The following is a 72,089-nucleotide window of genomic DNA, read 5'->3' on the forward strand; positions in this document are numbered from 1 at the left end:
CCTCTGTGGACAGGCTATGATGACCTATGCCATAGACCCTGTTTTTCCATGGGGGTGTCTTTGTGCCTTGTTGTGTTGGTTTTGTTGTGGGTTGTTTTTTTTTTAATTTAATTTTATTTTATTTTTTTACAATTCTCCTCTTCTTTCCATTTCTGGGTTGTTCCCCGGTTTGGTACAGCAGGTCACCTCTGGGCTGGCCCCATGTAGCATGTGGCCTTACGGCCACGAAGCACAAAACACAGCTGAAAAGCACCAGAGCCAGGCCGTGCAAAGATGACGGTTTTCCCATTGAGGAGCACACTGCCACTTAAGGATTCGGGCTCTGTGCGGTGATTGCTCATCAAAAACGAGGAAGATGCATATTTATTTCTGCAATTTAGTTGGAATACCCTTCTGAGAGCCCGCAGTAGAGGCGCCTTCAGTCCACAGCTTCTGAGCTGTTAAAATTTTCATTCTAGGTCCCCAGGAAACAGTGCATTAAAACACATCACTGCGTCCTCACATCATCAAACCCCCCTCCTTGCCCAGTGCTCCCAAGAATGGTTGGGAAAATGAAAACAAGGAGCCACGGCATGGTCTGAGAAGGGGGAGGCCCAGCAAGGAAGGTGCGAGGGCCAAGCACAAATGCTCTGCCACATGTCCTGCCTGGGGGACACCCCTCATCCATCCACCCTGCAAGAGCTGCTGTCACCTGGGTCCCTCTAGTTAAAAAGCCTTCTCTAGCCTCTCAAGTGGTGTGTGAAGAAAACCATGGACTGTCAAGGTTAGACTTAGGGATCAGTCCTGCCATTTGACAGATGGAGAAACTGAGGCCCAGAGAGGGGGTCGCTTGTCTGGCCCCAGGCAGGACACTTTTATCAATGGATGAGCTGCCTTCCAGGACAAGGGCTCCATTTTTAAAAAGAACGCTATTTTAGAATAGTTTCAGATACACACAAAAGTTGTGAAGCTAGTACTTTGAGTCCCATATTGTTAGGAGCTTATATTACTGTGATACATCTGTCAGAAGTAAGGAGCCAGTTACTGATACGTTATTATTAATTAACTCAAGCCCACACTTGATTCGGATTTCCTTTGTTTTTATCTAATGTCCTTCTGTTCCAGGATCCTACCTTCTATTTGGTTCGTATGTCTCCTGAGTATCTTCTAGATTTTAGGTTGCTCTGACGTTTCTTGTTTTCAATGACCTTGACAGATTTGAGGAATACTGGCCAGCTATTTTGTAGAACGTCCCTCAATTTGGGTTTGTCAGATGTTTTTCTCAGGGTTAGACTGAGGTTATGGGTCCCCATCACATCACATAAGCGATGTCAACCTGACATCACTGTTGATGTTGACCTTGGTCACCTGGCTGAGGTCAGGGTTTTCCACAGTAAAGTTACTCTTTCTTATCCCTTCTTTCTATATTGCACCCTTGGGAAGAAAGTGACTGTGTGCAGCCCACACTTAAGGAGTGGGAATTCTAATCCACCTCCTTGAGGGCAGAGTATCTACATAAACTATTCCAAATTCTGGATAGGAGATTCATCTATTCTCCCCCCCATCTATGTATTCAATCATTCATTTATCTCAATATAGACTCATGGATATGTATTTTATACTTTGGGTTATAATACAATACTACATTATTTATTTTGTGGCTCAAATTATTCTAGCTTTGGCCCCAGGGACCTATTGCAGTTGGCTCCCGCGTCTCTTTGACACACTCCTATCACTGTGTGTGTGTGTGAGTGCATATGTGTTTTAAGCACATGCTTACTTTCTGACACTATAAGAATCCAAACTCATCTTGCATATTTCCTACTTCAGTCCTAGAAGCAGCCATTTCTCCAAGGAGCACCGGTTCCTGTTTCTGAGAATGGTAAATAGAAACCAAGGTCTTGATGCTAGGTGTGCTAGTTATTACTGGGGTGTCATTGCTTCCCGGCCCTCTCAGCTGACAGAGCAAGGATATGTGTGCGCACACTGACGCCTGCAAACACACAGATCCACAGATATTTCTACACGTATCCATCTGTATCTGTATTAAGCTGAACAGGAGCTCACACTGGTGTCCCCAACTCTACTCCAGTGTTCTAACCTTCCTTGCTCACTTATCTGCAAGGTGCACACTTTTCTTTATTTAAAAAAAATGTTTAATGTTTATTCATTTTTGAGAGAGACAGAGACAGAGCACAAATAGGGGAGGGGCAGAGAGAGAGAGAGAGAGACACAGAATCTGATAACAGGTTCCAGGCTCTGAGCTGTCAGCACAGAGCCCGACGCAGGGCTCAAACCTACGAACCTCAAGATCACAACCTCAGCCAAAGTCGGATGCTTAACCTACTGAGCCACCCAGGTGCCCCATGGTGCACACTTCATGTGGAGAGAGCAAGGCCCTGAGATGCATGACACTGGCTCAGTGTCTCACCACAGCTCAGGAGTCAACAATAGCACCCACACCCTCTGTCTATTCTGGCCAGCGGCAAAACTGCCCTTGGCCGGTGGTTGGAGGGTGAGGACTGTGTTTGCGGTAGGGAGTTTGGGGAGGTTGGCAAGGTCTTGCCCAGGCAGCAAGTGGGCCAGGGCTCCAGGAGACTTACAGATCAGAAACTCCCACAGGGACAACCTTGAGACCACCCACATTTTTCACTGTCCCACCACCTTGACCATCCTGGCCAGGAAATGCGACCTAGGTAAGTCTGTCGTAGCTGGCACTGGCTGCCCCCTGCCCACTGCTCTCAGGCCCTAGCATGACAGGCAACACACCTGCTGCCTCCAGTGGCCAGATGCAGAGGCCCCACGGCTGTCCCTGAGGGCCCCTCAGAAGCTTTGGAGAGCCCACCGGAGAGCTGGACACCTAGTACCTCGGGAGTAGCCGTCACCGGGTCCTGTGCACTAGCGCCTCCCGGAGCCCCCATGGGACTTATGACGTCCACTTCCCCTCCCACCGGTGCTCACTGGGATTGCCTCCTGAATAAACGACTGACACCATATCCTTCTCTCGGGGTCTGCTTTGCGGGGACCCCAACAAACAAACTGGCCCCTTCTCATTCCCTCCCTGGGAATCTCGGGCTGCTTCGGCTCCAGTGCAGCACACATCAGCAGAGGGTGGCTGGGGGCTCTCTCTGCCCTCGGCAGGCAGAGGGTGGCTGGCAGGACAAAAGTCTGGATCCTGGGCGTCCAGGTGGGCCCAGAGGGGCAGGGGGTGCAGGGCATGTCAGGAGGGCACGGGAGGGGTTAAACTCCTCACGTTTCTGCTCGCTTGCACCAGAGAGGCACTGAGAGGTCTAGCTGGGGACGGCCCCAGAAGGGAAGAAGGGAGACGCGGCTCAGTTCTGAGAATGGTCTTAAAGCCATCCTTCCCCACTGTGGGAGAGGGAAGGGAGCTCCATTTGTCAGTACAGATAGATGAACCCATGAGAGGTGCTGAGAGATTCTGGCATCTGGGCTTGCACCTGCAGAGAGTCCTCGTGATGTCTCCACAAAGGCTCCATCAGTCAGAGGAACGCGCCTGTGTCCCATGAAGGGCGACAGTCGACTGATAGATCGAGGTGCGCCCATATGGAGAGGCACACGGGCTGCCCCCCCCCCCCTCCGAAGATGAGCAACATTTGTCAGGAAGCTTCCCATGGATCTGCGAAGATGCAGCCTCTGATTCATCGACACCTCTGCCATGTTGTCACCTGTCATAGGCCACCACTGCACGGCCCCGACCTGCCTGGGCTGACCAACTGAGCTCGTGGGCCTGGTCTGGACCCGCTCCTCTACCTTCATGCAGAAAGTCCACGCTACACGTGCCCATGCGTGCACTTGCAACCCATCCAGCACACATAAAAACCCCTGCTGCTTTTCTAGACAAAGTCTTTTTCCTCCTCAAGGTGGTCTGCCCGGCCAGCACCTACCTACTCCCAGCCCATCCACACCCTCAAGCCCCCGTGCCCCTCTCGGGGGACTCTTGGCACCTGTTCGTCCCAGGGGAGCTCTCCAGAAAGCAAGCAACTCAGGGCTCATGGGAAATTCTGCGTTGACTTTAGAAGGATCCTGAGGTGTCCTGATTACCACTCTGTCCTTATGAACTGGATTAGAGGGCCCTTAACAGATAATGCCTGGAGTCCTCTCTGCCTGTCGGACATCGAGCAATTATGAGCGGGGTCTTAAGAGCTAAGTGAAACAGTGATGCCTCAGCCAGCAGCTCACAAGGTGGTTCCAGGGAAGCTTTCAAAACAATACCCGGCACAGGCGGGAATGATTTTCCCAGCTTTGGATGCTGAACTATGAGCCTCTCGGTGAAATCTTTTCATATCGGGATGAGACCTGGGTAGCTCTTAATCCTTTAATTCTATCAGCTGGCCAGGGGCTAGAATTGGATTTGGAACCTAAGAGAGGGAGACGAGAAAAATCAACACAGGAATTTGAAACTCTGAAGTTGTCCCCAGCTCCCTCCTTCCTGCCCCAACCCAGCCAGGCAGCAGGCCTATGGGGTGGCTGTGGTAAGGGACCCCACCCCCGGCCACTCTTCCATGGACAGGCATCCACACTGGGGACGTCAGGCCTGGTGGGGACCCTGAGGACTGGAGGGTTGGAGCCAAGCTGGGAGAACAAGAGGGTCTTTTAGCAAGAAAGCCCCTTGTCCGTGGGGTAGGGAGCAATGAGGTGCTTGACCCTCACTGGCCTCCCCAAAGAGTAGAAATAAAAGTCATCCTTGTAATGGGCAAGTGATGCTTCCCTCCCTCTGTGTGAAGTGTTTATAGAAACATCTTTGGAGAACCAATGACCAGGCAAAGTGGAAAGAGACCCCTGGTGATGCCACCTCACTCCAGACGAAGTCCCCCTGCTCTCCAGCCAGATTGCCAGCACCCCTCCTCCAAACACAACTCCACAAGACATCCCCTCCCCACTGCCTGAACATGCAGCACCATTGCCCTACACCTCACCCTTGGCAGTGCAGGGGCAGGGGGAGGGGGGTGCAGCAGGAGGTCTCCTTTAGAAAATAGGAATTGGGGTAAGCAAGGGGGCAGGAGTGGGGAAGATGAGGCCAGAGGTCCCACAGACAGTCCATGACCCCCCACAAGAGCCTCATGTTGGAGTTCCTGACATGATGAGTCTCACCGGAACCATCCTAACCGGTGTTCCAAAGGCAGGTCAGACGCCCTGACCATGGCCTTGGGAAAGGCATCTGTTTCAAGACCTCATTCATGAATTCATTCACTCATCAGGTACTTGTTGAGGCATGCGGATGTGGGGGAGTCACCAAAGTCTTCCAGAAGGAGCTGAGTCCTGTTGGGGAATTGGAACTCCCAGGAGAAGTGGCCCCACTTTCTGTCCATCCTGGATCTTCTCCCTTCTCATCCAGAGGCTCTGCAGTAGGGCGGGTAAGGGAGGCACTGAGAATGCAAAAGGAATAAGAATTGGTCCCTGTGTCCCCAAAATAATAAAAAAAAAATCGATAATCAAAGGTTATTCTTCTGCCGTAGACATTTTAAGCCAGAGACTCAAAAGGGACGGGGCTAGCAGAGAGCCCCCCTGCCCCAGAGGAGGACTCCAGCAGGTGGATGGATGGATGGCTGACCCCTGGAGGGACAGCTGCTCAGGCCAGCAGGGCACAACACACAACCCCATGGGATGAGTGAGGAAACGGTATCCAGGATGCAGAAAACTGGGCCACAGACACGGGAAACGTGCACAGAACTGGCCCTGGAACCCAGGTCTTGAGATTCCCAGTCCAGGGACTTTGGCGCCTCCATCCGGAGACGTCGGGTGGCAGGAGCCAGAAAAGAGCTGGACAGGCTTTACACTTCCGCATTTCTTCTGTGCTGCTCTCTTTCCCATGTCTACAGAGAGAGACACCATCCCCAGGCACACACGCACACACATATGCACACACACGGCAGAGTCTGCTGAGTGAGTGGGGTGGAGACAGAGACCTGGTGGGAGGGCAGGAGAGACCAAGGGATACTTCCATCAATCTTACCATCTGACCACATGCTTTGGGCCCTGAGAGGTGTTTGGTAAATGGATCTTCTTTTTAAAAATGGAATAACCTTTATTTTTCAGGTTGGATTCTTTTCACTGCAAATGGCAAATCCCAATTTAAACTGTAAATAAAAGGATGGAATGTGTGGAGGTTCAGGTTCCTGAAAAGTCCAGTGGTAGACCTGTTATAGCTTCAGGCATAGCTGGATCCAGGCACAGAAGTCCAGCCTCCAGCCCCTTACCTCCATGTGGCTCCACTCCCAGCCCAGCTCTCCTCATTCGGCAGGATGGCCCCTGACGTGTCAGATCTGCCTCGTATCAGCTCAGCCACCCCTCATGACAGGACAGTATTTCAGAAAGTTCCAGACAAAGTCCTTGGGCTACCTCTTGGCACAAATGTGGGTCAGCCAATTATTCCTGAATCGAATGCTGTGACCATGGGGACATGATTCTCTCCTAAAATAAGCCCGGGCAAGTTGCCAGCCAAAGGATGGGTCAAACTACCAGAACTTCATGAACCCAGAGTTTCGGGAGAGGGTTGAATCCTGAAGAAGATTCCAGATGCCATTGCCAAAAGAAGAGCAGACAGATGCTGAACAGACAAACCCTATATCTGAATTGCTTTCCTAAAGAGCGTGGGGACTCCACCTGTGTGGACACAGGAAGCTGCTTCTACTGAGAGAGAGGTCTTGGCCTGGGCTCTCTGAGCGCCTACAATTCCACACATGTCACTTACCCCTCCCCCTCCAGCCTCCACTCCCACCCCCATGCACCCACCAGCCCCAGTCCCCGGGAGGCCACTTGGGGAAAGGCAGCTGTCCCCCTGTGCTGGTTATTGATTTAATTTCTGTTTACTTCGCTGTAAGCTTAATTTGCTGTGTTAATGGCATTTTAATCCACTTGCCCGTTGCATGGGGCTGATAATACCACACTTTTGTGCAGCAGCAGTGACATTTCTCTGCATACCAGTTCTTCGGTGGGTGGGGCCAGGCATCATTCCCAGAGTGTTCGCCTCCCCTGCCCATATGTGACTCCCACTGCCAGCCCTTTGGGGTGGGGCTACTGCTCCCTGCGTCTTCAGGAAAGTCCTCCCGAGCAGAGGGAGCCCCAGTGGACGCCTGTCACTGAGCCCAGAGGCTGCTGCTGTGTGAAGGTTCAGGCAGGGGGAGTGGCCTCAGGGGCCCTGGGAGCACCTTGGCCTTGGTGGCTCACCGGTGGGGTCAGCCTGGAGAGGGCCTCTGAAATCAAAGATAGAAACAAGCCAGACCAATTGAGGGATTCTGCAAAAAATTGGTCAAATCTGATTTCTCTTCTGGGGTCAAAGTCTCCACCAGCTGTGTCTGTGTCCTTGTCCCAGGCTGCCGTCCACCCTCATGGCAGCAGCAGTTTCTGCCTTTCACAGAGTCGTTGGCACACGGTGCGTGGCATGGTGGGGGTGGCAGCGCTGCCTTGGAAGGTCAGCATTGGAAACCAGCACTGACCACCAGCTCCACATCTATGGAGTGGGGATTAGACACCGGCCAGGCCCTGAGGTGACCTGGGGCAGGGCCCACGTGGTGGTCACTGGGGCCGTGAACAGGGAGGGACTCCCTAGGGCACAGAACTGGACACCTGCCTTGCTTACAGTCCCCCAAAGCAGGCCATGGGGCTACCTTACCTTAGGTCATATTCTCTGCACCCCAAATCCTGCTTTCACCAAGCCAGAGATGGCCCTTGAGGCAAAGACAGCCCCTGCAGGTGCCGACGGGTCAGAGGGCAAGCTGCTCTAGCCGACCGGGTGTTTGCTTCTGGACGGTGAATCACAACCGGGCACAGCCTCTCTGTGGAGAGGGAGACATGATGCCCGATGAGCGTGTCACAGTCCGGGGATGGAGGCCAGGAGACCAGCAGAGAGCAGAAGGAAACTATGGTCACAGGAGAGGAGGAAGAGGAAGAGGAGGAGGGGTGTCTGTGGAGCTCTTGCCGGGCTCCGGGCACTGCCCCGCATGCTCTCCTGCTGCTAGTAGAGCTCAGCCTCATAACAGCTCTGTTCTTTTCCTCGTTTCATGGATAAAATGACTGAAGTTCAGAGGAGGCAAGTAAATCGCCCAGGACCACACAGCTAGGATGTGGCAGAGCCAAGATCTAGATGTAGGAGGTCTGACTCCAGAGTTCGGTTGATCAGGATAAAACCAAGTGTGGAAAGACTACAGGATAGCAGAAGCCATGGAACAGTAGAGGCCATGGGACAGCAAAAGCCATGAGACAATAGAGGCCATGGGACAGCAGAGGCCACAGGACAGCAGAGGCCATGGAATAGTAGAGGCCACAGGGCAGCAGAGGCCACAGGACAGCAGAGGCCATGGAATAGTAGAGGCCACAGGGCAGCAGAGGCCACAGGACAGCAGAGGCCATGGGGCAAAAGAGGCCATGGGACAATACAGGCCATGGGACAGCAGAGGCCATGGAATAGTAGAGGCCACAGGGCAGCAGAGGCCACGGCACAGCGGAGGCCAGGGGACAGCAGAAGCCATAAGCGGAGAGGAGAGTGGAGGGGCCGTGGCCCAGGACAACAAAACGACAGGTCCTGCATGCAGTACGGAGGGAGTGCCTGGGGAACAGGTGCAGGACACGGCTGTTGGCCCTGGCTTCTCCTGAACACCGTCAATCCACAGCTCTGCCCCAGCGCTGTTGAGTCCCTCCTCCGTGCTTTCCCATCCTCACACCGGGCAGGAGACGGAACACTCCACCTGACACTGTGAAAGGGCCAGGGCCACCCAAAACCCTTCTCCAATTAACCTTGGTCCTCTAAACAGGGCAGCCCCAGCACCCCGGCAGCCCTCTGCCCCAGAGCAATGCTTAGGGACCCAGATGCACATGTCTCCATCCCCCCATTTGGACTGTGGTCCCCTCGTCACGTGTGTGTGCGGCACGCACCCACGCAAAGACCAGATGCCCGCTTGCTGCCCAGGGACTCAGGGCATTCCCAGGGGCTGGGTGGCCTGGATGCACCCCTGAGGCTATTACTGCTTGTTGAGAGCCACGTAGCCTGTAATGACCCCAGGCATTTCCCGGGATTAATGGCCAGCAGGATTAATGGCCCTCAGCGACACCCTGGGCCATTAGGCACCAGGAAGCCCCACACCTCAGTGGCTGTTAGTTAAGTGGAAGACATTAGAGAGCTAACAACAATGTCTAACAAGGAGGGAATTATCAGGAGAGCCTCGTCTGCGCTCATTACCTGGTCAGGCCTTATGACAGGAACTGCCGTCAAAGGCGGGCACCCAGTCCCCTCCCCCAACTCCTGAAGGCTTCCCTTTGGCCTGGAATCACTTTTCCATCAGAGCACTTGTGCATGTGTGTGTGTGTCCTTGTGTCTGTGTGTCTATGTGTTTGTGTCTGTGCCTGTATTTGTGTCTGAGTCTGTGTGTCTGTGTGTGTGTCTGCATGCGTGTGTCTGCATCTGTGTGTGTCTGTGTGTCTGTGCCTGTGTGTCTGTGTGTGTGTCTGAGTCAGTGTGTCTGTGTCTGTGTGTGTGTCTGAGTCTGTGTGTCTGTGTGTCTGTGTCTGTGTGTGTCTGCATCTGTGTGTGTCTGTGTGTCTGTGCCTGTGTGTCTGTGTGTGTCTCTGTGTGTGTATGTCTGTGTCTGTGTGTGTGTGTGTGTGAGTCTGTGTGCGTGTGTGTGTGTCTGTGTGCGTGTATGTGTGTATGAGTCTGTGTGTGTGTGTGTCTGTGTCCATGTGTGTGTGTCTGTGTCTGTGTGAGTCTGTGTGCACGTGTGTGTGTCTGTGTGTGTGTGTGAGTCTGTGTGCGTGTGTGTGTGTCTGTGTGCGTGTATGTGTGTATGAGTCTGTGTGTGTGTGAGTCTGTGTGCATGTGTGTGTGTGTCTGTGTGTGTGTGAGTCTGTGTACGTGTGTGTGTCTGTGTGCGTGTATGTGTGTATGAGTCTGTGTGTGTGTGTGTGTGTGTGTGTGTGTGTGAGTCTGTGTGCATGCGTGTGTGTGTGTGTAAGGTGTCCCAGTCTTACCTCTGGAATGTCAGTGACTCGTCGCTTTGCCTCATGAAAGAACATCCCCTCTGCCCACCGACAGCCAGTGTCCTGACTTGCTGAGCTGCTGCCCCCGCACCTCTCTCCACTTCCCTTTCCTGCTGCAAGACATTGTGCATTTCATTCATCCCCTTGTTCCGCAAATGTATTTTGAGCACTTTACCGAGTGGCAGGTCTCCTGGGAGGGATGCAGCAGTGACAGAGATTGAGGAGGGCCCCGCCCTAGTGAAACATATAGTCTAGGGCAGAAATAATAAAGAATGACCATGAATAGAAGGCAAGGGCTCCCCCAAAACTGTGCTTTCAAAACCTGGGAGCTGCCTTGTGCAGGAGTCTTTCGAAAGTTGTCATGTTACCAGCTCTGCTCTCAGGTCCTTTCTGCATGAACTTCAAGGAAAGATGTATTCGTCCTACAGGTTTTCAATCTATGTTCATCTCAGATGCTCATAGAGATCACTTGATGGGATCATTAAAAAAAAAAAAAAAAGTAAAGAAAATAAACAGAACAATAATAATTATTCCTGGGGAGGGACATCTGATCTCAATCTAGCAGGGACTGGATGTCATTGGAAAGCAGCCTTTTAAGGGTCATATAAAAAAGCAATCAGGTAAGTAGTTATTTAATGGCGAATACGGATGGCAAATGACACTCATGGCTTTGTATGCAGTTCCTTCATCATCCCTCATGGAATCAAACCTGCCCCCCACAGATCACTGGAGGTAGAGCCTGAGGAAATAGCTGTGGGTAGGGAAGGCGTTGAGGGTGGAGGTACATTGGAGAGTCTGAACATGGCTGATCCCTGGTGGGGGGCGGGGATGAAAAAGAATTCCTAAATGAACCTTCTCTCTCATATAACATGTGATTTCACCTACGTATTGCAATGTAATAACTGCCATAAGGAAGACCTGAACTATTTTAACTACATCCTTAAAGGTTTATAGATGCAAAGCAGCACCCTCCAAAAGCAGTTCTCATCTTTGCTTTGGGAAAGTGGAGGGTCTTCCTACATTCAGCTACGAAGGCACAAACAGTAATTACATAATATGTTATTTATTTAATTAAGACCGTGACACGTGCTGCAAAGAAGTGCCTGGTGCTCTGAGACCCACGGCGTGTGTCTTTAAAAGAAGAACTGCCTGAACTGCCACTGAAGGAAGGAAAGGAATTAACCAGACTGAGAGGGGGCAAGCCAGGGCCCCCCGGGCAGGGAGAACAGCAGGTGCAAAGGCCCTGTGGAGACGAGTGGGGAAAGGCCCCACTCACGGGAGCCCAGATGGTGAGGGGCCAGACCTCACAGAGCCTCACGGGGATGTGGCTTCTCTCCCAGGGGCAAACCCATTAAAGGGTTTTACACACCAGAGCGATCCACTTCCATTTTTAAGAGAGGCTTCTGGATGCATCCCACAATTGTTACAATCATGCCCTAATTATTTGAGCTCCAGGGACCCAGCCACTCGCATTCCCTGCTGTCATTTCCCTCACTGTTTCAGGTGAGCTTTTCTTGAGAACTGGACTCAATTCCTGCAGCCGGGGCTCTCCCCTCCCTGCGTAACAGGGCCAAGCACGCAGAAGACACACAAAAAACACTACACGTTCTTGCATTTGGAGCAAAGGTGGATACCACCTGTCTGGAAGGGGCGGTTATGCATACATGACCTCCTGACGGACAAGAAACAAAGGCCAAAGGCAGCCCCACAGGGAGCCAAGCCCCCGTGTTCCTCCACAGCCTGGCAAAGCTGCCCAGCGCTGCTCCAGGCAGGCAGGCCTGAGGCCAGGGGTCAGCCTGGGGGCCCGGCTCTCCACATCCATGGACCACAGAATAACTGCAAGATGCTGTACCCCTCCACAGCCCGGCAGTGACCCAATGCCCCTGCCCAAGGCTTCCATCGCATAAGCCACACGGCACACGGGGTGGCTTTTATCAGTGCATAAGGTGAAATTAGAGCAAAATCAAAATTTCCTTTAATATCTCTTATGAAGTCCAGCCACGCTGCTCCTGCCATTAAGCCGGTGGCTTGCACGCAGGGGCAAGTCGTATGATAAAAAGTCCTTAGACACAGGCCTCTCTGAGCTCTCTGAGATGCTCAGACCAGGAGAGACATGTAGGGCACACTCCCTGGGTCTCGGAGCTCCATGCACTTCTCCTTTGCAGCACGTTGTCACTGCTTTAATGAGATAAGTAGGAAGTGGGAGGCAGGACTCACAGGGGGATCATCAGGTTCTTGACTCCGGTGCACGCTTGCCCCGGGACGCGTACCCACTAAGTGGCAAGGTCAGCGGAAGCCACTGCACGATCTACACTGTCACCCGTGTCCCTCTGCCACTCCACCATGAGTCCTAAAGTGGCCTGTGGAGGGTGATCCACCCAGCTGACTGGAGCTGTACCTGGGCGGGTGCCCGGAAGGAGCAGGACCTTGGCTGCGGCTCTGGGGACAGGAGACCAAGCCAAGGACCAGTGTGGAGGGCCAGAGGGGACCTGAGCCGCAGGAGACCGCCCCAGCAGTGATTGGCGTCGCCCCCGGCCCGGCTGGCCTCGCTGCGCACACGCAGGACGGGAAGGAGCCGCCGGCCGTCCTGGCGCAGGGTCTTTCACCCGATCACACTCCGAGGTACCGTGATAAAGAGAAATTCCATTCTGCTTAATCCCAGCGTGGTTCGGGTACAGCCCGCTCAGCGTGATCTCTCCCTCCCCGCAAGCAGCCCCGGTTCGTGACGTGTCTGGGCTTTGTGTGCACGCTTCCAAACTGGAAATATTACCTTGCCTTTTATTTACATTTTCTGACGATGAAACGGGCTTTAAAAATGCCCCGCACCGCAGGGTGAGAGTGCACAGTGTGTGCGCGGTGGGGGCGAAGGGAGGGCTCTACTTCACCTCATCTCTCCTTTCTGCTTAAATATTATGCCACATCCTGATTAATACCAGACCAATAAAATCATCTCCACAATCTGGTTAGAGGCTTTTGTCTTCCCAGATGGCCTGCAATGTTAATGTGTGACAATTTCAACAATGAACTAGGACTGTTTTATGGAACCAACATTTGTTCCACTGCTTTTTTTTTTAGACTCAGAATTTTGACACAGATGGTACAAATTACTCAAAAAACAGAAATGTTCATTTAGAAGGCTTAAATATGTGGTTTTACTCAGGCCATCAGAATATTTTACATTTGCAATTCAGTAAATTTACTAACAACCCTGCTATAATTAAGGTCTGTAAAAAAAAAAATCCCCTTTTTCCAGCTTTTTATATCTATAGAGTTTCATTAAAGCCAGAAAAAATATTATTATTTATTCTAGTTGTGCAGTGTTCTTATTTCCTTGTGACATACATTGTTCGTCTCTGCTTTCTGTTCCCTTCATGCTTCTAATTGCTGCTGAGGACGGAGGAGGAAGGGGGGGATGGGCTGCGGCTTCGAGGTCTCTCCCCCATCACCCCTCAAGCCAGGCTGCAGCCCCAAGTTCCTGGTCTCAGTGATTACAGACACGGCATCTGCTAGGACCTTCTCCTACAAGAAGGAGAGCATGTCTCCTTGCACCTCTGTTTACCGTCTCTGCAAGGGCAGAACCCACAGCCCAGGACTTTTCAAGGCTGCAGTTGACTCTTTGTTTCCACGTGGACCCAGGTCTGCTTCTCAGTGCCACAACTATCTCCGTACCCCTGTATGCTCGTTCTGTGATGCGCACTGTTCACAGAAAGCTCGGTTTAATCCTCCCTGCAGCCCTCAAGGTGTGCAACAAAGTCTTGTTGCCATTCACAGGTGAGGACGCTGAGGCTCAGAGAGGCTATGTCAAGGTCAAGGCCTCACGCAGTTACCACCTTAGGAGCCACGAGAGCAACGACGATGAATTGAGAACCGTACCGACAAATATGGGTATTTTCTGAGCGCTTACTCTGTGCCAGGCACTGTAGAGTCTTTTCCACGTGTTATCTTCCGGGACCCTCCTTTTATTTTTTTTTTTTTAATTTTTTTTTTCAACGTTTATTTTTATTTTTGGGACAGAGAGAGACAGAGCATGAACGGGGGAGGGGCAGAGAGAGAGGGAGACACAGAATCGGAAACAGGCTCCAGGCTCTGAGCCATCAGCCCAGAGCCCCACGCGGGGCTCGAACTCACGGACCGCGAGATCGTGACCTGGCTGAAGTCGGACGCTTAACCGACTGCGCCACCCAGGCGCCCCCTGGGACCCTCCTTTTAAAAACGTGGTGGCCGAGGCTCAGAGCAGTTTAAAGGAAGGAGGTGAAGCCCACTGCGGGCAGAGGCAGTCAGGGGGCTAGGAATCCGTCAAAGCAGAGGGGACAGCCCAGAGGCCAGAGGAAACCCAGGCTGCCCACTGTTTGGTCTCTCAGCTCCGGAAGGTGGATCTCACCAACAAGGTCACCCGGGAGGAGAAGCAGCCTGCTCTGACCTCAGCTCCCCGAAGGGGGCTACTGCGTGCCTTTTCCCTCTGCCTTTGCCCCAAAGCTGCCAACTGCTGCCCCCCACACAAATCTGAGTTCCTGGAAGACCTCAGCCACCAGGAAGCAGAAGACAGGAAGTTGAGAACAGAAACCTGGTGTCCCCATCTCTGCCCTTATCACCCAGTACTCAGAGCCTAGAGAGTGCCAGGCACACAGTAGACACCAGCTACTTACAAGACCCAATTGCAAAATGGAAGACACAGTCCTGGCTTTTTCCAAGCGACCTGAGCCATCTGAACCTGGAGAGAGCTCTTCAGAGGCTACCGTGTAGGGAGTATGTGCACGGCTCTTTACCTCATGTCTGGAACATGGGGGCACGCAGCAGGTGTTAGCTGTTGTTTTTGCCATCGTTACTGCAATTATTCTTTTGGGAGTGTAAAAAGCCCACTGCAATGATCAAACTGTAACATCCCTGGGGCAAGGTTCAGACTCCAAAGGAATACCCCAATGGTGCTCCCCTCTTCAAGCCTTGTTTTGGGGGCTCCTGAACATGCTCAAATCAATCTCAGGAGACCCTCCAGCCGAGCAGACTCATCTTGGATGCATTTATTATTTTATTGATGAAAAAGCCCCTCCCCCCAAATCTAAACAGAGAAGAGGGTCCTCGTCATGTCTTCCTGCCCACAACTTGAAGAAACGTCTGCTTAAATATTTTCCAATAGTGTTTTGCCAAGAATAACAATCATAATAAAACCAACACCAATGTCCTGCTTGCCATTTCATTGACCAGAGTTTTGGTGTTTGCTTTTATGTGCCAAGTGGTATCCCGTTCCATTTCCGCATTGGTTCCTGCTTTCCAATTCTGTAAACAAATTATTTATTTCAACTTCAGAGTAAAAAAAAAAAAAAATTAAATGCATCAACCATTGTTGTCCTTTGCTAATCCTTGTAGTAAGTACCATGCATTTCTGTGTGAGGCCTCAATTCATTAGAGCATTCTATTAACACTGCCAACAGAAAGTGCATTCTGAGTTTTTAAATGTTGTTTCCATTAAAATCAATCACTCCTCGCAATTAAGCCAATAGTCTCACCATTTTTGCTGTTATGAGCTAAAGCATCCTAAATATATTGACAGCTGTCTTCGATAGGATGACACAAATGAGGGGGGGGCAGGCCTAAGACGAAATGTCACCAAGGGGAACACAACAAGCTCCTCTTGCTGGAACTCACCTCATTTTCATACCCCAGAAGGCATTTAGTATGCTTTTTTTTTGCAATGGCAAAGTACAGTGATCAATGTTTTGCATATTACAATCAATAACACACTTAAATATTTAAGTTTTGCATTCTTTTGCAATAAATATTGATATATTACAAACTCTGTAAAAACTGTTCATTGGACTTTTTGTTTGCACTGTGTACTGTATCATTCAGCAAATAAGTGAGCTAAATATTGTTTGTTACAAAACAGATGTCAAATAAAATTATGCCATATGTGCTATTAAACACTTTTCTTATTTTTTTTTTCCAGCAAAACCCAAGACTTAGTTTCAGAAGTGAATGTATTTGGCTTTTCGAGGATTTGAAGCATGACAGCAACATCTTTGAAATATTTTTAAACCTGCTGGCTTTGTGTAATCCAGTTTTGTGAACTAATTCTGAGTGTTATCATAGATTTGAAATTATAAATACAGGTAGATTTAATAGGGACATGGATACACCAACAACAGTCCAGGCAGGGGTGAAAATTGGTCCACTGTTGCAAAAGAGAGGGAAAATAAAGGAAACTGTGAAAAAAAAAATTAAAAATAAATTGTCTAGAGAGACAGGAAATCGGGAGTTTTTCTAAGTGACTAGAGACTTTGAGGAGGTAGAAGAGAGAACTTTGTCAGCTCAACACTGGTACCACAGAGGAAAAGTCTGAGGCCCGCTTGGAGATGTGGGGGTGATTCAGGAGGTGTCGGGGGGGCAGTCCGGCCCTGCGCGTCCTCAGAGGGTCTGGAGAAAGGGTGGAGTAGGGAGAGGGGTGCAGGGCACTTGCAGGGGCGGGTGCAGGCACTGGGGAGCTGTCCCCACCCCAGGGTGTCCCCACTAAGCAAGCCTCTGTGAACTCCCCGGGTTAGGCCCAGCAGGGGTCTCCCCCTCCCCAGCCCTGTCAGAAGCGTTTGCGCTAGATGGATGGATCTCTTAGCCCGGGGAAGTGTGAAATGTGAAACAGAATGAAACAGAATGCAAGAAACATGTTGCTAAGAGCCACCGAGTGAAACAAAATCTGGAGGCCCCGGCACACTGGTGTTGGCACCAGCGGCCCAGATGCTTCCACCCACAGACGGAGGAGGGGTACACAGCCGAGCAGAAGAGCCCATCAGGGTCAGGGGCAAACCCGGAGCGCCACCGCTCTCCCTCGCTACAGCTCTGCCCGCACATCTTCCAAGGAGGCCCTGGCTTTCTGGTATCTCCTCCACCTGGAGGCTGACCTCAGAGAAAGCCAAGACACAGGTACCCGAAGAGGGCTTGTGGGGCCTAAAAGCACCATGATGCCCACTTCCCCCAGATCACTGGGTCCCTCAGAGACAGACACTGGTCCCTTGCCCCACCTTCTCACCCAGCCCTCACCTCGGGTCCCTCACTACCTGCAGCAACTGGGTGGGACTCACATGATCCCCTATGTGGATATCATGCTCTGGGGTTACCCTGGCCAATAGAGGACAGCGGGGGGCCGGTACGTGTGTACCCATTTTGTTCCCCGAGGTGGACAGCGGAGCGCTGCATGCGAAGCTCCCGTGGCTCCCATGAGGCATCCTTGCACTGGCTCCACCTCCCGCCCCGCCCCCACTCTCTCAACTCTCATCCCCAGGAAGCTACCTGTGGACTCAGGTGTTGGTCTTGTGCTTGCATCCAGACAAAACCGGGATGGGATGCCCCACACATCTACCCCCACCTGATACTGAGCCCTAGTGCTTATTTTGGCCCCCGCCTAACGTGAACATCTGAAAAGGGTCCATGCCCCAGGCAAGCATTTTGGGAGTTCTTTGGTTAGCAGATTTTTTTTCTTGGATGCTTTTGTTGGTCTGTTTATTACTTCTGGGGCTGAGGATTTTGCTCACTTCTGCATGGGTCCTGTCTTCCCTACACGACAGCAGTCCAGGAGGCAGGGTGGTCTCTGAGCCTCCCTAGAGCCCCCGACAATGACCAGGACCCGACCCCACGACAGAGAGCTCCATGGGCCCCAGGGGGTGACCAGGACCCTCCCCACCGCACAGCAGGAATGGAGGCAGCCACGAACATCCTGGTCTGGGGAGGGAAGGTTCCTCAAAAGGGGTGAAGATCTAAGCCACGCAGGACGAGGAGGAGCCATCAGGAACAAAGGCTCAACCTGCCCCACGCTGGCCTCCGGCCTCACCTTCGGACCCCATGAAAGTTTTATCCTGAGAGCCACCCGTCCATGCTCTTGAGCTAACTTGACAGAGCTTCTCACCCCGCCTCCAAACACACCTGAACTAAAACACCAAATTAAGGAGTTTGGACTTCATCTGAGAGCAATGAGGTCTTTAAATATTTTAAGCTGGGGCTTAGGCTACTTACTGGATTTGCGATTTAGAAACCCCATTCGTCAGCTGTGTTGCAAATGCTTTCAAAGAAGTAAAGGGGCTGTGCCCACAGCCTGGAAGGAGTGGAAGGACTGGCAGGGGAGCTGGAATCCCAAGGATGAGGCAGCAGAGTCAGAAGGACCTGTGTGTCGCTGGGGGTACAGGCTGAGGGAAGGAAGGTAGCTAGGATGACCCCTGGGCTCTGGGTTGGTACCTGGGGGGATGGTAGAGCCCGTCCCCAGGCTGGAAGGGGTTTCGGGAGGAGCAGGAAAGGGTCAGCTGTTAGTTGGTTTAGTCAGAGTGCTTTTGCCTATCAGTAGGCTCAGCAGAGCAGAGCACGGGGGTGGGGGCAAAAGTGGGGAACTGGTTTCTATGTTGTAGAGAATTTGGGAGGCTGCGGGAGGGGAGAGGTGAGGAGGGAACCACAGAGGGTCTGGCTGTCCAGAGGCTGCAGCAGGAAGCCATCCGGTGTGACCTTGGTTCGGTTATTTAACTATTTCCCACTCTTAAACTCGGTTTCCCCAGCTGTCAAATGCCTTGGAATTTGGGCCTCAGTGACTTTTATCTTATGTGCTGAGAGAATGGAAGGCATCAAATTCCAACCGTTAATCTGGGGTTCGCAAACCCGGATGCCTTGGGGCCACGCAGGTGACATACATGAGAGACGGGGCCAAGGACAAGAAAGATCACGTGGCCCTCTGAGACAACCACAGATGCCCTCAGCCGCAGTGCCTGGGAGACTGCAGGGAGGGGTGGGGACCGTGGCATTGTGAACGGTACACCCCCCTTTTAAACACGCACTTAAACCGTGAACCCCAGCACTGTTACATCTTCTGGGTATTTTTTCTTTTTTCAAAAAAAAAAAAAAATTCTAGAAATCTAAACTTAAAAGCAAAACATACAAATAACACCATTCCCAACCGGCCAAACAAAATCCTACAGAGGGTTGGATCGCACCTACAAGCCGTGGATTTGTAACCTGTGCTTTCAGTGGAGAACTCCTAGCAATCTGAGCTCTCCAGCTGGCCCCAGGGATTCAGACCCTTGGAAGCTGGAACCCAGTGGATTCACCGTCTGTGAGGATGGAGAGAAGATAGAGGGGCTTCTCTGGGAACTAACAAAGAAAGATTTCTGAGGCCAGATCTCAAAATGTTAATCAGATTCAGAGACATAAAACATGACAATTTAATGGTGTTTGGCGGAAACTGAAAATTCTTTAAAGTTCTAACTATCCTACACTGAATTCTAATACTTTTTTAATTATTAGATATAAAATGCTTATAATTTTAGGGGGAAATTAGACTTGGTAATTTATATTTCTTGTTTATACAGTACAATTTGCTGATGAAAAAATGTGCTAAACTTATTGATTCATGACCATAATTGTTTAATTATTTATCATTGCAGAATGGTATTAGCATTGCTAATAATGCAGATGTGCACAAAGGCTGAGGAGTCAGATGCAGCTTTTGTTTGGGGTGTGCGGGGCTTGAGGAAGGTTGCTCTAGGCTGTAGGGCAGCCTGCCTGGGACGTGAGGTTCTTGGGCCACACCTGTCTCCATCAGAATGACCACAGAAGGGTTCTCCATCTTGCAGCAACAGAACTGCGGGGCCACAGACTGGTCCTGCCACTCCGAATTCAGAGCTTGGGTTTGGGAACTGAGTCTCAGGCCACTGGGAGAGTCCTTTGTTCTGCCACAGCCAAGGTGGTCCTCATCCACACACCTTGCATTGCCCGGCTGACCTCCATGGGGTCCAAGAGAGCTCAGTGATGGCCAGGATCACAGACCCTGGAACGGGTCAACAGAAGGCTCAGCACCGCCCCCCCACCCCCACCCCGCCAAGACTGGTCACTGGCTATAGGTCTATGCTCTTCACCTAAATCTAGAAAGGGAACAACTCCAAAAGGAAGTCACAGGTGATACAGGCCCTCAACCCCAGACCTACTTTCAGAGCTAGTAGATCATCTGAGTCAACCTGCACATTTCACGGACAAGGAAATGGAGTCTTAAAGAGAGGACACAGGTGCTCTGAGCAATTCTCTCCCGTAGCGTCAAGAGGAGACACCAGGGGGGCACGGAACAGGAGTCTGAAGCTCAGAGCCGAGGACTGACCCGGAATGACATTTGGGAGTTGCCAACAAGGATGTGCTGGGGGTTAGATCGGATTATTGGTCCCACTGCCTCACTTTCTTGTGATAGAATCATCCATTCACATCCTTGCCAAAGCTCACAGTGGGTCAAACACACTTCCAGGCACCCTGACCTTGGGGTTGACCCAACGTCCGCCAACTGGATACAGCATGGCAGCAGCAGGATGAAGTGTCTGTGTGCAGTTGGCCTTGCCTGCCCGAGCTGTGGCTGTTGCTATGAGATGGTGCCTGTGTGGTTGGGCCGCAGCACGAGGTATGCGGTGCACAGCTACTCCAGCCACCCACAGAGCCACTGCCGAGAAGTGCACGCTCCCTGCTGCCTGATGCCAGGTCACCTCTGTTGGCTGCCCGCAGTAGCAACTGATGCGGTGAGCATCCCAGCTCTGGGAGGAGGCCGGATCACCCAGGTAGAAAGAGCGATGGAGAAGGCCAAGAAATAAACACAAGTCGGGACTGCCCGAGAACCACTAGGCAGAAAGAAGAAAAACATGCCTGTGGGTCCTGGAGGCCATGAGAGGCATGTATTTCAAACAGGAAACATGTGCCCTGCATGTGGCTAAGAGGTTGGCTAAGACGAAGGCGGAGAAGCCCATGGGACGTGTGCACATCCAGCTTGGCCGTAATGGTCGGGTGACCCTGGGGGAATCCAGTGATGAAGGCTGGGCTTCAGGAGCCAAATAATGGGTCCAGGGGGTTCCCACACCAACAGAGGATGGGCGAAGAATGGGGGGAAATGGAGCTTCCCGTGTCGGGTGGCCCAGCAGCAGGTGGGCAGGGCGGACATGCTAACCCCTTCATTGCAGATAAGTAAGCGAAGGAGCTATAGTCCCGGCACAGGGGCTGGGGCAGGCGGTGCCCCAGAGTCAGGTCTGGGCCAGCCCTGGGCCCTCCGCGGGCACGCCCAGTCTGGGGGACGCAGACCACCCCCTGGGGAGGAGGTCCTGCTTCCACTGCTCTCTGATGCCTCCCCGGGGTCCTCTTATCTCCCATCTGCCTACACACCCCTCGAGGACAGGACCTGCCACTCCTCCTCCCACGAGTTTGGCCCATGGAGGGAAGGAAGGCTGGCCATCCTGGCCTCCATTTGGACCTGGATTTAAAATCCCCAAACCATTTAAGAACCCAGCTGTGGCTCCAGAAGCCACTGCCACAGAGAACGGACTTGTCTGGGGTCCCCCAGACCCCCACCTTTCATGGCTCCAGCAGAAAAACTCGTCATTTGGCCCGAAGCTCCCTCTCAAGGTGTGTGAGAAGTTCATGCGTCAGAATGAATTTTTGAAAAAAAAAAAGGAACATTCCTGGCATAGTACATTTTTGTTGTGTTTGTTTGGGGGAAGTGGGAGGTTCTGTTGGGTCTCTCTTTTCCCTTCCCCACTTCAAAGCGGCAGCGCTGGGCATTTCAAGTTTATTACCAACCCCAGCCCCTCCAGCTTCAGTGTTTCAGACTCACTGAAGGGGACAGCTGAGACCCCAGGGGGCGTGGAGCGGGGGGTGGTGCAGTGCTGGGGGCTGTGAATACACAGACAGGGCCCAACCAGCCCACAGCAGGGAAGGAAGCGTGGCCTCTCTGAGCCTGAGTTAGGGGCACTGTCCGGCCAAGTGGCCACAGGAACAGCATAAATGCCATAGGCCTACACCTGTCCTGGGTTTTCCAGCACTTTATAGCCCTGAATTTGCGCCTGGTCTGTGGCAAGACAGAAGGGGCCTCAGCGCTGTCAATGCAGTCTCCCGGCCAGCTGGGGCTCGGAGACTCCGCTCCATTTGGAGACAGTGACGAAAGGTGACCGTCTCTCTCCTCCAGAAGTCGTTGAACGAATCTGTGCCCGGAGACATACTGTCTCCCGGTGTGTGGCCCCAGGGCAGCCAGGTAGGCTAGGGAGGAGAGGGGGGAGCATGCCCAACCCCATGGGCACCTTATTCTCACACCAGGAACCCCTCTCCTCATGCCTCACTGTTCCCCTCAACCTCTCAGGCTGTCTCCCACCCTCTCGGGGCAGCAAACCCCACCGGCTGTGCCTGCTCTGAGCCCCAGCCTCCCTGGAAGCAGTGTTCAGTTCCTGACCTTTGCATTGCCAACAGTTTCTCAGCTTGGTTTTGGCCAAAACTTTCATTCTCAGCAGAATGTACTTGTCTCTGAAACTCTGGCTTCATAGTCCCGGAGCACACCCCCTTGTTTTGTGTGCTGCTCCCTGACAGCCATGAGTGCTGGGGCTCAAAGGTGGCTCAAACCCTGGCTTTGCCACCTACTACCACGTGTGGCCTTGGCCATTCATGCGCCAAGAGGCCTGCCATGCGACCCTGGATAAGTCCTCCTCCCTGGACCTCCGTTTTCCTCTGTGAAGAAGTCAGACATGACAATTCCTAGATGCCCTTCCAGTTTGCAGTAATAACAGTGGCTAGCCTTTATGTAATATGCATAAATGTGGCCAGGCATATTTCTTTCTAGACTGTCGATGAGTTTCCCCCACCCCCCGCACTCCCCCAGCACTGTGCCCCCCCAGTGCCTGCCCTTCTTCCCATCAGTGCCTACAACCTGGGGCTGAGGGCTGGCTGGCCTGGACCACACCTGATGGGGGCGTGAGATGCGCCTCAGTGCTGAGGGTTGTAACACACTGCGGGAGCTGCCCTCACAGAGGACCTGTGGGGTATCACCTGGGCATACCTGTCCCCAGCTACCCTCGATGAGCTGCAGAACCGGACCGGGCTCAGTACCAAAGCACCTCCTCCCAGGCCACCAGTGGTGCGGGCAGGGGCCACACATGCACCCAGCTGCCTGAGCCCCGGCTGGAGCCCCGGCACAGTTAGCTGATGGTGAGGGATTTGTCTCCAGGATCCCTCCCTCAGAGTGGGGACCCCAGTCCCCTGACCCCCAAGAGATTCAGGAAGGGTTTCCACAGGGCTGTCTGTGCTGTGCCCGCAGGACCAGGGCGAAGGAGCTCTCAGCCCAGCATGCAGAAATCTGTCCATGCCCTGTGTGGCCATGGCACAGACAGCAGGGGTGCACAGAGAAGGGTCTGGTGGGAGTGATCTGTGTTGGGATTTGCGGTGTCTGGCCTAGAGGACAAGACCACACTCCCCCTCCCCCACCGAGGTCAGGGACCCTGTGTGGTGCACATTCCCAGGGGCAAGTATCAACTAGACTCGAACTAGGCCAATGAGCCCTGTGACTCTGGGTCTCTCCTTCCCCCTCTCTGCCTTAAATTCTTTTTCAGCCAGCTGGGACTCCCTCGTGCATCAATGCCCAGCTTGCAAGGAGACAGGAGAAACTGGGGGTCAAGCTTGAGGAGGTCAGCACTCAACAGACCAGAAAGTACAGGGCGGGAGAGGAGACTGGGGACAGGCAGGATGGGGGCAGAGGGAGCATCTTAGTGGCCACCATGCTCCCCGCTCAGAGGGCTGGACCCTGCCTGACCAGTTAGGCTGTGCTCGGTGACCAGCCCAGGCTGGAGGCGCCTTTCTTGCCCTGCACACCTGCTCCAGCCCATCCTGAACCTGGCAGCGCATCAGGCCCAAGCCAGGTAACTGACTGAATCACTCACGGCTTTGCTTTCCAGACACCCACCATATGTGCTCGAGCATGGAAAGGCACCGGTGACCTGGCATGGCCTGGACAGCCTCAGCAAAGGAATGGAGGGTCCAAGACCCCCAGTGACCACAGAAAACAGGGTCATTGTGTGGAGCATAGCGGGCACGGCCCAGAGAGAGAAGCATCGACACGGCTCCTGAGCTCCTGGCTTGTCCCTGCGGCCAGACGGGTAAGCAGGCAACTAGAAGGTGGGGGACCCTGGGGGATTAAGGAGAGGTAGGAGGAGGAGACATCGTCAGGACAGTGCATAAGTGGGAGTGAGCCAAGCTAAGAGGAGGAGAGAGTGCTGATTGCAACCGCAGGGGGTGGAAGCCACAGCGAGAGGCGGGCTGGACCTGTGGCCATGCCGAAGCTGGAGAGGTCAGGAGGGACCAGCCATGTCCTGAGGCGAGTGGCGGGGCCTGCACGGAGCACGCACACAGACACAGGCAACCCCTCTGCACACAGACATGCACTCACATCAGCAGGTGTGCATCCATGTGCGCACACACGCACATACACACACAGGACCACATTTACAGGCACACACACATAGTCAACCCTCACCAAATGCTCCTATGGCAGGGTGCCATTCCAGATTCTTTCCAGGTCTCTACTGCTTTCACAGTGAATACCCCTAGCAGGTAGAGGTCACAGGTTTCCCATTGTACAGGTGGGTATACTGAGCCTGGTCAAGAGACTCCTGCTAGCAGGTGTGGGACTAGAGCCCAGTCCTGCTCGGTGAGGCCCTGTCTCACACCTGGCAGCAGCTTCTGGAGGAGACAGACATGGCAATTCAACAGGAGGTAAAATGCCCTTTTGGCCAGAGATGCCCTCATTGGTCACCCCCTTGGAGCGAAAGACCAGATCCTGAAGAATGTCCAGCAAGTAACTGACCGATGCCTAGTCCCTGGGATGCAGGCAATGGTTCCCACCAGGGACAAGGCTGTGGCCAATGGTATCAGCCCCCAACCAGACCACAGACGTGACACCCACCTGTTCACAAGGGCCCAGGTGCCTCTGGCAAGAGTTCTAGTGGCAAGAGGCCTGGAGAGTAGGTGTGTGTGGTGTGGGGAGCACAGGAGACAGCTGGGGTCCCTAGCTGCCTCGGAAGGCAGAAGCTGAGGTCATCCTGGGCTCCCTGCCCTGTACCATGGGGTCCCCTATTTCTGGTGCTGGCAAAGCACAGCCCCTGCTGGCACCTCTCACCCAGTCTTGTGCTGCCTGGCCTACTGGGCCCCTCAAGCCTCGCTTTCCAGAAGATCTAGCCTGGCTGTATTACCAGCTGTGTCATTCACACGTTTCCAGAATATTTGCTGAGCACCTGCTACGTGGCAAGCATAGAGCCTCCTGATCCCTGAGCAGGAGCCTTTCACTCACTCTTTTTGGGAGAGTCAGTTTGGGAGGGCAATGCCCCCGTTTTCCAGAGCAGGCGCGGAGAGAAGCCCAGGAAGAGTAGATACCTCGCCTCGGGTCCCACAGGGTAGGCAGTTCTCTGCAACCCGCAGGCCTAAGGCCCAGGCACTGGGCATCCCCAGTGGAACTCGCCTCCCACCGTGGTCCCGGGAGAGAGCAGAGCAGACCTGCAGCACTCGACAGGACCCAGAAGCCACAGGGAGCTGGTCCAGCCAGGCTGCGTCCTCGCCCCCAGGAGGCACTGGAACTCAATGGCTAACGGTACTCAGCCATCCCCACGACTCTGGTGAGCACCCCTCCCCTCCGAGGTTAACAGGATAAAGGCTGGGTAAAGAAACTACTCATTTCCCAGCTCGCAAAGAAGCAATTATGCGACTTTCTAACGTGGTTTCAAATATATTTTGCAAACTAGGACTCAGACAAATATTAATGGCAGCAAATTACAGTACTTAGCAGAATTATCACCTAGCAAAGAGGCGCTTTTAATCTATAAAAAATATCAACAAAAGATGTAAATATGAACCCCTCAATGGGTGGTGTATCTTGAAGAAAATATACATCTAATCTCACAGTGTGTTACCTCTAATACCTGGGGAGAAGGTTAACAATTCTGAGACATTCCCTATGGCTAGAGAATATATTTTGATGTAGATTTGTGGATATCAGAGACTTTAAATCTATTGTATAATCACAGGGCAGGAGGGAGGAGCCCGGCCACCTATTTCTCCGTGATCGGAAAGCGGCCCTTGAGGACTGTTTAAATAGCTGTTTCCCTCCCTGGAGCTCCTGGCTCACGAGGCTTCAGGAGGCACCCAAGGCCTCCTCCAGGGGAAGCTGAGCTGCCTGGTCCTGGGCCCTGCGTGCAGGCCCAGCACCCCCTCTTGAAGATGGAGAGACTGGGGGGAGCCACTGATAACAGGGTAAGGGAGCCCGCGAAAGGCAAAGTGTCAACCTCACAGTGTTGCTGGGGTGTCCAGGAAATAAGTGAGTCAAATAGGTGAACTTCACTGTAGTAGGATGTGTGTGTGTGTGTGTGTGTGTGTGTGTGTACGAGAGAACAGGGACTCCCTACGACACCATCACAGGACACGTGGGGTCCCCCCAGCCCACCCATGGACTCCGCAGGGGCCACACTCAGCAGCAGGGCCCTAACAGCCATCCTGGGGCTTCCCTCTTACTCTCTATGGCTGGAACAGTCAGAAGGCAAGTGTCCAAAGGGCCCTAACCAGGAGCCACAGCCGCACTAGAAAAATGGCCCTCGGGAGGCTGTGGGAGAATGGCAATGCGATCACGTGGACAGGTGCTTCCTCCATGCCGGTCCACCGTGTTCTCTCTTGGACTCTGGACCTCAAGCCAGAAGAACCAAGCTCCGGGGGCAGGGGGACCCTACACAGTTTCCCAGGGCAGGACCCCAGCAGTCTCATGGGCTCTAACCTGGGATGCAGCTGTGGTCATCAGGGACCAGTGAGGACAGATGTGCCACTTGGGTTTCATTATCTCCTAAACTTGTCCTCATGCAGCTTTTCATGCTTTCCTCCAAGGGGAGTCTAACGGGACTTGAATTTCAATGATTGCTGTGGACCCAATGTTTGTATCCTTCCCCTGCCAAATCCATACATTGAACCCCCACTGTATTTGGTCTACTGATGGTATTTGGAGGTGGGGCCTCTGGGAGGTGATTAGGTCACGAGAGTGGGGCCTCTCTCTCTCCCCCATGTGAGGACACAGCAAGGAGGTGACCCATCTGCAAACCCAGAAGTGGGCTATCAGTAGACACCAAACCGTGGGCACCTCGATCTTGAACTTCCAGCCTCCGGAATGGTGAGAAATACATGTCTGTTGTTAAAATGGCAGCCTGGGCGGACTAAGACAGTGATTCAAACAGAAAAGAAAAAAGGTATATTGGAGATTGATTCCTATTCATACATCACCAAGACCCATCACCCCTTTATTCATTACTTCTGCCTGTTTCTTCCAGTTGGGAGCCTGACTCACACTATTCCTGGTGCCCAGGACACCTCCCCTCCTTCTACACACATACCTTCACAGGTAACACCCTCAGGTCTCCACTGACAGCCCTTCTTCAGAGGTTTCCTCTGTCACCAGCCCCTATTGGCCCCCACCCCAACCACCACTATTCTCCTAGGCCTCTCTCCTCTTGAATTCATCACATAAATATTATATTTATCTGGATCGTTCTTAAAAATTAATGTCTGGGTCCCCCGAGTCAGCATGTCCTAGGAGGGCAGGGGCCTGGGCTTTTGTGTGGTCAGTTTTGTTATTCCATTCTGGCTCACTGGCATCTGCCCGGAGCCTGATGCCCACATTTTCTGACGAGTAAGTGAATTTGGAGCACCCCATGGGAGCCAGCCCCTTCCTCCTCCTGGTCGATTACAGCATTGCCTAAGGGAAATCCTGCTCCCAGGCTCTCATATGGAAGCCATGCCCAGAAGTTTTGGAGACCTGTGTCTCCATCCTTCCCCTCATCATCCTCACACTCTGCCCACAGGTGGAGAGAAGTTGCCAGCAAAGCCCCTGTCCGCACACACGTGGGACCTCAGCCTTCCCTGGGCTCCCCACAAGCCATCGTCTCCTACCCATGTTCCCAGCATGCACTGGGTTCCCACGAGCTACTTGCCTTCATGGCACCTAGGGTCAAAGCCGCTTCTGGGGCTCCCGCTGCTTGTCTGCCAAGGGGCTTGGGGTGTTTGTAATTCAGCTGAGGCTAGCCCATAAAACCACACCATCAAGAGAGCTGCTTAACAAATGGTGACCCTGTTGATTGTTTCTCAAAAAAAGAGGTTCTTTATAGTTAATTTGTTCTATAACCCATTGAGTGTACTGGCTTGGTAAGTTCTCTCGGTCACCACCACTTGTTACGTCCGGGAACTGTCATTAATTACTTCGCTACTTTCAGAGAGCTGTCTGCAGGATGCCGGGCCAGGAGTGGGGAGATGCGGTGAGGGGGCTATTCCTCTGGGTTCTGGGGGAAACTGTGACCTGGGCGCTCGACGGGAAATTTCTGGCACTTGTATGAAAACTGGGCCTTTTTACCTGCCATTTGGAGCTGCAGCTACATAATAAATGCTTTTTGTGAGGACACCGATCCATTGCGCCCTGAAGACGACTCAGTTCCTGACTCTGTGGGACCTTAGGCAAGTCACTTAACCTGTCAGTGCTATAGTTCCCCAGCCGCAAATGGCGCATGACAGACCTGTCCCCACCTCTCTCACTGGCTATTTCCAGAATTAATTGGATAATGCTCACAGAGTGCTTTGAGCTTCCCAGAAAGAGGGGCACCTGAAACACAGGACAATTATTCTAATTATAACTGCCTCAGACCTGCGTACACAATTTTGCCTTTTAATGTTATCACTGCACATAATGGTAGAAGAGTCAAGGCCACTTTTCCCAAAGGGGATGATTTTAAGAAGCTCTATTTTCAAAGAAGAGCAGAGCTTATAAAACAGAAGCACACCCACTCCTGCTGGTGCTTATAAAAAGTGCTCCCAGCCCGTCCACACAGAGAGCCCCGAGGTCTCCCCCCACGGTGGGTGGGGGGCAGCCAGGCAGGGACACGCGGTTCCTTCGCCAGTGACACTGGCCACAGAAAGGGCTCTGGGATGAAGGTGGCCACCTGCCATTCCAGTCCCTGAAGTGCGGTGGTGGGGGGCTCCTCCAGGCACACCGCAGGGAGGTCAAGCTCACAGTGGGAGCCTGCCGTGTGCATCAGCGTGGTCGGGTTAGCCGTGCCCCCTTGCCTCATGCATGGCTAGGCCCGAGTAGGCATGTCTGCTCCGCTCCTTCAGCATGCAGTTAGTTCAGGGCTGGATGCAGGATCAGTGAGAACTGAGTTTGCTGACAGGTGCCACCACGGCGGGCTCTGGCCCTGGAGCGTCGCGGGGCTTGGGCAGACAGCCGTGCTGGTGCGTGCACACCGGAGCCGACAGGGGCCACCGCGGTGTGTCCACAAAACCAGGTGCTGTACCTGAGTCTGTGCCCAAGAGGTCCCCAGGTCAGCACGGCCGGCCTGCACAGACAAGGGTCCCCAAGGGCACTTCTGCCCACCGCGTCTCTGATCTGCTGTGGCTAAGGCACATCCTGCCCAAAGGTCTAAAGGAAAGGCATTTATTTAGCTCAAGCTGGAGAGTTTGTCTGAGGAACCAAGAAAGCATCCGTCAAACTACCGGTCAGTCTTTGCTGACGGCCAAGCCACACGCTCAGTACTGGGAGGACTAGGGAGGTCATGGAGACGGCGATACTAAGACAATATGCTCATCTGGCTCCGGGCCAGGAGGAGCCGAGACGACCAGGGGCTGGTGGGCAGGAAGAGGGGCAGGAGTGGACAAGCTGGAAGAAGGAAAGACCACTTAGAAGCAGAGAGGCCAGCTCGTGTCGGCACCGAGTGCAGGTGACGGGTCCCAGGCACACCGTGGGCCAGGATGGGCAGGCAGCTTTGCACTCCTGAGACCATGGGCAAGCCACTAAACCCTTCCGTGCTTCGTCACTTCCTAAGTGATAAAACGGCGTCAGAGGACCGTGAGGAGGAAGCATGCTGTCATTATGCCAGGTTTTATGACTGGCAACTAACACTTAGCGAATGCTAACTGCACAGTGCTGAGTGCTTGATATGAATTATCCAAGTTTCACTCCCTCCACCCCCACCCGGATCCTGTAAGACAGGTACTATTCCCAGTCTAGAGAAGGGGAACTGAAACGTAGAGCGAAGGTGTCATTCGACCCAGACAAGTTGTGTTGGGGTCTGGATTTGAACCCTGAGCCTTTGCCCTAAACCTGGCTCCTAACCCAGAGCCGACTGGCTCATGCCTGGGCCGGCATGGGAAGTGGTGCTATCTGTAGACACAGGATGCCAGCCACACGGGTAATTTTCAGTTCTCCGGTAGCCACATTAAAGAATCAGGAGAAATTAATTTTAATAATGTATTTTATCTAACCCAATATGCCCCAAAATATGTCATTAAACATGGAAGCGATGTAAAAAATATTGAGATCTCTTGCATTTTTTTCTTCAAAATCTGGAGTGAGTTCACACTGACAGTGAGTCTCACCGTGGACGAGCCACATTTCAAACTCTCAGTAGCCACGTGTGGCTCCTGGTGGACAGGACAGGTGTACGTCACCTTCCCAACCAGGACACTTGGAGCTGAAGGGAGATGTCATTAATAATTAGGAGGGGGCAGCAGGCATAACCCAGGACTTTCCAGGCAAACCAGCCCCGGCAGATGCTTGGGAAACTCAGGTTCCCTTTGCCCACCCTCTCAGCCAGAGGCCTCTGGGGGTCTTCGCTGCCTCCTGCCTGCACAGTCTCCTGTCCCTTGCCCTGCCTGGGTAATCTTTTCAAGAACTTGTCTGTGTCTTTCTTACTCTGTTCTATTTTATAAGAGTCTGCTCTTATTATTATTACTTTCTTTCTTAGGTCTTTGGGTTTGCTCTGTTTCCAATCTCTAGAGTTGAACAGTAAGCTCATTTGTTGTCAGCCTTTCTTGTTTCTTGGTAAATATATTTAAAAAACATACATTTCCCTCCATGTACGTACATCTTCCTCTGTGACCCACGCATTTTGATATGTAGCATCTTCGGGACCTTTCCATTCTAGGTTTTCCTAATTTGTGATTTGTTTCAAATGTTATTTAGCTTCCAGACACACAGGAATTTTCAGCTATCCTTTTGCTTTTAATTTCTAACGTTATGCCATTGTGGCTGGAGCACACAGTAGGTTATCTTACGGGTCCTTTGGAACATATAGAGACGCCTTTTAGGGCTTATCTCATAGTTTATTTCTGTAAATGTCCTGCCTCTGGGCAAGTCCCTTCCCCTAAGAAGCTGCTTGCTGCCAGGTATAACTACTTAAAAGCACAAGTTAATTCATGGCACCCTTTTCCAAACGCATCCTCAGCTCCCTGCCAGACATAGAGGATCCCCCAGAGTCTGGGCTTGACCTCACAGCCTCCTCCTGGCCAAGCCTCTCCAGAGCCAGGCATCTGGGGATGAGGGCTCCCTGCCGTTCACCAACGTGGGTCACGGTCACCCTCTTAAGACACAGCCAGTGGTGTTCACACTCCTGGGGCTTCCTCAAAGAAACCTCAGCCCAGTCAACACCCAAAAAACAAATAATCCAGTAAAGAAATGGGCAAAAGACATGAATAGACACTTCTCCAAAGAAGACATCCAGATGCCCAACCGACACATGAAAAAATGCTCAACATCACTCATCATCGGGGAAATACAAATCAAAACCACAATGAGATACCACCTCACACCTGTCAGAATGGCTAACATTAACAACTCAGGCAACAACAGATTTTGGTGAGGACGCGGAGAAAGAGGATCTCTTTTGCATTGTTGGTGGGAATGCAAGCTGGTGCAGCCACTCTGGAAAACAGCATGGAGGTTCCTCAAAAAACTAAAAATAGAACTACCCTACGACCCAGCAATTGCACTCCTAGGCATTTATCCACAGGATACAGGTGTGCTATTTCGAAGGGACACATGCATCCCCATGTTTACAGCAGCACTATCAACAATAGCCAAAGTATGAAAGGAGCCCAAATGCAAATGTCCCATCAATGGATGAATGGATAAAGAAGATGTGGTGTATATATATATATATATATATATATATATATATATACACACATATATATTGTATATATATATATATATATACACACATATATATATGTATATATACATATATATTGTGTGTGTGTGTGTATATATATTACTCGCCAATCAAAAAGAATGAAATCTTGCCATTTGCAACTATGTGGATGGAACTGGAAGGTATTATGCTAAGTGAAATTAGTCAATCAGAGAAAGACAAATATCATATGACTTCACTCATGTGAGGACTTTAAGAGATAAAACAGACGAACATGAGGGAAGGGAAACAAAAATAATATAAAAACAGGGAGGGGGACAAAACAGAAGAGACTCATAAATATGGAGAACAAACTGAGGGTTGCTAGAAGGGTTGTGGGAGGGGGGAAGGGCTAAATGGGTAAGGGGCACTAAGGAATCTACTCCTGAAATCACTGTTGCACTAGATGCTAACTAATTTGGATGTTTAATTTTAAAAAATAAAAAATAAAATTAAAAAAAAAAGAGAGACCTCAGCCCAGGAAGGAGCCACAGAAGGAGCCCCATTCAGCTGACAGCTGGGATAGAGAGGGCGATCTCTTATGCATCCAGGAGCCACCAGTGGAAGAAAACAAGAGTAATGGTAATAATAGCAGCTCACTCTTACTGAGCACTTACTAAATGCAAGAAAGCTGACCGCTTTCCGTGACTGTATTACTTCATTTGATGTAACAACCCTAACAGTATCCAAACTCCAGTCACAGCTGAGAAAACAGGGGCTCCAAAGGAGAGGCCACTTGCCTAAGGCTCTGTCTGGCTGCTAAGCTGAAGCTATAGGCTACCCTGTAGAGTGAACATGAGAACAAAAATAGATCCGTTTCTCAGAAAAGAAAATGAGAGGGGTGCCTGGGTGGCTCAGTCGGTTAAGCATCCGACTTTGGCTCAGGTCATGATCTCGCAGTCTGTGAGTTTGAGCCCCACGTCAGGCTCTGTGCTGACAGCTCAGAGCCTGGAGCCTGCTTCCGATTCTGTGTCTCCCTCTCCCTGTCCCTGCCCCACTCGCACCCTGTCTCTCTGTCTCTCAAAAGTAAATGAACATTTAAAATCTTTTTTAAAAAAGAAACAAAGAAATAAAGGAAAATCAGAATCAGAAGGCAAAAGGGATCTACCCAGGCCCTAAACGTAGTCAGTAGGGAGCTTGGGATCAAGCGGTCATCATTCGGGGCCTGCTCCCAGCCTCCAAGAAGACACCCTGTAGAACCTGGGGAGCCCCAGCTGCATCACGGGCACAAGGAGCCCAGCAAGATTGTAGCCACCGAAACAAGCCCATTTTTACGTGTCAAGGTGAAGCCAAAATCAGCTGGAAACACCTTCGAGTGACCCTCATAATCTGGAGGGCCCACGGCAGGGGGGCAGGTGGTGAGGGACACTTGCCTTTTGCTCCTGGCCTCGTTTCCCTGAAATGGGCTCCAAAAGAAGCCCCGAGAGTATGGAAAGTTTACCGACAGACGGGCAGACCCTGGCTCCAGCCTCACAAATACAACCCAGCTAAAGCCAAACACAAACTCCGCCATGGTTCAGACACGTTGTTCCGATTTCCTTTCCACACCAGCGCCAAGCCCGCCAAAGGTCATATACGAGATAGAATTTGACACAGTAAGACTCCACTCCCATGTTAATGCCCCTCAGATCGGGCCTGCAGAAGTGAAATAATAAATTTAGGAAAACAAGCAGAGTGACCCGTCTGGTTGGTTGGTTTTTCTAGATACCATCTACATATTTTAGAAACGTACAACCTTCTAATAGAAATGAATAAACTACTCAACCATAAAGTTGCTATAGAAGATATGCTTGTTCTGATTCGAAAGGGCATCTGCTATCTGCAATATTGATAATACTTTTCAAATTTCATCTGCTTTTGTTTGCATTCTGTGTCGTCTGTTTAAACACACTGGGAATAATAATGAATCCCTGCATTATCTCTACTTTTTCAAGGCCGAACATATAACTTTATCACAAAAATAATTAAAATTCTTTGGCACTCTTGTATCTTTTCCATTAAACGTTATCAACCAGTGACAATAAACTAACATGAGCCCAAGGCTGGCCATGGGCCGCCTTTACAAAGAATGCATTTGTCCCCGGGCGAGAGACATGAATTTTCAGTTTACAGGGTCAGACGATGCTGAAGTTCTTTACAGTAGGAGACCACAAATCTATACCTCCTGTCCCCTAACAGGGGCTGGCAGCGGGCACAGGGTGCCCCATAAATTCTCAGACAAGAATACACTTTAATAGGCAAAAAACCTTGGCAGCTTAATAATTCTGAGTTGCAAATTTAAATATTTTACATATCATTAGACATTAAAAACAAAGATTTATGCTGCTCGTCTCTGCGGAGTGAGGACCCCGTCGACTTCACACACAGCCATGAATCTGCTCGAGGTTCATTAGCTGAACGTCTTCGGCTAAGGAAGCCCGTCGAGTGGAGGCGACCTCTAAATCACGGCTTTTATTTTCCCACCATCAGGTGGCACTTGAGGAGGCCCCTCCCCTGAGGGATGTCCCGTGAGGGTGCCCCGACCCACAACGGGCAGCAACCGTAGGGGACGGACCCCCACCTCCCCTGCCCGCTTCACCAGAATGAGCAGACAGGGGCAGCCCCGGGCCACTCTGTCTCCATGCCCACCCCCACCTCCCGGCACCTGCTCTGCATCCAGAGGTCCTGGGGACTGCCCTGACAAAATGCACTGTGCCAGGGAGGCTAGTGGGGGGCCCCTCGCGGTACTTCTTAGTGTCCGGTTAACACACATAACTGGGCCCTGGCTAAGCCCTCTGAGGAGAAGGAGGGAGAGGAGGAGGAGGAGGAGGAGGAGGAGGAGGAAGAGGAGACGGATGGGGGAAGGGAGGCAGGAGAGGAGGAAACTCCCACAGCCATGCTCCCTGCTCCTCGAGTGACTGGCCCGGAGCAGCCCTATTGCTCCCAAGAGTGCCTCCTTTGCCCACATTCTTATCCTTCCAGCTGCTCACAGCCCCCCACCCCTGCCAGGAAGCCCCCTAGCTGCCCACACAGCCACTCCAGCCCTTCAGCCCACCCCCTCCGGAGTCCTCACTCAAGGTGCTCTCCCCAATAGCCCAGAGGCTCCTGTGCCCAGCTTCCTTCCCCCAAGGCCCCGGAGAACCATCCCAGCCTGCCCACATCTACCGTTTCTTCCCGTCTTGTCCCCCAGCAGACGCTTCTCGCCGGCAGCCGGGTAGGGGTCACTTATTAACCCTGTCCTCTAGTCTCCATATTTCTGATGCCTTGACATCCGGGCCTAGCTAACCCTGCAGGGACCGCCCCTTCCAGGGCTGGCCAGTCCCAAGAATCCCGAACAGCTCTGCAAACCAACCAGGCCACGGCCCACACCACCCTCACCTCCTCTAGGGGACGCTCACACTACAGGCCACTTTCTACCTTCCCTCTTCACCCCAGGGCCCGGTACCAGGCAGTTGCACATAGCCCTGTGCCCCAGGGCCTGCTGAAATTATCCGAACTCACTTACCCTGCCTCACCTGTTCCTTGCAGTGGCAACACGATAAAGGCCCACATTTTCCCCTCACTCCCTCTGCCTCCCACCCCACTGGTAGCCCTCCTGTGGCCCTGTGTGGCATGACGTGTCCCCTCCTCGTGGGACTGAAGAACAAGCAGGGTTCTCAATGGCAGCCATCTCCTCCGTTGGCCTTATGGTACCTCACGTTTTCGATGAATACACTCTACTCCAAAACCGGCCATAGAGAGAGGTGGGTAGTTATACTAAAAACTTCTGTGCGTGTGGTGATGGAGAAGGAGCTGTCTGGCCCCCACCTCTCCCACTTCTGTCACACGCACATCCCTTCCGGGCCTAAGGCTCATAAGTTGGGAGGTTCTCTTGGTGGCTGAGTATGAGGAGGAGGGAGTGACCCAAACTTCTGGCTGGGGAGTGGGCTCCTGGGTGCTGGGCCTGGCAGAGTTAGCAGCGACTTGGGGGAAGAGGCGTCTCAGTTCAGCCCATGGATGTTCTGGACAAAACAGCAGCACCACTGGGTGCCTCCAGCCCAGCTTCCTCCTGTGGGGTCTGTGAAGGGTTTTCTAGAACTCAACAGAACTCGGAAACACGACCAGAGCCGGCCAGGGCTTGAGAGGTCACGTCACCTGATCACCCAACACTCTCCTCTTCCTCACCTGAGGAAACTGAGTGCGAGGACGAGGAAGGGCCTGGCACAGAGGGGCCCGGCACTCGTGTCTTCCTGGGTACGTGGGGAAGGTTCGGCACGTACACGCCTCTCCGCTCTCGTGCCAAATGTCACTAGCAGATGTAAGAGAACGGAAAAAGCCCGAGTCCACAAAACAGAGAGAATGGGAAGAGCAGCAGGGAGCCAAACCCGGAGGGCTGACGGTCACCCCCGATAACCCCCCAGGCCTGGGCAGCCAAGAGCACGCTCCTGCCAACCAGCAGAAAGTGGAACGGATTCTCTAGAGCGGTGAGCAGAGGCGGCCAGTACCCTGACCAAAGCGAGGGGCACAAAGAAGCCTCATAGGGAACAGTGAGCCCCAAGCCCTCGGACCCCAGAACTGACAGCTGTGCTCATCCACTCCCCCCCATCCCCACAAAAGACTGGAGGGGCTCTCACTAGCAAGACCGGCCCAAGAGAGACACCAGCGGGTCCCACACACACGGCAGTCCCCAGGGAATGGGCAGGTCTCCACTCAGTCGCCCACAGAGAGGCCCCAGGGGGCCAGTCTGCACACAAACTTCCAGAACTGCCTGTAGTCCCTCATTCCAAGACACACGCGGGTAGGCCAGGACCACCAGACGTCCGAAGAGAGTCTCCAAAATGTGAGAGCACAACAGAGGGAGTCGGGAGACACGGGCAACGCAGGAGCAAGAGAGGAAGTGCCCACAGATCTCTGAACAATTTCATGGTGCCTGACTGAGACTCCACACCCAGGGGACAGCAAGCGCCCCCCCCCCATTTCCCCTCCTGCCCCCTCAGCTTCTATCAGCCTATCAGCTTCTGCACCCACCATTGTACTCTCTGCTCGAATGAGTGTGACCTCATAAAAGTGGGATCATGCAGCATGTGCCCATTTATGCTTCACTTAGCGTAAAACACTTACATCCTTGTTAAAGAGGGTAGGTTTCAGGTTATGTGTTTTTTGCCACCATTTTTTTTTAATTTTTTTTTACATTTATTTATTTTTGAGAGACAGAGCACAAGTGGGGGAGGGGCAGAGAGAGAGGGGATCACAGAATCTGAAGCAGGCACCAGGCTCCGAGCTGTCAGCCCAGAGCCTGATGCAGGGCCTGGCCCCACAGGCCGTGAGATCATGTCCTGAGCTGAAGTCAGATGCTTAACCGACTGAGCCACCCAGGTGCCCTGCCACAATTTTTTTTTTTTTTTTAAAGGAAATGCCCACAAAGTTATCATTAAGGCCTCAGAGAGGTAAGAAAACGCATGACTTCCCGGAACAGGAACCATAGGCCGACAAAAGGAACATTCACCAAAAAAAGAAGGAAGAAAGAAAAAGAAAGAAAGAAAGAAAGAAAGAAAGAAAGAAAGAAAGAAAGAAAGAGAAAGAAAAGGAAGAAGAAGAAAAAGAAGAAGAAGAAGAACTTTTTAAAATTAGAGCTATGAGAGCAGGATTTTAGCAAATCAGCATTTGGAAGCTAAAGTGAAGGAAATCCCTCAGAAGCCGAAGAGAAAGAAGAAAAGATGAAAATGGGAGACACCAGCCAGGGCAGGAGGAGAGACAGGTAGGAGGAGGGTGACACGTCCCATGCGGCCAAGGAAAACCAAGGCAGAACTCGTTGAAGGAGGTGACTGGAAGATACAGCCTGGGATGGGGGGCAGGAGTCTGCAGACAGAGAGAGCACGTCACGGTGGGACTTCAGAACAGCGGGTGCAGACAGGGGACGTTAATGCTTTCAGGCCACATTGGAAAGAATGGACCAGGGACAGCATCAGGCTCCCAGGAACCACACGGGAGCCCACATGACACGGGGACAACAATGGCGGGGAAAAGGTCCCCAACCTCGAATTCTAGATCCAGCCAAATGGCCAGTCAAATATACAAAGTCTGGAGGGGGGAAAGGATTTTCCAGGCCCCTTTTCTCAGAAAGTCACTGGAAGGAACACACCGGGAAAGAGGAAGATACAGCGACAGGAAACAGGAAGGACACAGTCGGTTCCCAGGCTTGGGTGAAAGGGAGACACCAGGAGGGCAGCTGAGGCTCCTTCTAGAGGGCCTGTGGCAGCGCGGAACGCTGCGTGAGAAGGAAGTCCTCAGGGAAAATAAACTGGGAATGTTGGACAGCCTGATATGACACAACACTGTGGTTGCAATCAGAGTTGACAGTTCTGGTGGGAAATTTGAGCATAAGTTCATAACGGTACTTTTTGTTTTTTAAACCAGCAAGAACAGTAAGAAACAAAAGCAAACGCAGTTAGGACCCCTGGAAGAGTGGAAAGTGGCCACCCGGAGGGGCTAGGTTGAGGGTGGGGAAGGGCAGAAAGGAGAAAGCCGGTCTTCTCTATAAGCAGAAGTGTTTCTCACCAGAAGCCAACCCATGCTTAAAATTATGCACGTGTAGGGGCGCCTGGGTGGCTCAGTAGGTTAAGACTCAGGTCATGATCTCACGGTTTGTGGATTCAAGCCCCGCCCTGGGCTCTGAGCTGATAGTTTGGAGCCTGGAGCCTGCTTTGGATTCTGTGTCTCCCTTTCTCTGTGTGCCCCTCCCCCACTTGTACTGGCTGTCTCTCTCTCTCTGTCTCTCTCAAAAATAAATAAATAAACTTTAAAAAAATTTTTTTTAATTATGCATATATATTAACTATATAGAGATTAAATGCATAGAAAGAAGTTTGTAAATAGAATTATCTGTTAAGATCATTTAAGGAGAAATTATCTTCAGGAATGTGCCTCACCACATGCCTCTGTTTCCCCAGTACCTGGCATGGAGTTAACCAGAGCACTGTGGGGCTGACATGTGTCATCCTCAGAGCAAAATTAAATATCCTTTCAAGGCTGGTTGGCCTTGTCTCCGATTCAGATGTCCCAGGTCCTCAGGAGATGGGCACCTGGCTGGCCAGAGAGGCGAGGGCTCCGAGGCCCAGGAGGGACACAGCCCCAGGACCTGCCTTGGGCTCAGACACTCCCTTTGCACCCTGTCTGGGGCAGGCTCACTGTGATGCCATCCGGCCCCTGCTGCTTCAGGGTCTCCGAAAACTTCCCTTCCTCAGGAACCAGGGGAAGGTGGGTCGGCTGGAAGCTTCCTGAGACCCTTATGTGCGGCCCTTCGCTCTAGGCAACAGGGACTCTGGTTCAGCTGGAATCAGAAATCCAAACTGTAATACGATGAGATGTTCCTCAGCGATGGAGTTTCCTCCAATAGCCCAGACAAAAAGCAAGCTGACTTCCTGTGTCAGTACACGCCCACGTCCCCCTCACCAGCCCAGCCCGCGGTGGCTCAGCCCCGCGTGGGGAGCCAGCCCCCAGTGGAGAAAGTCATCCGCCTCCATGTACAGCCCTCAGCCAGTCCCAAAGGCTTTGTTCCCTGCTCTCTCTTCTTCCATGAGGTGGACACCCGCGTTGCCACCTGCGTGTAGAGAGTCCCGCTTGGAGGAAGGACGTTCACACCATGGATAGTGTTGTCCACTGTCCCTACCACACTGCAGGTGCCCCTCCTGGCTCAGTGGCCTCAGCTTGCCCGTGCAACAGAGACCACATGTGGGCCTGGACTCCCAGCCTCCTTCGGGCAGCATGGCCAGGCACCCGGGGGTGCGGCCAGTCAGATTGGCCTGCTGGTGCCTGGGGGCTCCTGACACACGATGGCACGTCGACTGAGACAGACCACGAGCACCCAGTGTCCCTGATCCCAGCCCCGGAGGCTTGCCAGCCCCCTCTTCTCTTCCTTTGGTCCCTCCTAGGACCTCAGCTACCTGGTTCCTCTGCTGGTTTCTTCCTTCTCCAACCAGCTTGACTATTCTTTTTCTTTTGTGATGTTTGGAATCAAAACAAAAGAGATTTTTTAAATTAAAACGCATGTTCTCCTCGGGCCCTGGACAGCCCAAGGAGGGGCAGGGCCTGAAGGGGAGGGGCAGCATTAGGAGCAGGGACCAGGCTGGCCCTGGGCTTTCAAGCACACTCACAGCCCCCAGCCTGGTCCTGTGGGTCCCACTTAGGTCATACAGGAAGCCTCCCTTTTGTACCTCTTAGCCCCTTGCCCAGGCACCTATGCTCCAGAGGTCTGTGGGCATTTCCCTCGTGCAAAGTGACTCATCCTTCTTGGGTCCAAGTGTGCATGGACCTCTGTCTGACATGGTGGGAGCTGTCCAAGGACGGCTGTCCCAGCCTCAGAGGAGGCACATGGGGGCGGCATGGAACCCTGAGGGCACAGGCCACGGTGGGCACAGGTCAGCAGGCTGGTCTTCAGGGTCTCCAGAGTGTATGTGAGAGAGACAGAGACAGAGTCAGGCAGAAAATGGGAGTATTGGGAGCTCGCAGGAGCATGTATGAGTGTGTCAGAGAGTGTAATCGTATGTGTAAAAGTATGGGAACATGTGTAAGTGGGAGCATGTGGGAGCATTTCCACCCCTGCCAGTGTTGTTCCATGGCCACTGATGGCATGATGTAGCCTTCCTGTTGAAGCCTTGGCTCTGCCCCACAGCAGCCATAATACACAACTCCTGGGGCACAATTCTCACGTTCACCTACATGGATGGCATCACTCTTGTGGCTCAGTGCACAGCCTATGCAACTGTATGCTACAGTCCCACTCAGCCCTCACTGCCCTTTGCATATATAAAGGGAAGGGTCTGGTGAGCTCCAGGCAACCCTCCTCAACAAATAATCACAGCACCAAGACTAGCCCTTGTTCTCTTCTTCAAGAGGCCCCGGGGATTTTCCAACCCGGTACTTGAAATCCGTCTGACCTTCTTTTACCTGTTCTGAGGGCTGTCAGGCCAGAAGTTACTTCCTTTTTCTGTGGGAGGCCGAGGCAGGATGAGCATGAGTGGGCCTAGGGTATGGATCTGTGGGCTGCAGGAAACAGCTTTCAGGTCAGAGAATGGGAACACACTGGGGTGGCCAGTGTAGACAGCTCAGCCACAGACTCCTCTCTGGGCCTCAGTTTCCTTCCCTGAAGGTAAGGAGCTGCACCCCACTGGTCTGTCCCTCGGGCCCCCATCCTATAGCTCTCCTGAAGGGTCAGCACCCTTCTGTTCCCACTGGGCTGCGTGGAAGCCGGGTTGCTGGGTTGAGGGCCTGCCCGCTGCTCTGTGTCTCTCAAGTGACTCACAGGGATGTCTCGGTCACATCTTCCAACGTCTCATCATCCACCTGACACCGTCGGCCCAGCATGCCACCTGTAAATCCCCCTGCACGGGCGCTGACGGGGTGTGTGCCTCCCCCTACCACACCGTGGGCCACAGCCCTGGCAAGGAGGAGGGTCCTCTGAGGTGGGAAGGGGAGCGTGGCCCTAAAGGAGCCCCCGCTCTGAGATCCACAGCCCCCTACCTGCACAGCCTCTGTCTCGTCTCATGAGAGCGAGCGCCAACAAAAACTCCAGCTTCCTGCTTCCTGGGACCCCAGCAGGCCCCGTAGGGGTGAAGCCGCATGCTGGGTGCAGGGGAGAAGGGCCTGGGAGTGGCAGCAGGGGCAGCAGCAACTCAGAAAGAGCTGCTCAGAAGCCCACCCTCCCCGCCGTCCCCACCCCGCTCCCAGATCACAAAGGGCCTGCTTCCCATTCGCTTCCCATTCAACCATGTCTCTCCATTGTCAATAAAAGCCATTTTTAAGGTCAACTATCTCCTTCCATCAACCGCCAACCCCACACAGCTCCAACAGCACCAGCCCCAGCACCACATCATGAAATAAAAATTAAATTGTAGTTGGGCTTTTAAATCAACTCAATTAAAATAAAGAGATTCTTGGCTTGATATAGGGAAATATTTGTATTTCCAATTCTATTTGTTAATACATTGACATATGTGCTATTTTTTAAATGTAGCACTAAGTGCACTTTCTGTCAATGCCATAGATTTTTTAATAGACTGAGAAAATGCATTTCATTTCTTCTTATTTTCCTTCAATACATCATTTGGTTCTGCTTTTTTGCCTGCATGAAATTCATTTTCTAATGGAAATATTTGTTTTGTAAATCAAATATGTATTATGCACAAAATGCAAAGCACAAATTAAATTATGTTAATGAAATGAAAGAGATATGAAATGCATATTTCATGGACAAAACATAACCTCAGCAAACAACCATTTCTTGATAAAATCTTTAAACACAATCTCATTCTGTGACAGACATATTGTTAAAGTAGATAGCACCTCATTTAAATGGTTTCCTTTAATATGAGTGCTTAGTATATAATTGTAAATAACTTTTGGGATGAAAAACCAATAATGAAATACTGTCTTTAATAGTTTGCTATTGATGTCAGCATAAAATTTGTCGTAGTTGAATATTGGAAATTGGGAATGCACAGAAATATTCTCAAAAGCTGTAAATGATTGCATATTTAAATAGAGCTGACTAAGGCAAAGATGTTATAGATATTAGTAATAGGCAGAAAATTATGCTGACCTAACATTATTTGACAAAACCCACTGTTTTAAATTATATATTGGTTACACTTAATGAATAATAGATTTTGTAGGTGTTGTTTCTCCGATCATAATGCTGATGGTACGATATGTCGAGGATTTCTTAGTCATCTTTCTGACAATAAACACAGCCTCGGCTCACAAAGGTCGGGTGAGAGGCCCCTGGACGGCCGCTCTGTGCTCTCTGCTGGAGCAGGGCTCCCCCGGGAGGAGCCACCCCAGAAATGGACCGGGCCACAGCAGCTGTCCCCGGCCCTCGGGGAAGCCAGACGGACCGGCTCTCCTGAGCGGGACCTATTGGAAGGTCCTGTGGGAAGCCCAGCCCAGCCTGGGGAATGCCAGCACCCGGGAGTGGCCGAGGCCCGGCTCGGAGTATGGAGAAGGCACCTTCGATCGTCCATCTCCCCCTGTGTCACCTAGATCGCCAATCACGCAGGAGTGTGCGTGCACACAGGCCGGGCATCACCATGACCGAGAGCACCTGGGAGGAGAAAGGGAACCATGGCCTCTTGGACCCCCTGCTCTCTGCTCTGTGCATGACACACGCACACACTGACACTCACACCCACATAGACCACGTGTGCTTCCCAGATTCTCAGAGGGTTTTTTGTGATTCGCAACGGTGAGCAGCAGTCAGGATCCCATCTTCCTGTGCTATCAGAGCCGCACGTAGCCCAGGATTTTCCAGAGACCCCCCACCCTTTGTCCTCGGGGTCTGCTTGGAACACGGGTGCGCCTGTGTGTGCCCTGTGTGGCACCATCGACACACACCCAGAGCGCAGGCAGGGCGCGTACTCTGAGTGGCCCCGGCCATGTGTGTGGCCTGGTGACTCGCCACAAACTCATTCAGCTGCACGTGTGGGGGATGAGGGCGAGCAGGTGTGGGCCGAGGGGGAGGATGTGGGAGAGAGAAGAGAGCGAGAAAGGGAGCACATGAGCTGGCATGAGAAGCAGGCAGCTCCTTGGATTCTTTCAAATGCTTCTGAAGAGCAAACACTCAAGGCTCGGGATTTAACGGAGGTAGAAGGAGAAAAGCAAAAAGAAAAATCTTGAAGCCCCTCTCCTACATTCTCCCTGCCAAAGCCAATGCTTTCTCAACCCCTTCTTCCTGTGAGAGTGAGTGCCTGAGCCCCATGCCACAGGGCTGGGCCCTCTCCCGCCTCAGACCCTGACCCGCCATGTGGCTTTGGGTAAGTCGCTCCCCCTCTCTGTGCTTCTGTTTCCTCACTTGGCGCCAGGCTACAGAGTGGACTCCGTGATAGCTGAGGCCCTTCCCAGTTCTGGCAGCTGGAGGCTTAAAGACACCCAATCTGCCCCATGACGTAAGTTCCACCCACCGTAATGTGCCAGGCACCAGACCATCAGGGGCAGCTGTGACATCACAGAGATGCTTGTGCTTCGGGGGTGAAGTGGGAAGCCCTTGTGACCCCCCTTCAGGCCTTCCTGATTGTCGCCCCAAAGGCCCACACTGAGGATGGACCAAGGAAAAGCCCACTGCCAAGGCCTGCTCACCCCCCCAAAGGGACCCCGAGCTTCCATCTGTCCCCAGGTCTTCCATAGCCACCCCTCTGCCCAAGCTGACGGCTGCACTCAGGGTTCCACCCGACTCCTGGCCGAGCCCTCACGTCACCACACTGCCAGCACCTGTAGCCCCACAAGAAGTAAAAACTAACATCCCATCAGGCCAGGTTGGGGGTCTGTGGTTAGGATATGTCCTGTGTACACAGCCCAGCCCCTGGCACCATTCTGGGCAAACAGAAGGAGTGTAATGGATGCAGAAACAACATAGCACTCAGCCATTTCTCCAACAGCTACTCTTAGGGCCCCACCAACGTACCCAACAGGTGTGTGGAGTGGGGAACATGCAGAGCACGCAACAGGGTTGCAGGACCGTCCCCCCACCTGTCCCCCGGACTTCACAGGATGTAATTGCGTGCTCATGGTGACAAAGCTGCACAGGAAATGCGTGCATGGCAGTCTACCCGGCTGCCCTAGCAGAGGGCACTGAGTGAGGGGCGCCACAGCAGGAAAAGTGTTGCCTCGCAGTCCAGAGGCCAGCGGCAGAGAGCAGGGTGTCAGCAGGTGGCCCTCGGAGCGCCTCTCCCTGAGCTTCCGGGGCTTTGCTGGCAGCCTCCGAGGGGGGGGGGGGAGGGGTGCCGCGGCTCACGACACATCATCCTGTGCGGCTTCATCTTCATGGGGCGTTCTCCTGTGTCCCCTTTGTGTAAGGACACCAGTCATACTGGATCAGGGCCTCACCCTGCTCCAGTGTGACCTCATCCGAACTAACCACCTCTGCAACCAGCCTGTTGCCAAATGTTTCCACACCTGGGGCACTGGGCGTTAGGACTCCAACACAGGAATGTGGACACAGTTCGGCCCTTAACAATACAGGAGTCTAGGGAAGGGGCTTGACTCGCTGAGGCGCTGGGGTGGCCTCCAGCAGGAAGGGGCTTGGAACTGGGACCTGCAGGGGAGAAGCCAGAAGAAGTAGGAGCAGAGAGAGAGCAGGTAGTCCACAAAAGTGAAAGATTTTGGTTGAGCCAGTAATAAAAACGAGGGTTAGGGGGACCTTGGGGACTCAGTGATGGGCCAGCAGAGCTCGCAGGGCACTGAGGGATGAGGGCATGTTTGAGTGGCATCCGCTGTAGGAGCTGGGACTCCAAGCTCCCCGAGCTAAGGAGAGCCTTCTGTTCCCCTCCAGGGAGCCCAGCTTTCATGCACCCCCAAGAGCTGGGAGCCCACAGGTCCCCCCGGAGAACCCTGAGTCTGGCTCTCAGCCTCCGGTGGGGCTGCAGAGGCTCGTCCAGAGCCGCTCCCGAGGGTGTGAGCACCAGGACACTGGCGGGCCCCTCAGCCACGACTGGTGGACGGTGTCCAGGCCCCCGGGGTCCTAGGCCCTCGGGCAGGAAGGTCACCGCCAGACCTCTGCTCTGTCCTCTGGGAACCCTGCCCGGGGCCTCCCGTGCTGCCTACCTCACAGCAGGCAAACATTTTTATCCATTCCCTGAAATTAAACTTCCCCATTTTTCATTATCAAATTCCGAGCTGGTGTCATCTCCCCCATGCCTGCGTACGGCACTCGTTTACAGCGCCCGAGATTAATATTAGGTGTTTGTAAAAGGCGAATATTAGCTTCTCCCTTATATCTGTCAGAATTAATAACTTCCCCATCACAGATAACTCCGGGTCAATATTAGATTCGCAGATGAGGCTGGAAATAAAATGTATGGAAATATAACGTCTCATTTGTACGTATTCAAAAGAGGCCCTTTCATTACTGAAATTCGGCGACAACTGTTCAAAGGTCAGAGGACTTTGTGGCCTGGAAACACCCACCATCTGGCCAGAGCAGTCGCAGGCGAGGACAAATTGGTGGCCCTCCGCGGGGAGCCTGGGAGGATGCAGGGGCTGCTCTGCCAGGGACTTTATAGGGCAGAGAGGGATAGAGAGCTTACCCGCCACCGTCCCAAGCTCACGCTGGGACCGAAGCCAGGGCCTGGCGTGGGCACCTCGCCAGTGGCCGCCGTCCATATGCCCTCCCCTCGTCGGTGCCAAATTGGGGGCATGAGGTCCCCTCCCTTCCCTCCAGCAGCCGGAGATTGGATATGCGGGCAACAAGGGGTTAACAGCCAGTGCTGTGGAAGGACACACCTTCTCCCAGAAAAGCCATGCCACCCCCAGCCTCGCCCACCGAGTGGGGGGAGGCAGAAGCAGGCCTCCGAGACAGGCAGGCCAGCTCCCCGTTTGGCAATCGCTCATAAATCATAATTGACAAGCAGAATTTTTCCCTTGAGCGGCAAGGGTGCTTTATTTAGTTGTTTCTATTTTATCTGGTTGCAGGAGATGATGGGCCCCCCTCCTCACCACTTTGGCTGTTTCCCATAATAATAAAACCCTCCAGAGGCCAGGGTGAGATCTGACTCCGAGAAGCCCTCCCGCCCTGAGGAAGGGCTATCTTGGGACTCAGGCCCATGAGTGGGAGGTTGGAGGAAACAGTGAGAGTCACACGGTGGTGGGACGCACCAGCTCCCAGTGGGGAGGGCCGCCAAGCCCTGCCCCTGCCTCCTCTGCAGGGGGGAGCCCAAAGACGCCTCTCCCCCTCAGCGAGGGGTCCAGGCACAGACAGATGAAGGAGGCCCACCCTCAGTCACAGGGGAAGGGGTTGGGGTGCCCAGAACAGAGCACCTGCCCATCTCCTTCACAGCACCGTGCTCAGAGCAAAGACCCATTGGTGCCTCCACAGTCAACTTGGACCCTGCTCCCTTCGGAGTCCTGCCTGGGTCATGTCCCAGTGGTTAGGTGCGAAAACGGGTGTGGGCCTTGAGTGCACCCCGGACCCGTGAGACCGACGCTGTCTTCAAGTTCCAGAGGGCAGAGGGACCACCCTCCCCTCGAGGGGGCCGATGAAGAAAGCCCGGGAAATCCCCTCAGCCCGGCCCTCAGCCCTCCCCGGCTTGGGGAGGCCTTTCTTTCCTGTGCTAAGAAAGCCCTCTCCGGTTCCCATAAACGACTTAAGCTCTTCCCCATTAACGGGCTCCCTCCAGCTGGGCTGGCATTGAGGTCCTGGCTCAGGGGCCTGAGTCTTTGTGAGAGAGGGGCCCCTGCCCCGGGGAGGATGAAGAGGGAAAGCCCTTCTCTTTCTTTCTTTCTAAGCCCCTCAAACTCACAGTGACCCACAGTTAAATCCCCTTTAACAAGGCTCACTTCCTCACCCAGCCAGTTAAAACTCCAAAAATAAGCAAGGCCCAGGACTGGCTTTTCCTACAGCTTTGGAGGCTGGACCGGGGAGGAGCGGATGGATGGTGTAGGTCCTCATCTGATGGGGTGGCCGTGTGCTGCCTTCTCACACGGAGGAGGGCTGGGCCTGTCCCAACTGCGGGAAAGTTTCCTGAGAGTGGGCTGGGCAGTGGCAGCCCCTCCCCGATGGCCGTCCGTCCAGTCGTCCCCCATCTGTCTGTGCGGGACTCCCCCTGGAGGACACTCACACTCTGAACCAAAGTGGGCAATGAGCCTTGGCCCTCCCTGCCTGACCCGTGGCTGTCAGCAGACGTGTCCCGTCCCTGTCACAGTGGCCTTACAGGCCTGTGCTCCCCAAGACTGGGGGACTGGTTGCAGTGGAGGCAGGGTGGCCCAGGCTGACATGTTAGAGCACTAGTGGGGGCTAGAAGAACAGTGCTTCTCAGCAGGACAGACCCCGGGCCCCCAAACCCTCACTCTCTTCAGAGCCGGTCACACACCCAAAGCTGCCTCTGTGCACACGATCTGCAGCCACTGGGGCCATCGGCACCACTCCGAGAGGCGAGCCCTAGAGCCTCCCCAGGGGCAGGTGGAGGGCCCTGGGATGAGACAGAGGCATGCCCAGGACCGTGCTCCCTCTGAAGCCTGTAGGGGATGATCTTCCCTTGCCTCTTCCCGGAGCAGCCAACCCTTAGAGGACCACAGGGATGGAGCTGGGACGCTCACACAGGTCCTGTGGCCTCAGCCGAGCCATGCTGGTGCTCTGGGGGGTTCGGTAGGGAGGGCCTTGTGCGTCTGCCCCCTTCCCACAGCCCTCTTGGCCTGCCCTGGGCCTCACGGAAAGCAGCCCTGCTGAGAAACCCCCAGCACCCACATACTCTCTCTGCTCCACCCTAGGGTATAAACCCATCCCTCTACCCATCTGTCCGTCCGCCCATCTATCCCCAAGTATCTACTCAACGTTTGTTACATTTAAGACACCATTCTGAGCAGAGGACATAGCGGCCATCATGACAACCAAAATGCTTGACCCCAGCACACCCGCGATGAGATAAACTCTCTGCACTTGCTATTGGAGAAAACCGGAGGACCCGTCTGTTTACTTGGTGGTCCGGGGAGCCTTCTTGCAGGAGGTGATATTTAGGCCGAGATAGCGATACAATGGCCCCAGGAAAACCTCAGGCCAGCGGACAACAAGTACAAAGTCCAGAATTGCAAAATATGTGGTGTGTTTAGAGAACAGGAGAATAGGGGCGCCTGGGTGGCTGAGTCGGTTCAAGTGTCCGACTTCAGCTCAGGTCACGATCTCGCGGTCTGTGAGTTCGAGCCCCGCGTCGGGCTCTGGGCTGATGGCTCAGAGCCTGGAGCCTGCTTCGGGTTCTGTGTCTCCCTCTCTCTCTCTGCCCCTCCCCCATTCATGCTCTGTCTCTCTCTGTCTCAAAAATAAATAAACGTTAAAAAACAAAACAAAACAGTAGAATAGTAAGCCCCACAGCTTATTAAGGGAGAGGCCAATGTCACTTGCCAAGACTGCTCCCATCCAACCATGCCTACTTCCCACCAGAGACACCCAAGTGGGCTTCAGTGAGCCCTGGCCTGCCCCTCGGCCGCCCCAAAAGGACCCTTGAGCCACCAGGAAGAGTATCTAGGGTCCTCGGGGGCCATTGAGTGGAGAGGGGAGATCCACGTGTGGAACCCTTGATAACCTGGGGTGCAGCCAGCATCTAAACAACTCACGACCCACAAGGACCTGGCTATTGGCACCCCTGAGGGCTCCTGCCTCAGTCCTCGGCTGGCATGGGGTGTCGGTTTCCTGGGGATGCAACAGCAAACTGCCACAGACTATGGCAGCTTAAACAACAGACATGTATCGTCCCACGGTGCTGGAGATCCAGGATCAAGGTGTTAGGCACACATGTCTTCCGGAGGGCTGGAAGGGAAGGATTTGTTCCAGGCTTCATCTTCCCCTTTCATATCTGCGTCCAGATTTCCCTTTTTCATGTGGACACCAGTCATGTTGGATTAGGGCTTCACCCTACTCTAGTATGGCCTCGTCTTAACAAGTTACACCTGCAATAACGCTTTTTCCAAATAAAGTTACAGACTGAGGTACCGGAGGTTAGGACTTTGACATATGAATTTGGGGTGGAAACATAATCCCACCGACAACACACGGGGTCCAGGAAGTCTGCCTTATCTGGCTTATCCTTCAGGGAGCCTGGCATCACTCATTCCTTGGCTGAGTGTCTGCCAGTGAGTGGGGCCTGGTGCAGGGCAGAACTAGGTGTGGGTCATGGTGCTTCCTTGTTAATCTCCTTCCTGAACCGCAAGTTCCCAGGGGACAGGGCTGGATCTCACTTGCCCGCCGTTGCGTTCCTAGGGTCTGGCACTGACAAGGTGCCTAATAAATGTCTATCAAATGGAGGAAGGTGGAGGACTCCAGTTGTCCAGTCTCGGGGTACACGCCCACCCGGGCAGTCGCAAGTACGTGCTGGGTGGGATCTGACTGGGAACCCAGGCCCCCTGTCCTGCCCATTTCAGCTTGGGAGGCTTTGGGGTCCCTTTTTCCAGCTGGCCCCATCTCATCAGCCCGCTGAGGTGTGAGAGCCATTCTCTCCTGGCAGCTGGTGAGATGGAGTGGTTTGCTTGCCACACGGCACAACCCTGGCTCATACATGTCCACTCTCCTGGCCAGAGGGTGGTAACAAAACTGGAAAACACTGTTGGCTGTCTTTTAGCCCCATTCACCAAGACCATATCCCAGTGTGTGAATTCTTGGGAGCAATGGGTGGATAGAGGGATGGATGGATGGATGGATGGATGGATGGTAGATCGATGAATGATGAATGGATGATGGATAAACAGATGGGTGGGTAGGTGGGTGAATGGATGGATAGATGGATAGATGGATGGATGATGGATGGATGGATGGATGGATGGATGGTGGATGGAAGAATGATGAATGGATGATGGATGAATAGATGGGTGGGTAGGTGGGTAGATGTATGATGGATGGATGGATGGATGGATGGATGGATGGATGATGGATGGATGGATGGTGGATGGATGGATGGATGGATGAATGATGAATGGATGATGGATGAACAGATGGGTGGGTAGGTGGGTGGATGGATGGATGGATGGATGGGTGGGTAGGTGGGTGGATGGATGTATGGTGGATGGATGGATGGATGGATGATGAATGGATGATGGATGAACAGATGGGTGGGTAGGTGGGTGGATGGATGGATGGATGGATGATGAATGGATGACGGATAAACAGATGGGTGGGTAGGTGGGTGAATGGATGGATAGATGGATAGATGGATGGATGATGGATGGATGGATGGATGGATGGTGGATGGAGGAATGATGAATGGATGATGGATGAATAGATGGGTGGGTAGGTGGGTAGATGTATGATGGATGGATGGATGGATGGATGGATGATGGATGGATGGTGGATGGATGGATGGATGAATGATGAATGGATGATGGATGAACAGATGGGTGGGTAGGTGGGTGGATGGATGGATGGATGATGGATGGATGGATGGGTGGGTAGGTGGGTGGATGGATGGATGGTGGATGGATGGATGGATGGATGAATGACGAATGGATGATGGATGAACACGTGGGTGGGTAGGTGGGTGGAGGGATGGATGGATGGATGGTGGATGGAGGGATGGAGGAATGGAGGGATGGATGCATGGAAGGGTATGGGGAGGGAGGAAGTCATTAAACTCATCCAGGCTCCTCTTCTGGGACTTTGCTTTATCTTTTCACTCCTTTGCTCTGTGAGCAATAGAATGAAGTCCATAGCTCTGCCCAGCGTTCCATTTCTGGCCATTCCATGGCCTATCCTCCCCTGTTGTCCTCCAGGATCTCTCTGCCCAACCAGGTTGCCTCCTACACACTTCTATATCTCATTCACTGCCATCCTGCCATCCTGGGGGACACTAACGCCCCATGCTCCTCCCCGCTTAGAAGACTCTCTTTTCCCAAGGCCTGGCAGCAAGTGGATGTCCTGCAGGACACTCAGAGTGGTTGCTCCAGCCCATGAGGCCTGCTCCTGAGGTCCCTGAGCTGCTGTTTGCTACCCATCTGAAATAGACAACGCAAAGTGCTATCTCATGGCTCATCCTGCAAAGAGTGGGGTGGTGGGTACAGAGCAGGGCCCACACCCTGTGGGGGCACAGTGGCTCTGCTGGTAGCCATCCTTATAAACACCCACCATGACACTTGGTGGGAAAGCTGGCTGCCATCTAACTCCAAGCTCCAGGGAGCTTCTCTCTGAGTCTCCCTATCAGCCACGTAGCTGCATCTGGGCTCCAGGTGAAGGTCTGAGCCCAACCAGTTTCCTGGTTGTGCAAGAGAAAATGTTTGGAAGATTGAAAATAGGACTCTCTGCCCAACTCTGTCCACCTATCAGGACCTGGCTGGCACCCCCACCCTCACCTCCTTCAGGAAGCCTGTCCTGACCACTGCAGGTGTCAGCCAGCATGGCTGGCTCATAACCTCCTCTTACCTTTCTCCCTGTCTTAGGGTCACTAGATCATGTCCCTGGGGGAGAGCCCAATAGCTGGCTCTACCTGCTCCTTCATTTACATTCCCTAGGCTCAACCTGGCTCAGAAGGGTATGCAATAATCATGGCTTCGTTGGGATTGGTTGCATGAGGCTGAAGGACCCCAGGAAGTATAAGATTTCCTGCAGAAGTGTGGAAACTCAGGCATGACAAATGTGTGACCTGCTTTGGGGAAGCCCCCTACCACTCCCTGCTCCCAGCCCTACCTCATTCCTCTTCTTCAGGTTGTAGCTCACGCTCTGTGGTTGGGAGGCTACATGAGCCAGGATTAATCAATCAGAGGACCACATCACCCTGGCCAGTGATAGGCTTAGGGAAGAATGCCACATGACTTTTACGGGAATAATTATCTTCAGGTTGTTAAGGCGATAGAGGCTGCTGCTGGTGAGAATGAAGCCAATGTAGAGGAAAGTGGAGCTAAGAATGTTCAGGAGAAGCAGAACCTTGATTTCACTGTTTAGGAGCCTTGATCCAGCCATGCCTGAAGGCAACCTGTTACATGAACCAATATAGTCCCCTTTTTGGTGAAGGCCAAAAGTTGGGTTTGTGTCACTTGCAACCAGACTCCTAAAACCATGATAGATCCCAGAGCCAGTGTCACTCCCACCCTCTGGGATCCGGGCCCTCCCAGATGGCCATGGCCTTCTTCAAACCCGTCCCACGGGAAGTCTGGCTGGTCTCAGCCCATACACTGCCCTCGCTCCTCCACACACCTCCTGCTACCCCCTGCTTATCCGGGGGTAAGCCATGCACTTCCATGCAGGAGTGTGATCTGTCCCCACCAGTCCATGACACGTGACTTCAGAGCCAAGAGGTAGCCATATCGCCTAGCTCTACAGCATGGTCCTTCCCTCTCTTCCCAAGGCTTGCCCTGCCTTCTCGGGATGGCTGCATTTTCATATCACATATTCTGTGGTCTCTGTGACCTTTCGGGCACATTTACTCCTGGCACGCTGGCCAAATGACAGGCCCTCCCTCAGAGACGCCCGGGTCAATGCCCAGTATCGACAGCTCCTGCCTCCAACCAGGCCGCCCCGTCACCCACCTCGCACATCCAGCCTCAGCGCCCCGGAGCCCGCCAGGGCCCCGGCTCGAAGGAAGGGCTCCCTGCAGGCCTGCCCCCGCCGAGAAGGCAACAGTGCCTCGCCAGTTTTGCAGGACCTTCCCTATACTCAGAGCCCCATGGCATGTGAGCAGGGGAGCCGCGGTTTCCCCCGGACGGCATGACCCCAGCGAGGCCCACTGTCCCCAGCCGTCTCTCTCAGGCAGCCCCCCTGGAGCAGCCCAGGCCCGTGCTCCTGCCAGCGCCCTGCGCAGCCGGCCGCCCACCTCCTGGGGGGCATTTCAGCACAATGGGCTTGGCGGCCCTGCAGCTTCCCAGGCGGATGTGATGGCAAATAGCAGGCGCTTGGCATATCTTCGGGATTTCTGAGCATAACAGAAATGTCAGGCGGATTTTAATGAAAGGCTGTGTGCTTCTGGGGATTGACAGGCCGACACAGAATCCTAATTTTCAGATGGCTTGTTCTCAGGGCTTTCAGCACCAAGGGCCAGAGCTGAGGGGAGCCCCCAAAGTCCTCCCCGGGGGGCCCAGGCCATCCCCCCCATTTGCAGGAGCAGCCGCCCCACAGCCCTTCAGGGATCTGTCCCCGGGTGCTGAGTCCTGATTTAGAAACCAAATTATTTCTCTTCCTCACCCGCAGCAATTGGACACCTGCCTTTTGCCTACACTTGGTGAGCGACGTGTGGCGGAGGAGGTGGCGTCCGTCCCCTTGGCTGACGTCAGGAGGACGGCGGGAGCACAGCCGGCGCCCTGGGCAGGTGCCACGTGGGCAGGTGCCACACTGGCGGGGGCTGGGCAGGGCAGCCCGCGGAGGCTGCTGTAATCACCCTTAAAGGGAAACCCTGCTTTCTGGGCCAGCTCCAGGGTGTCAGGGGACCCTGACCAAAGTGCCGGCGACTAGGGAAGGGCCAGCTACCCTCAGCATGGGGGGGGAGGGGGGTGATTGGCATGTTCTGGAAAGAGTGCCTCCCCTTTCAGTGAGCACTGCTAGCACCTGGGCCGGCAAGGGCCTCAGCGCTGCTGAGACACTGCTGAGCTAGACAGACAGGGCGGGCAGGAGGGACCTGAGCCCACCCACAATCCAACACCACCCTCCCTGGCAGGGCACAACTGACTCACCCAACCTGCTGTGCAAATGCCACTTGGTCCTCTCCCTTCTGATGAGATGACAGACTGCCCCCCCTCCCTCCCCGCAGGGAAGGCCCCTGGTCGCTGCTCCCTGGAGCTCTGAGTGGGCTTGGAGGGGCACAGCCCTCAGACAAGCAAACCACTGAGCCAGGCAGTGATCCCTACCAGATATTACAGGGTGGTGTGGGAGAAAGCTGGGGAGGGCAACGGGGTGATTTGCACAGGGCTTCCTGGAGGGGACCCCAGGGTTGGGCTCTCCCTGGCCTGCAGCTGGCCCCTCGCTCAGACCTCCGGGCCTGGGTGGCTCTGTTTCCCTTTACACACGGGGAGAGGAGTGGGCAAGACCCCCAGATGCTTTGGTTTGGCAAGAAGTCACTAAAAGAGACAGAGGAAGAGAGGGGGAGGGGATCTGGCAGCCTAGGCAGGCAGGGGTCCACGCCGCTGGCCACAGGCCTCCCCACAGCCCCGAAGCCCAGCTCCGAAGCCCTCAACTCTGTGACTGCTCAGTCCCATCCCTTCCCCTTGAGAGGCCAAGCCAAGCTTGGAACTCACAACCGGGAACCCCAGATCTTACCAAGAAACCTGGGCTGACAAAGGCCCCCTGCTCCCGTGAGCCAGGGGACAAGACAGAGCACCGGAGTCAGGTGACACCTGCGGGGGCACAATCCAAGAGGGCTTGCTGGAGGAGGCGGGCTTTGTTGGGCCTCCACAGAGGAGGGCAGGATTTGGATGGGGGTGGCAGGAAAGAGGCAAGCCCAGTGCAGGGACAGTGTGATGGGGTCAGGGGGTGAGGGCCCGGGTCCTCTCTGCCTGCTGGGCCAGGGAGTGTGGGTAGACTTCTGACTCGGAGACACAGGTAAGGAGTGTGGAGGCCTGAGGGGGCAGAGCCAGTCCTGCTGGGAAACTTGGGAGCTGAGGGCTGGCTCCAGGTGGGAAAAGTGGAGGAGACCTGAGGGGTTCTAGAGGTGACGAGCTCACGGTCAACGCAGGGGCAGCTGCGTGGGGATAGCACAGGCACCGAGCATCACATCACGACAGCTCCCGGCACCCCCAGCCCTGGGTCTCCTCTCTGGGACAGCTGTAGGCCCTTCCCCGCCACCACTCACCCCAGCCTCTTCCAGGCCACTTGGACCTCCTCTCAGCTCCTCGAATGCGCTGGGCTCCCTCCCAGGCTGCTCCGCCTGCCAGGATGCCTCTCAGCTCCTGGCCTGGCCGATTCCCCTGCCCTTTCCCTCTGGCTCAGATGCTTCTGCAGGAAGGAAGCCTTTGCTCAGGGTGAGATCAGACTCCCTGCTGGCCATTCCAAGGAGTTTGTGGGGGGATCCCCCAGACGCCACACTATTTATGTGTGCAGCCTCTGCCGTCCACCCTGTTGGACCATGAACACTTGGAAAGTGGGGCCCGTGGTGGTTCCCAGAACACAGCCCAGGATTGGCCTGTTAAGGCATTCAGTCAGGGAGTGTGAGGGGCAAGTGGGCAGTGCCTCCCTGGTGCTTCCCACCACTGGGAGGGACTTCCATCCACAGATCCCTGGACGACTGCCCCCAGCAGATGGGGAGAGCCCTGTGAGCTGGCCAAAGTCTGGCCCTCCTCTGCGTCCGTCCCATGACACAGCACCTGACTGAGGGAGGGAGGAAGGGAAGGAAGGAAGGGAGAAAGGAAAGAGGGAGGGAAGGAAGGGGAGAGGGAGGGAGGGAGGGAGGGAGGGAGGGAGGGAGGCAAGAGGAGAGGGAGGGAGGGAGGAAAGAGGAAAGGGAGGGAAGGAAGGAAGGAGGGAGGGAGGGAGGGAGGGAGGGAAGGGGAGAGGGAGGGAGAGAGGGAGGGAAAGAAGGAAGGAGGGAGGAGGGAGGGAGGAAGGAAAGAAGGAAGGAGGGAGGGAAGGAAGGGGAGAGGGAGGGAGAGAGAGAGGGAGGGAGGGAAAGAAGGAAGGAGGGAGGGAGGGAGGGAAAGAAGGAAGGAGGGAGGGAGGAAGGAAAGAAGGAAGGAGGGAGGGAAGGAAGGGGAGAGGGAGGGAGAGAGGGAGGGAGGGAAGGAAGGAAGGAAGGAAGGAGGAAGGAAGGAAGGAGGGAGGGAGGGAGGGAAGGGAAGAGGGAGGGAGGGAGAGAGGGAGGGAGGGAAGGGAAGAGGGAGGGAAGGAAGGAAGGAAGGAAGGAAGGAGGGAGGGAAGGAAGGAAGGAGGGAGGGAGGGAAGAGGAGAGGGAGGGAGGGAAGGAAGGAAGAAAGGAAGGAAGGAAGGAAGGAGGGAGGGGGGAGGGAGGACGGATGAGGTGAGCTCTGCACCAGCCTCCCCCACCACTGGGCTCTGCTACCTCTGCCCCCCACCACGGGGTCGGGGTGGGCAGGGAAGGGTGCAGGGAGCTTGGCAAGAGGGGGACCTGGGTGCTTCTCCTGAGCAGCACAGTTCCACAAACCGCGCTGCTCACTGAGCTCCACAAATAACCCCAAAGAGGAGCAGAGATCAATGTGCTGCCCTATTGACAAGACCGCAGCCGTAGGGCAGATCGCTCTCACATTTTTATTGTGTTCATGTATGTTGATTCATAGTGGTTTTGTCAATAAAAAAAAACGCCATACAAAGTCTCACAGCAAAACTATCACGAAAAATTATTTATTGCTACGATAACAGGAAATTATATATTGAAGGAGATTTGTGGTGGTGGGTGGGACAGAACGCCAGAGCGCCGAGTGGCATCTGGGGCCAAGGCGAGGGTCCCTCTGAAACTGGCACTGGTAGACCTTGGCGCCTTGTCCCCACCCCCACACCCGTCCCTGGGCCACACCTTCCTCCGCAGGGGCTGGGGGCCAGTGGGAGTCTGGGCAGTGTTGACACCCATGAACACAGGGAGAAGGTGATGGACGCAGGTGCCCAGGAGCGACAGAGGTCACTTTTGACCCGCTGAGCCAGGAAGAGGGACAAGATCAGGTGGGTTCATACGTTCACCTCCATGAGCAGGAGCCAGCACGAGCAAACGCTACAAGGCAAGAAAATGCGTGCCCGGTTCAGAAAACAAGGTGGCAACACGCTCGACACATTTCAAACACGTGACGAAGGGACACAGGGGCGACCCTGGGCCAACAGCCCTGACGCGAGCCTCTGCTTCCTGTCCGGCGGTGGCCCCCGTCGGCGTATCTAGTCCGTCAGTGAAAGCGTTTTTATACATTTCTTCCTTGGGAAATTTACTCCCTGGTTCTGGTATTTCACGGGCAAAGTATCAATTGTGGAGGTGGCACAAACTATAAAAGCAAGCTTTTCTTTTAAAATATAAATGTGCCAGAGGTGCAGAGTGCGGAGGAGTGGGGGGACCTTAGATCATTAGTGGCTCCTGCCTGTCTTACTGACAATAATTGGTGGGCGGGGAGCCGGCCGCGGGCTGGGCGGCTGGAGCGGGGGGCGGGCCGGTGCTTCGAGGGTAAATGGCACCCGGGCCAGCCAGAGGCAGAGAAATCGGAGGGGAGGGCAGGGGAGGGGAGGCGGTGCCTCGTCCAGAGCCAGGCTTGCTGTTTGGGGCAATTAACAAGGGGGCAGGGATAATTTTTTTTCCCTGGTACGTCTGCTTGGGGGCCAGGGATTTATACTTACACCAATCGGTTGGGTAAGTGGGAAAGAATACGTTTTTTGTGGGTTTTTTTTGTTTTTGTTTTTTTAAATCAGTGGAATTTTTCTGCTCCATACTGGCAGCCCTTTCCCTGCACATCTTTCCCTTTATGCGGTTTTGTCTCAGTGATTTGAACATGTTCTAATTTTGTCATTCAAGCCATCTGACTTTCACTGCTCTATACAAACAAAACCTAATTTAGTCTGAGATGTTTTAAGTCATAACAATGACGGATGGCCAGGGTTCAGGTGTGGTGGAATATTTAAATACCTAGTCTATATTTTTCTGATATAAAGACAGGCAGCTTTTTGTACTCTGATTAATTATGATTTTGCATTTCAGAAAAAAAATAGCTTTTCCTATTCTACATTATTAATTGGTTATTTAATTAGGAATTCTCCAAGCTTCAGATGTTGGGAAGCTAAATCTGTGAGTGGGTTTAAAAAAAGCCGAGCTCCATCCTGTTGCCTTTTTGTATCTTATGAAGGTCACAATAAGACGTGATTGTTTGGCATAGCGGCAGTGAATTATGCCACCCAGACAAGCTTTTAACCTATGTGCCTTCACTCTGAGTGAGACACACGGGCATGTGCTCTCTTTAAACCGTTCTCTATTGAAAAGGATTCAATCACCATAATGAATCTGAGGCCAGGCAGCAATCTTCCGCACTGAAAGAATTTCTAAAAGATTGTAGAATTTGTAAAACGAACAGCTCGCAGACTAAATGGCTGTGTGGGTGAATCAATTATTGCAAGGCCCCGAGTAGTCATAATATTTAGTACATATCATAGAGTGTTTCAGGTACAATAAGATATGCTCGTTTTTCCCCGTTCCTGCTGGAAGTGGTCCCGGATGCCTGCAAACCACCCCAGCGGATCTCGGCATCCCGCGAGAGCCGGGTCAGGCCGACTGCGTCCACACACACACACACACACACCCCACACACACACTCAGACACCTGGGGGAGGCTGGGGTCTGGAGAGCAAGGGGGTGGCTGAAGTGCCCCTGCATCCCATCAGGTCTGCCTCACCAGCCCACGGAGATGCTAAGTTGCTAGTTCTCTTTTCCAGAGCCTGGTTTTGAACCGTTTCCTTATTAATACAATAATTATTTTTCTCTGACAGCACCATTTATAACCATCTACTCTGTGTCCAACTAGCCCTGTTTTCATTAATCAATGGACATGAAGACGACTGTCATCACCTCTCTGGATTATGACTTATCGGCCCCGCGCAGGCTCCTTTCGGGTGGACACGAGTCGGATGAGGATGAAGCCTTTTTTGGCTCCTGGAGGGGAAGTTTCTGCCACAGAGTCCTAGGTACTGTCTAAAGACCCCTGCTTCAGAGAAGGACATCCAGGGAATCCCCAAGGAATTCTGGAAAGACTGGCCCACGGTGCCTTAAGGCATCACAAGACACTGCCAACACAGGCAGTGCCCACCCCCAGCACCATGGGAGGGCTGCCCCGGGGCCCATGGGGAGCTTAAAACACTGCACAGTGTCATCAGGCAAGAGTCCCCAGTTGCTGGACTATGTGAGCAAACCCGTCACAGGCTGAGAATGTGTGAAAGGGGGACATCACAGGGACTTGGGCTGGGGTAGGGCCCCAGGGGCCTGACCTAGAGTGAAGCCGGGGGATACCCCAGCGACCACTCTCCTCATCAGCATTCTGTCCTAAAGGGAACACATCCACAACTGCTCAAAGCCCCAGGAGTGGCGCTGCTCGACATCTCCTTAACTCGCGCTCCCTGGATGAATCGTGCCACTTTGAAGCCCACGAAACCACAGCTGCAGGGGGTGGAAACATCTGTTCCATGATGATCTGTAGCCCAGCTTTGCCCTCATGGTTGCATGTTGGTCACAGACACTCTGACAATGTAGCGGCTCACCCTTCTCAGCCGGTAAGCAGATAAAAAGAAAATCACTCATCTAGCTCTGAACTCCATGCAGGCCTTTCCTCCAGTGAACATCACCTTTGAACACCTTTGCCGATACAGAGCAAAGAGGTAAACCTTTTTTTTTCCTTTTTTTCCTCACAAGGAAGGCTGCCAGTAGACTGCAGAGCCAGGACCCAAGCAAGCCTGGATCTCAGGAACCCTTTCTTCCTCCCATGGGGCATCTCCTGGCTGGGAGCTTCTCCCCTACCTAACCAGTTCCTCTCTAGATCACCAGGGCACCCACGACTCCCCAAAGAGCAGATGCTGTCCTCCTAAATGGACCCAGAACAGGGCTCCCTCACTAGCTCACTCAAGTAGCAGCAAATGGGCCAGACATTCCATTCCGAAAAATCCCCTCAGGCAAGCTCCCAGCGGCTTCTTTCTCATACTCTGCTAAGGGAAAAGGGAATGAGCAGAACCATGTTGGAGGGCTACACGGCAAAAAGACCCATGGATGAAGAATATCAAGTGCCTAGGAAGGCATCTAGCAAAATACGTTTATAACGTCTACAGGAAAATTTACAGGACTCGACTGTGAGCTCTTAAAGAAAGTCTCACCTAGAGAAATATACCATACTCATGGATAGGAAAGTGTAACATTGCTTAGACATCACTTCTCCTCCCCATGTGTTGATTCAATATTATTCCATTTTACACTGGAAAGACTAGCCCACGGTGTTTTAAGGCATCACAAGACACTATAACACAGGTAGTGCCCACCCCCAGCACCATGGGGAGGGCTACCCGGAGGCTCAAGGGGAGCTTAAAACACTGCACGGTGTCACCAGGCAAGAGCCCCCAATTGCTGGAGTATGTGAGCAAACCTGTCACAAGGGTGAGAATGTGTGAAAGGGTGACATTGCAGGGACTTGGGCCAGGGCAGGTCCCCGGAGGGCTGCCCTAGAGTGAAGCCAGGGGATTGTAAAGGAAACTTGTTATATGATATGGAAGAATAAGAAGTAAAAAATAGCCAAGATACCTTTGCAGATGAAGAGTAGAGAGGAAGGACTTGCCCCACCTTATGTTGGCACCTAGTGTGAAGCTATAGTAATTCAGGCAGTATGGTATTTGTGACAGGAGAAACAAACCCACCCGAGAGATGCAGAGTCCAGAAACAGAACCTCACAGTTAGGGACGTGATATTTAGTACATGAAAAAAATCATGTCAAAACAGCAGAGGACAAAAGGAACTGTTAAATAGGTAAAATTGGGAAAAAATGATTAGCCATCTGGAAAAAGAAGAAATTGTACCTTCTCCTCACACCATGTTGGAAAACCAAGTCCAAATGTATTAAAGACTTAAATGTTAAAAACAGAACTTTAGACTTCTTAGTAGAAAATACACCTAAATATCATTTATAACTTGGGGTAGGAATAAATTTCCTTTAACAAACATCTGTGACTATAAAGAAAAAAATAAACACATTTGACCATATTAAAATTAAGAACTTTATTTTTTTTAATGTTTATTTTTATTTTTGAGGTGGGGGAGGGGCAGAGAGAGAGAGAGAGAGAGAGAGAGACAGAGGATCCCAAGCAGGCTCCGTGCTGACAGCAGTGAGCCCGATGTAGACCCACAAACTGTGAGATCATGACCTGAGCCAAAGTCAGACACTCCACCAACTGAGCCACCCAGGTGTCCTAAGAATTTTATACTTATCAAAAAATAACTTTGAAAGTAAAAAGACATAACTGACAAAAAATTAGTGCCACAAAGGTATTGAACTACATTATCAACAAGAGCATAAGGAACCCAATGGAAAATCGGCAAGAGACAGAAAGAGGCATTTCACAGTAAATAAATGGGGCCAATATGTTTATATTAAGAGAAGATGCTGTAGAATGAATGTGTTCCTCCAAAATGTGTATGTTGAAACCTAAGGCCCTGTGTGATGGTATTTGGAGGTGGGCCTTTGGGAGGTGATTAGGTCATGAGGGTGGAGCCTTCATGGATGGGATTAGTGCCCTGATAATAAGAAATGAGGGAGAGATGACCTGTCTCCACCACGCGAGGATACACGCAACAAGAAGCCAGCCTTCTGCAAACTATGAAGAAGGCCCTCACCAGGAGCCAGATCCCCCAGCACTGTCATCTTGGACTTCCTGGCCTCCAAAGCTGTTTTAAGCTCCCCTGCCTATGGTATTTGTTAGGACAGCCAGAGCAAACAAAGACAGATCAACATCTTCGGTGATGGGGGAAATGCAAAGGAGACCATCATGAGAGACAATTTTGTACCTATTTGACTGACAAACAGTTTAATAACGCCAAGTGTTGGAGAGGATGTGGACCCACAGATGCTCTTATATGTTGCTGGAGAGGCAACCACTTTAGAAAACAGCTTGTAGTCGTCTCCTACCATGGACTAATCACAGTAATTCTACTCCTAGGTGCATCTCGCCAGGAGAAAAGTCCTGCATGTGTACAAAAGGAGACACAGGTGAGAATGTTTGTTAGTAGCAGCACTGTTCAGACCCCAGAAACTGCCCGTATACTCATCAGCCCGAGAGTAGATACCTGGCGTGTACTTGCAGTCAGTGGAACACAGGACATGCGTGAGATACAACATGTTGAGATACGACAGCGTGGCAGAATCTCAGCAATTGAATACCAACTTCAAAAACTAAGTCACAAAACACTACACCCTCTGAAAGCTAAAAACAATGAAATGAAAACACTTGATTTTAGGAATATAATGTAGGAAAGCAAAGAAATGAATGGAGAATTAAGAAAATCATTACCTTGGGTGAAGGAGGTGAGGATATGGGGGAGTCATATATTATTGCTAAGTTCTTAGTTTGTGTTTTAGATGGTGGGCTCATGTCATTTAAAATACTGCTTCAATAATTATACTATGTACAGGCCTAAGGATGAGCACATATGAACCAAGGACCATGACAGACCCGTTCTACACATGCAGGTCCTATTGTGCAAATATATATATGCTTTGGTCTAGCAATTCTCCATCCGGGCATCCACCCTAAAGAAAAGAATCTTGTGTGTGCCGAGTGGTGTCTGAAGCTATTAAGGACCAGATTCTTTCTAATAGCAGAAAATTGGAAATAACATTAATGTCCAACAAGCGGGGACCGGCTTAATCATAAGGTGCCATCAAGCTATGGGATACTAAAGAAATTTTGAGAAGTGAGATGAGATGTTGTGCATAATTCTTTGTTGGGGAAAAAAAAACCTAAAATGCTCTACAGCAGAAAAACTACAATTCTGATAGCATGGTGAGATTACAGGCAACTTTTTAGGTAATTCTGTAATTGTAAGAGAATGAAAGAAATGGTGCCACAGCTGGGGCACGGAGAGGCCTCTCGTGTGGATACTGAAAGGGCTGTTGCCTCATACAGGCAAAAGGAACACTTTAATCTATCATTTTTTTAAGTTTATTTGTTTATTTTGAGAGAGAAAGCATGATTGAGGGAGGGACAGAAAGAGAGAGGGAGAGAGAGAATCCCAAGCAGGCTCCATGCTGTCAGCTGGAAGCCTGACATGGGGCTCAAGCCCACAAAACCATGAGATCATGACCTAAGCCAAAACCAAGAGTCAGAGACTCAACCTACCGAGCCACGCAGGTGCTCCTTTATCATTTTAATTGTTTATATTTTATATGTTAAAATTTAAAAGCTATGTTTATTACAGACACTTGGGAAAGAGAGAAAAGTATAAATAAATGCCCCAGAATCCCTCTGACATTGACGTTCTTCCTTCTGGTGTTTTTTGTCATTACTGTAAGTTAATTTTATGTGTCAACTCGCTAGGCCACAGTACCCAGTTGTTGATGTTGTTTTGAAGGTATTTTTTTTAGAAATGATTAACATTTAAATCAGTAGGTTTTGAGAAAAGCAGATTACCCTCTGTAATGTGGGTGGGCCTCATCCAATCAGTTGAAGGCCTTAAGAGAAAATACTGAGGTCCCCCAAGGAGAAGGGAATTCTGCCTCCAGATGGCCCTCGTATTCAAGATGCAACATCAGGGCACCTGGATGGCTCAGTTGGTTCAGCGTCCAACTGTGGCTTAGATCATGATCTCATGGTCTGTGGGTTTGAGCCCCGCATCAGGCTCTGTGCCGACAGCTCAGAGCCTGGAGTGTGCTAAAAATTCTGTGTCTTCCTTTCTCTCAGCCCCTCCCCCGTTTGCACTCTGCCTCTATCTCAAAAGTAAATAAACATTTTTTTTTTAAATTTTTTTTTTCAACGTTTATTTATTTTTGGGACAGAGAGAGACAGAGCATGAACGGGGGAGGGGCAGAGAGAGAGGGAGACACAGAATCGGAAACAGGCTCCAGGCTCTGAGCCATCAGCCCAGAGCCCAACGCGGGGCTAGAACTCACGGACAGCGAGATCGTGACCTGGCTGAAGTCGGACGCCCCAAAAGTAAATAAACATTTTTTAAAAAGTTAAAAAATTTTTAAAAAACCAGATGTTTTCAAAAAACAACTCTTCCCTGGGTCTCCAGATTTTGGGCTTGCCAACCCCAACAACTGCATGAGCCATTTCCTTAAAACTCTCTCATTCTCTACAGCTATTACACTCCACGTATGAGTGAGTGTGTGTGTGTGGGGGGGGGCGGTTCTATTTCTCTGGAGAATGTTGACTAATATAATTACTTATATTTGCAGTTAGGTCCTTTTTACAAAATAGGGCTTTCATATAACATTGGTGTACATCATGAGCATTAGCCACTGCTCTTTTAAAGGTCTCTAAAAACCATTTTAAAAGCGACATATCATATTTTTATAATTCATTCTTAACCAGTCTTCCTGATTATCAGACACTTGGATTTTCCCCATATTATACTTTTATATGTAATGTTACAACTAATAGTCTGGAGACATAATCTTTTTATTTTTATTTATTTGGCGGGGGCGGGGAGGGGGAGCATAAGTAGGGGAGGGGCAGAGAGAGAGGGAGAGAAAGAATCCCAAGCAGCCTCCACACTGTCAAGCCCGACAATGGGGCTTGAACTCATGAACCATGAGATCATGACCTGAGCCCAAACCAAGAGTTAGAAACTTAAATGACTGAGCCGCCCAGGCTGGGATCTAATCTTCACATTTCTGATCAACTTGTCTGTGAGAGACATAGTGAAGAGACTGGATTAGCAGGCACGGCCCATGGTTCTAGAACTGGTTGGACCCCCTTGAGCAGGAGTTCCACCTCTTTGGCCACAGCAGGGTGGATGACTGTTATTTTCAGGAGCCTTTTCAGCCACTCATCCTCAGACTCCTGGGTCCACTGGTCCCCTGCTCCAGCACCCCTCGGCCCTGCTCTCCCTCTGGACCAAGTCCTGCTGGAGCCCCACCTCTGGAGTTGCCCCATCCTGCATCCTCCCTCGGGCCTCCGTGGGTTACTGTCCCCTCTCGTGGACACACGTGAAGAGCTGCAGCTTTGTTTCTGGTCGGCATCCCTCTGTGCCTTTGTAGAGCAGTGCCAGCACATGAGCAGCGCGTGAATGGAAGTCCCAGCTGGTCACAACACATGGGGGAGGTCCAAGGAGGAGAGGTCAGAGCAGGGCAAGAGCTGTGGGTGCCCTGATGGGTGCTCCACAGTGGGGTGCATTTCCTGAGTGCCTCACGTGGCCTGTTGTTTCCCAGGACCTCGGGTGTCACCGAGCACCGCACTTCTCCCCTGGCTCCTGCCTTTCCTTCACTTTATGGCCATCCTTATCCTGCGCCCAAGCCAGCCGGTGAGGACAAAGTGCTCTGGCACCCTCCCCGCAGGCGAGTCCCCCAATTCTGACCACAAAATATATATTAAATTTGTTCCCTCCATCTCCACTGTTGCAACGTCCACACCACCTGAGTGATTGTGACCACCTTCTCCTGGTCTCCCTGCTCCCACACCCAGCCTCCCACAATCACTTCTGAAGGGAATGGATCCAGGGATTTTCTTTAAATGTGAGTCAGATCCAGTCACTGTTCTTGTTCAGAACCCTCCGAACTTTCCCACTGCCCCAAAAAAACACCAGGCAAGACCCAGGTGACTCTCCAAACACACCTGTGCCTTCTCTCCGTCCTGCACCCTAGACCCCAACAAGGTATGCCTGCCTCAGGGCCTTGGCACTGGCTGCTCCTTCCTCCCAGCTCCACCCCATGGCTCCCTCCTGCTCATCCTTCAGATCTTGAAGCTGCCGCCCACTCTCGTGGCCTTTCCTGGCCTCCGGCTCCACCCAGTTACTCTCCGGGCCCATTTTACATTGATGTGCTTGTCTTTCTCACTAGACTCAAAGTTCCATGAAGGCGGTGCCCAGACCCATCTTGTTTACTATTCTGTCCCCAGTATCCATCACATATGGGAGCTCCAGAAAGACTTTGACTAAACAAACTATCAGGGACCCAAGTCTGGAGAAGCAGCATCCTCTTCAGGTCAAAGAAGCCACACAAGCAGGTGCTCACCTCTCACAAAATGTTCAGACTTTGGCCTGTGGGAGCCTTGACAGGGGAAGGGAAGAACTTCAGGGCACTCAGGTTCTGTCCAGCGACCAGAAGGAGATGGTCAACGTCAAATGCATGTCCTGGTTTAAAAAGATGGATGGCCTACAGCTCCCTCCAAAATCTCTCTTGCTTCCCCTAGGTGTGCCTCTTTGTCCCTCCCAGGACCTGATGGAGCTGAAGATGGCAGGTGTCCCCCACATGGGGTGTCCCTGGGTCCCAGGCGGGCAGGGGAGGGAACTGCCCGGCTCCAGTCTTTCTCAGGTGATCAGTGAGCAGCAGGAGGAGTTTAGACCAACTTGGAAGAAGGGGGTATGTGTGGGGCTGTGGTCCAGCAAAGGTGCACAGGTAGAAATGCTGAGCCTCTCCTTCTATGGAATCCTGCATTCTAACCAGGCAACCTGTAGTACCCGCTCCTGTCCAACCCCAAGTGCTAAGGGAAGGTGTTCAGACTGAACACTGGGGCCTCGGGAAAGCTTTTCCTCCTCTGAGCCTCTGAGCCTTCCTCACTTGAAGGCCCTGTGGATCCCTGGCCGCCAGTCCACAAGGAGGGAGAGGGCAAGGTCACTCGATCAAGGAAACAGGGCCAAAGCAAGTCTTCAAAGGGCAAAGGAAAGTAGTGCCTGCCCCGCCCAGAAAAAGTTGACACTCCCCAACTTCCATGTAAACACTACACACAGTCTCCTGCACACGCAGCCACACAGCCTTCCACGTGTGCAATCCTGATTTTTGAAATGAGGAAATGGCTCAGAAGTATGACAACTTGCCCCAAGCTTCCACCAACTAGGGAGGGGCACAGCTGGGAGGTGACATTGGGCGCTCCTCCCCGCCCCCCGCCCCCTGACCCTGTCCTTCACATCACGGCGGGTATGACCAGAGTTCTAAAAAAGCCTTTTACGTTCAGCTAAGGGGCTGGTCCACGGTTCCAAAAAGTGAAAGTCTCCTAAACAGTTCTCTAGCATTCTCTCTGACACCACGAAAGCCACAGAAAGATAAAGACATTCCCCCATGGGCATGGAAATGAAGTTCCCCCCAAAGAACATAAGCCAGATAACCTTTTCTAAGGCAGCTGTCAGTCACCACCTCAGTCCCTTGTTCCTGGGACTTTCTCTGAGTAATTTACACAATACTGATTCTTTAAAATTTAGAAGCCGTAGAGGGAACCTTTTTTCTTGAGGAATTCTTGACATGCTCGCACTGCAAGCTTGTGGCCTTCGTCCCCTCGGTGCTGGGACCCCGGGCTCCCTCCTCACCCCCCACACGTACACATTACACACACTTGTTTATATGGAGCTATAGCACTCTCTTGATTGCACAGCAGTGTGGCCTGCTGATGAGGTCTGCTGTTGACATTTCAGCATTAGCTGGCTTTTGTCAATTGTGGCAGCCTAAGAAATTCTATCTTAAGGGCTGCTCTTTATTAAATTTGCAAGATACAAAACTGTGACTGACAAATAGTCTCCTTTCCCTTTGCAAATGCATAAATACTGGTCAGCAACTCTAAAGTTAAAATGTTCTAAATTTAAACAAAAATGCAATTGCCAAAGAGTTTTACAAAGACTGGGGTATCCTATCTTTGGCTCAACAAAACATTTTCTTACTATTTTTAACATTTATCAGCACACAGATCTTTGGGGGATCCCAGTGTGGGGGAGAAGGCAGAGGAAAGAACAGTTACGTGAGCCTCCTTGTTCTGTTTTACCAAACTTTGTCACAGAATCCTCTATGCAACTCTTTTATGTGCGACTGGTGACATAATTCCCGTTTTTTTTTTTTTTAACCAGCCATTATATATGATAAATAAAACAATGCTCTGAAAACACTGAGATCTCTCATCAATGTCACTGTGAAAAGGGCCCAGATAAATGAGTCCTGGAATCAAAGGCAGATGACACGGCTGACCATGTATCATCTCCTATGTATTGAACGTAGTCTTTGTAAAGATAGAGCGGTAATAAAAAGTGGTATTGTGTGCTCTGAAAGGCTGTGTGGGTCTGTGCATGACTAATCTGTCTTTCTGCATTATTTTATTCAATCTTCTCTGACTTTATGCCTTTGACATTTTTGCTACACTCAGTAAATTTGAGTGAATAGGCAATTTTAAAGAATTTTTATAGGGCTTCAGAGAAGTCATATGCAGACTGTATCTTTGTTCAAATTTAACAGTTTAAATATTTCCTTTGTCTAGGGTGCAGAGTAATCTTTAGACAAAAAAAAAAAAAAAGAAAAAAAAGAATGATTTAACCTTAAGATTTTAACAATGTTTCCTGAAGCAATTCAATTATTAAAAACAAAACAAACAAAAAACAAAAACAAAACCCAGAATAACAAGCTTATAATCAAGGAGGTGCTGATTTCTTCTATTTTATCATTATTATAAACACGAGACTGGCCTCTTTCTAAAGATTAAGGCATTCCTTCTTTCTCCAGAATCCAGAGATGCAGAAGACGTAATTTTCAAAAAGGCGTGATTTTAAATCTAGAGTTCAGAACAGACTCGGAGATCACCCCCTTTCGCTGACTTCTTACTGCAAGGGTAGTTGTGTCTAAGTAAATAATGACTTCAGCGCATGTCTTTAATTTACTGTGTAGCATGTTATCAGTTCATTATCTAATCTATAACATTAGCGAAGCACTTGAGTTTAGATAATTTACACTACAGAATATGCAATATGAAATAAAGAATGATTTCCTTTGCTAAATTGGGCAGAAGTCCTCGCCTGAAGTATATCAGATCACTACATTTCAGGAAATTCACTCCCTTCCTTTTGGCCGTTAAACTACTCAGAGGAAAACTGGGATTCCTTGATAAAACTGTTTGGGCTAGCAGGTGCTAGCCTCATAGTTTTGGCCTATAAATACTTTCAAGAAGATTAAACTATTTAAAGTAAACCTAAACTTCAGATGAACCCATCCTGATAGATTTGTATGGCCAATTACATTTTACAGTATCTGTGAGATCAAAACCATAGTCTACATATTATGTTTTTATGAATCGCCCCATAAGCCTACATCCAACAGGGTGACTGAAAACTTATGTGTAGTACATTTGAAGTGCTCTCAAGAAACTGGACCTCAGGATTTTCCTTTTGCGGGAAGTGGGAAATTCAGGCAACTGATGACCCGCATGCTCTCATGGTCCCATGCCATTGAGCCGTAGGGCCCATATCCTGGAGCAGCAGGGCAGAGCTGGGTCAGTGGAAGGCAGTTTTCCCCAGACACAGGGAAGGCTAAGGGCATAGGGCTTTTTGCTCCGACGTCTTGCAGGACTGATCCAGCCCCTGCCCGCGCTCACTGCTTCCATACCTGACTGGATCTTCGCTATCCCACACGGCAGGGCAGGCAGTGTTTAGATTTCTCCAAGGGGAAGCAGGACGTGCCATGCCAGTTACCAGAGGCGGAATCATGGAGGATAGCAGGGGAGGGCCGTAATGCGGCCTGAGAATGTTCCTTCACGTTCTCTTTCTCAGAAAGAAGGAGACTGCACAAAGTATAAGAAGCTCCAGAAACACAGAAGCCTGGTCAAAGTCCACATACAACGAAATAATCAGTCACAAGCAGCTCTGATGTCCCCTCTTCCTCTCCCCCCCCCCCCCCCCACAAACCACACACCCTCCACCACGCACACTGAGTAGAAGACAGTTTACATCTCACCTAGGATGCACGGTAATAAATACACAGGTCTGATGCGGGGTCCCGAACACTTTTGTAATCATCTAGCAGGGAATGAGATCTGGAGGTATCATGTCTGGGTTTGTGACTTCTGCCTTGTAAATGGATAAACACTTCACATCTCCATGTAAGACTGAGACAGGAACCCCCTTATCCTTTTTCAGAGCAGACACAAACAAATACTACATTTTATCACCTGCAAAGCACTTGATGTAAGTTCATTAAAATGAAGGATTTTGGAGAGCCCCAAAATGTAGGATATGATTCATGCATAGATCCCTGATAAGAGATGTGGCTTCTATTATTTTCCTACCACATAAAGAACTAATCCTGCTCCTGCAGGAAGAATGTGTTACCTTCCTCTTTATGAACCATCTTCATAACACTGAAGAAACAACAAACACACCCATGATTAGCTATGACAGCTTCCCATTGATTTATTTGACTCAAGTCCTAAGCAGAGGTCTGGTTTCAGGTCTGTCTCTGCACATTTTTATTAAATAATAAAACTTAAAACGGAAATGACCATTTCCAAAATAGAGAATAAAATGTTCTACAACTTACAAAGATCCTAGCAATGTTATCAAGCAGAATGTGGAATCTGCCTTTCTAGAACCCTGTCTTTAAAAGTGAAACCGTGGAGAAGGCCCCCTCGCCGGTGTGCTTTCCAGCCCAGCCTGAGCTCTCTATGCTCGAGAGCACCTTATGATGCTGTAACTAACCTCAAACCTGCAGCAGCAGGGGGCCAACAAACCTCCGAATACAGCAATGTCATGCTTTACGGGCACTCTCTCAGCAACAGCATGAATGAGGGGGGAAATTGGTTGCCTAGGAAACCCTCTAGTCCTGGTAATTATTACTGTAACTGACTGCACACCCCACCTATAACAGAAATGAATAATAATTTATAACCGCTGACTGGCAGCTTTCTGTCGGTGCCTCTGCTCACCACTGCTACCTACTGGCTGCAAAATTACTCACATGCGAACAGTGGGGTTTGCCACAGAGCAAACCACCGCTAGAAAGAACCTTCCTCCCATCTTCCTCCACCAGTTTCTGAATATAGTTCAAGCAAATTGCTGCTCGATCAATAGAGCAAAAATGAAAAGTGCTTTGTGTTCGTGTATACAATGGGGGTTGAACAATCTAATGGAAGCTGGTCATCTCAATTAAAAGCAATTTCATATTGTGACATGAACTAGACCAAAAAAAAGGTACTTAATAAGGTTAACAGAAGCCAAATAAAAGCGTATATCTTAATGACCCCACATATATGACTCAACGCTATATAATACAATAGAATTTGATACTAAGCAAAACTGCTATAAATAAAATCCTATCTGGTAGTTTTGATCAATTAAACTACATAATTAACAAAGATGGTCCATTTATCTTAGGTTGTCTAATTTGCAGTACAGTGTTAAAGCACCTCTACTGGAAGACTAGTTTGTTTAGAAATTAGAACATTCATAGTGATTTACTGGATTTGATTTAAAAGACACAGCAGGAGTTGGCAAAATTCACATATCATGGGGTTAATGTGGGTTAGAATGTAGCTATTTGTAATACAAAAATATTGCATACCAAATACACACATCTGATTTCTTTCAACCCTGGTTCATCTTTTCGCAGAAGTCGTTACTTTCCTAAAATGAACAACAAAAACAGCTGCATTCACCACTATTAGGACACAGAAATCTGCCATTTTCAATTTCCAAAGCCAAGAAAATGCTGGCATGGTAATGAGTCAAGCACTGGGTACTGAGAAGGCGTCAACTGACCCATAGCTTCCTCGGCCCCAGTCTGATCCACAAAGATGGATATTTCCACTGAAAGCCAACCAGCTCTAGCCTGTAGCCACCATGCTCCTGGGCTCTGTGGCTCCCTACTTCTGTCTGGTCAGTGCATTTCAAAGTCAAGAATTCAGAAGAAAAAGGACAAAGCACTCCAGAGGTTGCTGAAGCTTGGTGAACTATCACCAAGATGGAGGGTGTGTGAAGTGCTAACAGAGAAACACTCAGCTCACCCCCGGTGCAGTACACGCTCCGTCCTCGGAACCCTCCAAGGCTTCAATGTTGCTGACAGATTCCCTGTCATGAGGGAATGCTCCCTAGTGCCTCTGATACTAAGCATCATGGAATTTCCCAACCCACGCCCTAATTAGCTTAATTACATTGTAACATAAAAAGTAATTTTCCAAAGATATTTTACAGTTTCAAAATCAACAGATTTATTTTTGTTTTCTTCCCTTTAATCAATTCTAGGTATGGTTCCTGAGGACTTATCTCCTTGCTTTTCAGAAATCAGCAAACTTGCAAAAAAGTTCCCTAATTCAGACATTTTGCAGCTCCAACATTGGAATGACCTCTGACAGTTACTCTTACTAAAGGACCCACTGGAGATCAAATTGGGAACATGCAACAACCATGCACAAGACACACACAAGTCTTAGTATGAGACACCAGGATGCAGAACAGAGCAGGGTCCTGCAAAAAGCCCACAGAGATCAAACGAAGCCCCACATTTTTAAGCACATTTAACATTTCAAGTACTTACAAACTTCACTGTTCTGAAGAAGGTCTGAGT

This window comes from Leopardus geoffroyi, chromosome E2 (assembly GCF_018350155.1).
Source record: "Leopardus geoffroyi isolate Oge1 chromosome E2, O.geoffroyi_Oge1_pat1.0, whole genome shotgun sequence".
NCBI lineage: Eukaryota > Metazoa > Chordata > Mammalia > Carnivora > Felidae > Leopardus > Leopardus geoffroyi.